Source organism: Poromitra crassiceps (genome assembly GCF_964638095.1).
Source record: "Poromitra crassiceps genome assembly, chromosome: 5".
NCBI lineage: Eukaryota > Metazoa > Chordata > Actinopteri > Beryciformes > Melamphaidae > Poromitra > Poromitra crassiceps.
This window is the reverse complement of record NC_139642.1, coordinates 8,851,116-8,923,204: the sequence shown is the minus strand read 5'-3', so window position 1 is coordinate 8,923,204 and position 72,089 is coordinate 8,851,116. Positions and strand designations below refer to the sequence as shown.

Below are 72,089 nucleotides of genomic sequence, written 5' to 3'. Positions count from 1 at the left end.
AGCGAGGGAGTCAGAGACAGTCGGTATTGTGCCTGTCAGACTGTGAGGAGAGAGGGAGAGAGTGACACAGAGAAGGGTGACAGAGGAGAGAGCCAGAGGGGAGGGAGAGAGCCAGAGGGAAGCGCTCCGCGCAACTGGCGCACTCTGAATAGGCCTGGTTTTCAAAAGCGCAAAGCGCTAAATGTACGCCAGGTCGGAAGATAGCAGTACGCCGGTATTTAGCGCCGACACGCCCACTTTGGCCCATTCTGGGACTGCGCCACGCCCATTCGGCCTAAAGCGCATTTGGCAGCGTAAAGCCATATTGATATCGTCCCAAAACAGGCGCAAGGCACGTTTTTTTGTGTTTAAGGCCCGTTTTAGCGCCGAAGGCTTGTGGGAGAATAGGGCCCCATATCTATGGTGTCATTCAGGCCTGGAGTCCAATCCATCTACTCTCTAGCTGGTTGAGAGCTCTCTCCCTGTCCCCTCGTCTAGAGGTGAGAGGCATAGGTGTAGTGCTAATGTAACGCGGGGGAACGACGTTCCCACACTTCTCCAAGGGGTGTTTTGTGCGTTATTATTTACGACAGCATGAAGAAGAGTGCGACTGCGATGCATTATTATGGAACCCACCACGGTTCTTCCCAAGGAAGAAAAACAACAAACACCTGAATAATGTCATGGGCAAACTGTAGGAGTGCAGAAACGCCCGTTGAGCCGTGGGTGGCGGCAGTACAAATCAATTGGCAACTTTGATGATATTTCATCTGTGCATTGAAGCCGTGGTCTCCCCCCTGTGCGTAATTGGGCAGCGCCAGCTCACCTGATCCAGCCGCTTTGATCTCTGTTACAGCCCCCGATTCGTACGCTACAAGCTGATATGAACTTATATTGCTACAATTAACGCATTAACAGTGTGTAACAGAATACATTCAGTGTGCAACAGAATAGCCTACATTCTGACTGTGTGTTATGGAGCGCATCTACCAGCGCCCACAACGCCAACTGGGCCAATTTAGAGAAAGCGTGTTAAACCAGAATACGGGACTATCTGGAGAAAACAAAACAAATGAACAATCTGAGCTGGCGATGTTCTTTTGTTGTGGAATGCGCCGTGCATGGAGACTTGCACGGCTGCCTTAATCGAATAGAGGTGAGCATTGCTTCTTTGTGAAGAAGGAATGGAAAAGTATCTCAATTTGGCCATACCAGTGATTTTGAGCATATTATGCATCATAATGTATTGTTTTATTTCATGGCCAGATGTGGCCTTTCTTATCTCATATAGTGCAAGTCGAGCTGTTTATGTGCTTTTGTCCCATGCGTGATGCCCTCACAGTGTGACAACCTAGACTTGTCCCCGGACCATACGTTTCACAACGATACAGACACACCCCCGGATACACCCATCTACTTACGGATTTGTTCCCGTTCGCGCCATTATTCAACTCCCTTCCGCATAAGTTCATTCAGTTTTTCTTCTGAGAGGAGGAAGGAGGAAAGACCGAGAGGTGCGTCGCCGCCGGAGCAGCACGCTCAGATGGGACATCAAACAAAAAATCGCTCCATTTTCCTCTCTGCTCGGATGCTCTCCTTTCAGCTGTCTCGCTGTTTACCCAAGCCACTGAAGCCAGCGTCACCCACCCGCAGCAGCAAAACCCGTTCAGGATTCGCGGACTGCATATTGGAGTGACTGACAGACTGGCTTTTTTGCTGGGAGCACATAACCTGTGAAAAGAAAACCTGTAAATGGAATGGATTACTTTTTGTGGTACTATGAACCATTGAACTGACTGGATGGGTCGGGTGTAAATCCTGGACTGGATTACCTGGGTGAACTGAGGGATATGGACCGGAAATGAACTTTTCTCTGAAACTATTTTCTTGCACAATATATATACTGAAACTGAGTTGTTGGGTGTGGTCTGAAATTATTTGAGTGTTTCTGTTTGCATTTAAAGTCCCTGGAAACCAAAATCCACAAAAACGTTCTAACTATGTTATTTAGGGTCTTATGTTAGTAATTGTGTGCCTCCGAAATTATTATACATTACTTTCAACCCAAAGCCTTAAAATCGACACTTTTCTACAAGATTCTACAAAGTACTTCCTCATTGAAGACAGCAGTGCGCGAGGTGCTGAAACGCAGGAGCTTATGACGTCATAAGCTCTATATAACCTTTGTGCACGCGCGTTCTTTGCCCCCACAGCGCTGTCTGTCTGTCTCCCTCCCACTCTGTGTGCTGTGTTCGTTCGTTCGTTCGTTCTCTCTCTCTCTCTCTCTCTCTCTCTCTCTCTCTCTCTCTGGACTAGTGAGAGAGAGAGAGAAAGAGAGAGAACGAACGAACACAGCACACGGTGGGAGGGAGACAGAAGCGCTGTGCACTCGAAGTGGCAGAGCAGAGATTACGCCGGGATTGCACTGGTTGCATTTGCGTTGCGTTGCAGCTGTGCTCTGGTTTTGCTCCGTGCTCTGTGCTGCGCCAACACTAACCGGCTGCGTGCAGAGCACGTCACGGCTCTGCTCCGCCAGACAGCTAGAGTGAGGAGACCCACAGGTTATCATGGTAAAATCGAGCGAGACAATTTGTATGTGGGATAAATACAACGACAAACAGGCAGAAGATCATTGTTCCCAACTGGAGAAGCAGAGGAGGGGTGGGCTTGCTTGGTGTTGTCCTTGTAAAAAGGATGGGTCGTGTCATATATTATTTTGTGGTTTTCCACTTCAATTATGAACTTTTCCGCATACATGTTTGTCCTCTGGCTTGATATTGAATGCTGTAAACACCTCTGCCCTGTTGATTTCATGCCTGGCTCCGCCCAACTTGCTGCGGCTTTGCTCCGTCATCCGTGAAAAATAGAACCCTTGCGTATCTTTTTCGGAGAGCTCCGGATCGTCGGAGCTGGGACGGAGTAGACACGCAACGCAGCGGAGTAGGTGGGAGTTGACACAATGATTAGAGTGGAAACGTATCGGCTCCGATGCCGTACCGCAGCGCAGACGGACCGAACACGGACCTAGTGGAATGTAGGCGTTAGTCTCGTCGGCGGTGTGTAGAAACCTCTCCTCTGCCTGCTGCGGCGCTGCTGTGTGTGTGTGTGTGTGTGTGCGCGCGTGCAGACAGATAGACAGATAGACAGATGACCGTCAGTACGCTATGCGCGCAGCAACACGCGAACACACACACACACACACACACACACACACACACACACACACAAACCATCTCTCTCTCTCTCTCCCTCTCTGAGGAGAGGAGAGAGGTCTGACTGAGAGAGGGAAATTTCCCTGCTGTAGACGGGACACGCCCACACAGTCCGTGGGAGAAAATACACTCTAAAAAATAATTGATTCTAATTACTTTTGCCAGGACTGTCAAACCTAAATTTATATACTTTGCGACGTTCATCATCGTTCAAATTTGGCTGGTGGCTTATTAACATAGGCTCCTGTGATGTGATGAACTCAAAATGCTAAATAATAAAGAAATATTTCTGGTTTCCAGGGACTTTAATGTTTGCATTTAATGTATTTGTTCTTGCTGGGTTGAACTTTGTTCATTCAATGTGCAGGGTGTACATGTTGTTTTGTGTGCACCTTTGTGAGGTTTGGTAAGACTGAATGACACAACCCTGACTTAACTCTTAACACGTTCACTGCCGTGGACGAGTCAACTCGTCAAGCAGAAACCAACGGTTGACTGCCGTTGACGAGTCAACTCGTCAAAAAAAAAAAAGAATTTGACGGTGGGACGTGGATCAAAGCCCCCTACGTCTCCTATAAAAATATGGGAGCCACCGAACGTGTACAACCCATTCCACCAACCCACTAAGTGGCGACAGTGCTCTCCAGACTAGAGAAAGCCGAGCCAAAACTGCAGGGGAAAGCGTGAGGAAACCATTCTCATACTGTAGAATGGTTTGGCGAAAACGCTTTCGCGCTGGCGCACAACGGTGGCGCACAACGGTGGGGGGTTCCAAAACAACACACTTTGAAACACGCAGCATAAAGCCCAGAATCGCAAAAGCTTCATCAAAGCTCTCAACCGAAACCCCAAGAAACGAGCGAGCCCCATCCAGACTCGCCCGACGAGGGGCCGCCAGGCAGCAGACAGGCAGCAGAAACTCGCTTGTGACACACCCGCTGCAGAGCCACGGAGGGAGGAGGAGAACACCCACGGAGGGAGGAGTTTGAAGGAGAGGGGGGTGGGGGTGAGGTTATGGAGGAAATTACTGTTCAAAACTATTGTTTAGATGTCTGATGTCTTACTGATGCCAAAAATAAATGGTTAAAGTGACTGTTCTATCGAATTTCACAAAAAGGCATTTATCTCAACTTTAATTTTCAGACGCTGAAACCATGCTGTATTCAACTGCTAATGCCTACATAACTACTAACTCTACAAACTAATGATTGTCTCGACCTAGTTTCAAGATGAAGACCAGTCACGCTGCCTCACGCCACACGTAATCTAGAGACATAGCGACCTCAGCATCACATGTAATCCTAGCGTGACGACAAGTGTGGTAATCCCAGCGTGACGTCGTTAATGTCGTCAGTGCAGTAGTGACGCACTTGCCTAGGTGACGGCGTTAGTGTCGTCAGTGCCGAGGCCATGACATGGCAGTATTTATAGCCACGGTCCTTGTTCCCTGTCCTCTAGCGCTGCACCAAGCTGATCTAATTCCTTCTCTGGAAGCCGCGTTTCACTTCTCAAGCTGCCCATTCCTCCAGATCCTGCTATCAAGCCATCCGCATTCACGAGACCTTCCTCCAGATTCCGCTATCAGCCATCCGCATTAACGAGACCACTCACCGTTTTCTCCTGCATCATGTCGGGCCGCGAAGACGAAGACTTCTCGGCGGATCTCGCCTTGAGATTCGGGAGGGGCGTCTTCTACCAATACCACAAAGCGTTCTCCCACAAGGCCACCCTGAGCATTTCCGAAGCTAACTCCCGGGTAGACTGGTCCATCCTGGACGGTGACCTAATGACGATGCTGGGAGGGGCAGGGCAGGTGATCACGTGCTTCTCCTGCGGCGAAGCAGGGCACACGGCGCCTCTCTGCCCAAAGGCGGCCTTCCAGCCTCCCACCAGCCGCGACGGCGCGACCCGCACGGCTCAGGTCCCCAACGGGTCCGTCTCGAGCCATCAGGTGGGTGTCCCATACTACCCGACAATATGCAGAAATTTCAACGAGAAATCATGTACCTACGCTAACTGTTCGTACCTACACGTGTGCTCCGACTGCAGGGACGCCCACCCCCGCTCCATCTGCCCCCGAAGGTTCCGCCCCCAGAGGCAGGACCCCAACACCAAGAGGGACAAAACAGGCTTTCAACTGCCCTAAAATGCCACCCGTCCACGCCCATCGACGTCCCGGCCCTAGCCCAGGAACTCTCCCAGCACCCCAATCGCGCATTCGTCGATTACTTACTGACCGGCCTTTCTCAGGGTTTCAAGGTCGGCGTAACCACAACCCCTACAACCTCCCTTGTCTCCAGAAATTCGCAATCAGCCCTGAAGGAGCCCGAGATAGTCTCCCAACTGCTCAACAAGGAGGTTTCCAAAGGATTCGTAATCGGCCCTTTTAAGTCCCCCCCCTTCCCGGTGTTCCGGACAAGCCCAATTGGCATCGCCACGCGTAAGTATTCCGGGAAGAAACGGTTGACTTTCGACCTTTCCTCGCCCCGCCACGGTCCCATCCCTAGCATAAATAGCCTCATTCCCCCCGAGCCCTTCTCGCTCTATTACGCCAACATAGATAACGCCATCCACCTCATCAAGCTCGCGGGGCGAGGCGCCTGGCTCTCCAAAGCAGACATCTCAGATGCCTTCAAGGTCATGCCCATCCACCCCTCGCAATGGGCGCTGTTCGGGGTTAAATGGGAGTCCAGGTTTTACTTTGCGGTTAGGCTCACATTCGGTTGCAGGAGCAGCCCTGCCATCTTCAACTCACTGTCAGAAGCGCTATGCTGGATATTGCTAAACAATGTGCGCGTCCCCGCCGTGCTCCACCTCCTAGACGACTTCCTGTTAGTCGACCCTCCGTCAGCGCCCTCGGTCTCCCTAAGCAAGCTGAAGGAACTATTTCGAAGGCTGGGCGTGCCTCTAGCAGAGGAGAAAACTTCCGGCCCCGCAGCAGCACTCGAGTTCCTGGGCATTAACCTCGACTCCGAACTCATGCAGGCCTGTCTCCCCTTTGAGAAGTTGACGCGGATCCGCGAGATAGCCCACTCTCACACGGCAGCGGCCCGGATCTCAAAACGAGAGCTCCTATCCCTTCTCGGCCATCTAAATTTCGCCATGCGCATAATTCCCCAGGGCCGTTCATTCATTTCGAGGTTACTCGATCTGGCATCCTCAGTCCCCGGGCTCCACGACCCGGTTACCCTCGATGAAGGCTGCCGGTCCGATCTCAAGTTCTGGTCCCACCTATTAAATGACTGGAACGGGATCTCCTTTTTCTACGACGACGTCATCTCGTCAGCCGACGATCTAAAAGTTTTCACGGACGCGGCCCCGTACCGGGGTTTTGGGGGGTTCTTCCAAAGGCAGTGGTTCGCCGGGGCATGGCCAAAGCAGTTCGCCGACCTGGATCAGTCCTCCGCTCTGTTCGAGATTTTTCCCATAGTGGTCGCGTGCCACCTGTGGGGACGCTCCTGGGCGAGGAAACGCATAGCCGTCAAATGCGATAATGTGGCGGCAGTGGCCATAGTCAACAAAGGGCGCTCCTCCTCCCCCGACATCATGCCTTTCGTCCGGCGGCTGACTTGGCTCGCGGTCGCCCATAATTTTATCATCGTTGCTCATCACCTCCCCGGGCACTCTAACATCCTTGCTGACCAACTTTCTCGTTTTAATTTTCAGGCATTCCGCAACCTCCATCCGGCAGCCGACCCGTCTCCAATGCCGCTTCCCCCGTTCTCGGCTCTCACCCTCTCATGAGCCCGGACCCAAGTCCTAGGCCCCCGGCACTCCCTCACGATCCCCGCATCACCCAGCTACTTCACGCCGCTCAGTCCTACATCAGGGGGGCGCTGGCCAGCTCCACAGCCAGAGCCTACGACGGCGCCTGGCGGTCGTTCGCTTTTTTCTGTGCCTCGCTCAATCTCCCCGTTCTCCCAATCCTGATCCCCAACGTATGTGCCTTCATAACGTTCTGCGTATCCGTCCGCCACCTCCGTCCCCCCTACGTCCCCCCTACGTCCGTAGCATGGTGGCGGGGATCCAATTCCACGCCAGGCGCTACGACCCCGAATTTCCCAGTCTATTTTCCGTCCCCGTTATAAAAGCTCTGCTAAAGGGCATCGCCAAAGCCTTCCCGACCGCCCCCGACTCCAGGCGTCCCATAACTCTCCCCGTGCTACGGCAGCTTCTAGGGCGCACGAGAGACGGCTGTTTCTCTCCCCTGCAAGATTCACTCCTAGAGTGCGTGTTCCTGCTAGCCTTTTATGGGTTCCTCCGCGTCGGCGAGTTCACATGCCCGGCGTCGTTCGACCCCTCCCGGGACGTGACCCGGTCCGACCTAAGCTTTCACCCCGATCATTATAGTCTCTCCCTTAAGCACACCAAGGCGGGCAGAGCCTGCTCCATTATCGTTGCCCGCAACGATTCCCCCTTCTGCCCCTTTGCCTCCATGGCCCGCTACATAGAGATTCGACCCCAAACCGGCCCATCCGCCCCCCTGTTCCTCATCTCGCCCCACCATCTCATGACAAGAGCCTGGTTCACTCTTCACCTCAAGCGGATCCTCCAGATGTGCGACCTCCCAGCGGAGCACTATTCCGGCCACTCCTTCAGGATCGTCGCGGCCACATCAGCCGCCGCGCAAGGGGTGTCCTCCGCCTCCCTGCAACAGATGGGCCGCTGGTCCTCGTCAGCCCACGCGGCCTACATCCGACCAGAGCAGGCCACCATATTGTCTGCCCAAAGATCTCTCCTCCCCTAGGCGTCACATGGTAAGCATGGCATCCATTCCTGCATTCCCCGCAATAGCCGTTACTTCGCATTTCATTGGTGGTGGACTCCCCGAATCGGTGTCGATCTAATCGATTAAGCGTTCTAGGTGTCGAGCAGCCTGCAAGTGTTCGGCTTTGAACAGCCCGCAACAAATCACTAATTCCGACCACGGTAGACTACTCGAAGTGTTCAAGGTGCCGAGCAGCCTGCAAGTGTTCTAGGTGTCGAGCAGCCTGTAGCCACACCACTAATCCAGACCCCAGCAGACTACTCAAAGTGTTCTACGTGTCGAACAGCCTGTGAATGTTCGATCTAATTGATTAAGCGTTCTAGATGTCGAGCAGCCTGCAAGTGTTCGGCGTCGAACAGCCCGCAACAAATCACTAATTTCGACCACGGTAGACTACTCAAAGTGTTCTAGGTGCCGAGCAGCCTGCAAGTGTTCTAGGTGCTGAGCAGCCTGTAGTCACACCACTAATCCAGACCCCAGCAGACTACTCAAAGTGTTCTACGTGTGGAGCAGCCTGTGAATGTTCTAGGTGCCGAGCAGCCTGCAAGTGTTCCGGGTGTCGAGCAGCCCGTAGTCTCCCCACTAATTCAGACCCCAGTGGACTACTCAAAGTGTTCTAGGTGTCGAGCAGCCTGCAAGTGTTCCAGGTGTCGAGCAGCCCGTAGTCAGGGGGGGGGCTCAATTCAAATCTCAAAACCGAGGAGGCTCGATTCAAATCTCAACGCTGAGGCAGCATCACCGATTCAGACCTCAGTAGACGACTCGAAGTGTTCTAGGTGTCGAGCAGCCTGCAAGTGTTCTAGGTGTCGAGCAGCCTGTAGTCTCATAACTAATTCGGCAAGACCTCAGTAGACGACTCGAAGTGTTCCAGGTGTCGAGCAGCCTGCAAGTGCTCTAGGTGTCAAGCAGCCTGTAGTCACATAACTAATTCAGCAAGACCTCAGTAGACGACTCGAAGTGTTCTAGGTGTCGAGCAGCCTGCAAGTGTTCCAGGTGTCGAGCAGCCTGTAGTCACATAACTAATTCAGCATGACTAATTCAGACCTCAGCAGACTACTCGAAGTGTTCTAGGTGTGCAGTTTGGGGGGGGGTTCAAGCCAACCGGTCGGCGACAAGCGTCGCCTTCCGCCTAGCCAACCAGCGCCCGCTGTATCGCGAGGCGAGCAGACCGGTTGGCCTTTCAGGTTTCTCGCCCAGCCAACCGGTCGGCGACAAGCGTCGCCTTCCGCCCAGCGCCCGCTGTATCGGCGACAAGCGTCGCCTTCCGCCCAGCCAACCGGTCGGCGACAAGCGTCGCCTTCCGCCCAGCCAACCGGTCGGCGACAAGCGTCGCCTTCCGCCCAGCGCCCGCTGTATCGCCGACAAGCGTCGCTGTAGAAACGGTCCATAATGGCCCACCGTCAGGCCTGTTCTTGGGGCAGTCGATGCCTACCAGCCGGCGCGCCAACGACGTAATGATGATGACATCATCAACGATGACAATGATGTCATAGCATAGAGTTCACCTGTGAGGTCATCGGCGATGTCAGACATAACACCGATGATGTCATAGTTCCCTCGAACGTTGTGACATCACCAATGACGTGATGTCATACACCGGAATGCGACCATATAAACAAAGTGTTCCGTGACGCTACACCACATCCGAGAGATTCCTGCTTGATTCCTTCGAGATTCCTTCGACTTCCATACTTCTTCAGGTATTCTTACTCCCTAATAATGTCAACCATTAGCACAATCAAATCCGGACCCGAACTGAACCCCTGCTGTCTTACAACCAGCCAGGCCCTGGTGACCGACTGCCTTACACCCAGACCGGTCAACGGTGGTAATTCAACCGCGTCCCAGGACCGACATCTCGGTCCCTATCTCCATCTCCGTGATTCTGATCGATCACAGCCCGTGAGCCTTCATACACGATCCAGCACACTTCACGAGGCAAGCCCAGAAGCTTTGCCCCCAGCAAGCCAACAAGCTTCGCTACAGTCGCCTTCCGCCCAGCCAACCGGTCGGCGACAAGCGTCGCCTTCCGCCCAGCGCCCGCTGTATCGCGAGGCGAGCAGACCGGTTGGCCTTTCAGGTTTCTCTCTTTTGGGGGGTTCTCCGAGCAGATGCCCTCCCGCCTCAAGAAGAGAGGCATCCTGCCTCGGAGTCACTACGCCAAATAATCAGTTGCCATGCTGCCACGCCATCAGAATTAATGCCATACCGCTTCAGGCCATGAATCCTATCGCCATGCCATACTTTAATAAAGCTTGCTGATTAACCTTACCCTCTGGTCTCTCATGATTGAAATGATGGTCTCGACCTAGTTTCAAGATGAAGACCAGTCATGCTGCCTCACGCCACACGTAATCTAGAGACATAGCGACCTCAGCATCACATGTAATCCTAGCATGACGACAAGTGCGGTAATCCCAGCGTTACGTCGTTAATGTCGTCAGTGCAGTAGTGACGCACTTGCCTAGGTGACGGCGTTAGTGTCGTCAGTGCCGAGGCCATGACGTGGCAGTATTTATAGCCACGGCGGGCGCACCACGGTCCTTGTTCCCTGTCCTCTAGCGCTGCACCAAGCTGATCTAATTCCTTCTCTGGAAGCCGCGTTTCACCCCACCCACCTCCCCAGTCCACCACCAATGTACTGACTCCCGAAGAATCCCCGCCATCAGAATTAATGCCATACCGCTTCAGGCCATGAATCCTATCGCCATGCCATACTTTAATAAAGCTTGCTGATTAACCTTACCCTCTGGTCTCTCATGATTGAAACTCTTTTAGACAGAGAAAGCACACATTCTATTAGTTCTTTTGAGATATTTTGTGTTCACAAAGTCCTAGAAGAAAATAATCCTCGGCTCTTGAAAGATGAGCCAGAATCCTCAAAAAAACCCTTGGCAGAAGCTACCTACAGTAAAAAAAAAAACTGTTGGCAGTGAATGTGTTAAATGCTAGGAGAGAGACCTGGCTGGCACCCCTAACAAAATAATACAGAATAAAGAAGGAAGGATAAGTCAAAGTCAAACCGTCACAACGCTGCCTATGATTTTGACACTGAACATTTGTTTCACAAGCGAAAATAATTTTGTTCGGGCCCGTTCATGAAATCGCCGGGCTGGGCGCAGTGTTTGTGATGTGGGAGATCCACTGACACTGACACTGGCTCGTCTGTTTAAAGGTACCTGGCTGTGATGGGACATGATGGTGACTGCAGGACGCGTGCACGTTCAGGATGGTGCAGTGATCTATGCTCCAACTAAGGTATCTACCAAGTGATGTTTGACTGCATTTAATACATTTAATTAGGAATAGGGATGTACTGTACGATATGGACCCGATAAATTATCAGCAGATATGGGACATTTTACCTTATTGTTTTTTATTCCGATAATTAAATCTTTGCCGATAATATGAAGCCAACTTTGCTTTGTTTTGGCTTGGCAACGCTGCATGTTGTTGTCGCGCACTCAACATCAAAACAGCTCCGCCTGCTGCCTGGGCCGTAGCAGTGTAAAGTAGAGACTAGAGGCAAACATTTCAACATTGATCACAGGTCGACTCAACGTTCGATCTGATAGGCTGATATGAAAGTTTATCTGACGTCGTTCTCTGATCAACCGTCATTTCAACGCCTCATATACTAGTCTATCTATGTCTATCCACATGGTCACCACAACGAGGATATTCAGCTATTCTGCCTGGTTTATACACACAATGTGCATTCAGCAGCGTTATACATCATATGCCCTGGTTTAAAAAAAATAGTGCTACATTCAAATTGAATGTAGCACCTTTTTTTATCCCATTTTTATCCCCCATTAGTGCTCATTTTAATTTATTTATCCTGGTTGCTGCTCCACTCTCTGCCGATCTGGGGAGAGCCGAAACTGGCTCCATGCTTCCTCCGAGACATGGGCAGTAGCCAGCTGCTTCTTTTCACCTGACAGGGGAAGCTTCACCGGTAGGACATAGCACGTGGGAGGATCATGCTATTCCAACCAGTTCCCCTCCCTCCGAACAGGTGTCCCTAACGACCAGAGGAGGCACCAGATCAGTGACCAGGATATTGCATGTTTTGGTGAGGGGTTCCTATATGAAGGAAACCCCCAGGGGGCACGGGGAGAACATGCAAACTCCACACAGAAAGGCCCTTTTGACGACCCCACCCGGGCGATGGGCACTGGAGGACATGCGGACGGGCACGCACTCCTTCAGCACTCACAGCGTCCCAGGTGGGAATCGAACTCAGGACCTTCTAGCTGTGAGGCAACAGCGCTTACCATTGCACCACCGTGCCCCTAAACATTTTGAATGACTGAGATAGCTCTCTTAGATCAAAAGCTAGGACTATTTTCATCTGTTGGGTGTCTAAAAGTAAAACGTGGGAAAAATGGCTTTAAACATTCCACAAAATTCCATTTTCTACAGTGGCATTCCACCAAAACAATAACAATAAATACAGTGGAATCCGCTTACAGTGAATCATTCTGATACAAATGCTGTTTAAATAATTTACTTATAGTGATCAATACTCCACTTACAGGGATCATTTTGGGCCTTGTCACAAGTGTGAACAATGGAAAAAATGTTTAAAGCTACAGTATTTTTATTATTTTTGGGGCCGGTGTGCAGAATGCACAGCAGGGCCCTTACATTCCACTCTGTCGCCCAGACCATTTTAGCACGGATGCAGGCGTTGTAATGTCTTTCCGCTTTCCAGTCCGGTAGGTGGCGGTAATGCACCTCTGGCTAATATTGTGGCTAGCTCGTTCAGAGAGTTCCACAAGAGCCGGTCGTCGGACATTTCACCGTCTGGTGCCTCTCTCGGTCCGACTAGGAATTTATTGATTCGATTTTTGAGGAGTTGACATGTATCGTCTTTTTTGTCCTAATGTAAAGCAACTGTGAATGTGAATAATCGTTTGCTCCTCGGACTAGGGCTGTCCCGGCGAGTCGACGTAATCGATGACGTCGACGCACGCTACGTGCCTCGACGCGCCCCAATCATCACAAAATAAAAATAGTGTAGCTCATGTTAGCGGCTAACTGTTACTTGTCGTTACTTTACATGGCAGTATAATGCCACTAAATGACCAAATTGATTTAACTTTTAACCATTTCGATTTCCACTTTCCATACGGACCGCCAGCATTGGTTAGTTGTTAACGTTGTGACAATTTATAACGTTTATAACGTACTCCGACTGGTTTGCGGTGTTGCGCAATAGCCCCAACCCCTGGCTGTATTCAGACTGATCGTATAAACCGGAAGCTGGAGCACGTTATAAACATTATAAATATAGTCACGTTATAAACTAACCAATGCTGGCGATCCGTATGGAAAGTGGAAATCGAGATGGTTAAAAGTCAAATCAATTTGGTCATTCGGTGGCGTTTTACTGCCATGTAAAGTAACGACAAGTAACAGTTAGCCGCTAACATATTAGCCACATTACCCATCAGCGGAGCGTCATTTGACATCAGCACACTCTTCCAAACATGTTGCGTGCCTCATTCCAGTCGATTCCACGATTTCAGATGGACAAGCCCGTCTTTATTGTCACACGATTACACATCAACACATGCACGGACGGCCACAAACACACACATGCTTCCAGTGCGCATTCCCATCCTTTCACATGGACCCATGTTGGGTGTGGATGCTACTAACAGTCTTGTGTCTGGATGATGTGTGACCATCTTACATGGAGCATTTTGTCTTTCTCCAAAATTAAGAGCACTGTTACTGAAAATTGCACACCATTGTACTGTAAGATGATGATTTTATGTTGGACTGCTGCTAAACTCAGTTGACATTGCACAAGGTTTTTGGTATTCCTCCTGAAAGTGACTTGAATTTAATTTATTCTACTATTTTATTTTGAATTGCACTATATTCATTTTATTTGAGGACAAGCTCTTGCTTTAATTTTATTTGATAGATTTAATGTTGGACTGTTAAAGATAATGAGATGGTTAAATAATATAGACATCAGCAGGTGGTGGTGGAGGTGAGTCAGAAAATATTAGTGTTTTACCTATATGGCTACATCTGGGCAAGAGCAGTGCCACTCACTCAAATGAGTAAATTTGAGTAGCAAATTGATGGTTAAGACTGAAAAACAGTCTAATCTTAATGTAAATGGTCCTCTAATCTGGTTTCAAGGGGCCAACATTTTAGACTGAACACAAATGACTCAATACACCTTGGCAGAGTTCTGCACTTTACTGAGCACACCGGCCCTATGCCAGGTTTCGACCTGGCCTTGTTAACTTAAAAACTGCCAAAAATGAGCCAACGAGATACGGCAGCGATACTCGGTGCATGTCTGTCTGTATATCAAGGGATCACGGCATCTCTGTCTGCCTGTCAGTCTGTGGAAAGATGGCCGCGTCTCTGTCTATGCGAGACTGCTGTGTTTGAAACAGCTGGAGGCCTAACTTACTGTATGTATTTTTAAAGTCAATAACATTCATTAGGCTAAATAATGGAGCTGCCAGTTTCATTACCTTATATGTACTGTATTCATGTAATAAATATACAAATGTCAATTGGTAATCTACACGAGAAAAAAAGAAAAAGAAAAGAAATCGGTTATAATGATCATCCGCTTATAGTGATCAATTTGACCCATCCCAAGGTGATCACTATAAGAGGAGTGCACTGTATTCTTCTTTTGGTTTTATGAAAACAATTATTCACCATGATGAACTACAGAGATTAAAGTAACCAGAATAAGGATGGGCATTTGTCTGTCTGTCTGTTGCCGTGGCCCCTACACACAACAAACAGCACTGTCCATGGTGCTGAAACAGCTCCTACATTATGCAAGTTACTATGATAAAAAGTGCACACACATAGTTTTTTTTTCAGGAGAAATGAATGATTGCGAGTCCAGGACACAGTAAAATCATTGTCAAAACTTTATTTAAAAGGACACACAAAAAAAGACGTGTAAACGGTTATAGATTTTTCTAAACGGATATGATTTAATATCCGTGTACACGCATCCCTACTGCCCAGTGCCTACATAAAATGGGTGTCCTCTCAATCCGCATACAGTTGCTGTATGCAGATTGAGAGGACACATTGCATTTACACTTGTGTTCAATGTGTACACAATGCATCCCTGACCACCTCCGGAGGTGGTTTGGCAGATCAGATTGCAATCGGTCTTCAATGTGTCTTGGAGGCGTTTACACCTGTACTTTCAAGTGGTCAAGCACAATCTGATTGCAATCTGATGGCAGAAAACACATGTTATTGCCAGGTGTAAATGGCCTCAATAACTCATTACCTCATAACATGGATCCGTTCACAATAATGCAGGTCCAATGAGGATGAATGAGCCCGATTTGAACCTATGTGACAATATGAACATCTGAGCAACTGCAGACATTTAACCTCAATGTACGATACAGTACAATCATTTGAAAGATTTCAAACTGCACTTTTATCATCTGTAGAAAACTGAAAAATGACCTTGGCCTACTTGTTACCCAAAACACCAGTCCTTATCACAAATTACTTCAGCCCATTTTTAATGTCTGATTGCCCACCATGTTGAAAGTAAGGGAAAGGTGTTTGTGATGGTTTGTCATTTGAGAGGATGAAATGAAATATAAACACCCATTATATTTCTGGATGACTAATTATCACATGGCACTTGGTCACCAAAGCCCTGATCAAACATAAGCCTCAATTGTCAACCTCATTTCTTTGGCACTTTGACTTAAGTGTTGATTTATTTTGCAGAGTGGACGCTACAAGCTGTGGGCAGCAAGGCAGCTAGTCAAGTCTGATGGTAAGGCCTTTTCAACAACTCATTACCTCTTACATCTAACCTGGTCAGATGGATCCCTTCACAATAAAGCAGTTGGAATGATGATTATTGTCGTGCTTTGAACCAATATGATGAGATGAAGATCTGAGCAACTGCATACATTCAACCTAGACAATGTTGCATTATAGTATAATTTGAATCCAAACATATTAATCCAAACACTAATCCTTAAACTTGCTAAGAGTGAAATGAGAGCGTGTCAATGTTGCAGCCAGAGATTCGAGGCGGACACTGGATTTGAGTTTCGTCCCAAGGGGGGTTTTATTACTTCAGTACTGGCAATAAAATTAACACAAACAGCGTCTATCCTTCCCCGTTACTCCTCTGCTGCTCGACCACTGCTGCTGCCTGTTGCTACAGCCAGCATTCTACTGCTTCACACCGGAAAAACAACTCTTCTTCTCCCGTATCTCGTTTACCAGTTATCACTTGCTCACAGGTGCCGCCTTGTGGCGTAAATCCTGTAGTGCATTATCAACCACAATATATACTGAATGTTTGTTAGTGCCGTAACTAAATAAAATTTGGTCCCCCAAGGTAAATATAACATAACAATGAACATAAACATCTAAACATCTTCTTCATATCTGTCATCCTGTCACACTCTCCCCCAATTCAAAAATGGCGTCCCGACATTTTAATTATACCTCCCAGCCCCAAACGTGGATACATGGACAGTAATGAAATTGAATTGGACATGTCAATAAGCTAACATTTAGGTTATAAACCTGTTATGAGATACTCAGACTACCGTGCACTGCAGCCATAAATACTCCTGATTTTATCAGTGTATGTGCCCAAATACTTACATCATAAATGCATATTAGTAAACCATGAATCAATACACTTGGATGGGTTATCTCTTCTCATTTTTTTTCATTACCATTCTGAAACCCAATCCACACAAAACACACAAGATCGGCCAACAGTCTCTGTGTTCCTTATTACCAAATCAACATAAGGCACAAGGTATAATCCCAAAGAGGCAAAGAGTGTTTTTTTCATTTTTTTTTCATGCTAAATCTTTTTTTCCCTTTTCCCCACAGTCCATTACCAGGGCCGCCAGTAGCCACCGACAGCTATCTCTCTGGTATAAACCGTTCTCTCTGTGAAACTTGGCTGGCCAAGTCTGTCATAGGTGAGAGTCTGGGGTTGTCGCCTCGGTCTCCTCGGATAGAGTCCCTCTCATCCTGTCTCCTCAACGACTTCATCCTCTGAGCTGTCCACCTCACGGACCTCCTGTCCCTCCTCAGCAATAAGAGGCTCGCTCTGTGCTGGCTCAGAATTTTCACTCTCCGGGTAGAACTCTGGGGCTGTGGCGTTAAGTGCAGATGAGTGTGGTTCAACTGAAGGCCAGGTGAATGTCACTGCCGGGAAGTCATCATCTGATTCCTCCTCAGAATCTGTGTGTTCTGTGTGTCTTGTCACAGGTGTTTGTCTGTTTTTGTTACCGCTTCCGCTCTTCGCCCGTTTTGTGATGAGAGTCTCATTTTTATCATCAGTGAGTGGTATGGTCACATGGTAGCAGCATGTTTCTGTGAAGGATTCTTGTCCTGCCTTTGCCACGCTCTGGCTCCACCTCAAACACTGGACTGTCCTCACCTTTCTGACTTTTGATGACATAAATGTTATCCTCCCAGTAGGAGCGTATTTTCCCTGGTCCTCCTCTCTCAGCCACATTTCTCACCAGGACACGGCTGCCCACTTGCAGTGTAGGACCATACACTTTCTTGTCATATTGTCTCTTTCCTCTATCAGCTGACTTGGAAGCATTTCTGGAGGCGATGTCGTATGCCTCAACCATCCTCTTTCGCCACCTCTCCACATATTCCTGATAAGACCCGGGACAGTCCTGAGGTTCAATGCCAAACAGCAAGTCCACTGGCAGTCTGGGTGGCCTGCCAAAAAGTAGAAAGAATGGAGAGTAGCCCGTGGACTCGTTAGTTGTGCAGTTATAGGCGTGTATGACCTTGGGGAGGTGGTTTTTCCAGTCACTTTTCTGCTCTTCAGTTTTTGCTGACTTGTTAGTGGTGGCATACGCTTGGGCAAAGCGAGTGTAGTGGTCCACTATAACCAATATGTATTCATAACCACCTCTACATTCTTCGAGATGCAAGAAGTCGACTGATACCAGCTGAAATGGGTGAGTGGTTTCAATACTCAACATGGGTGCCCGTGCTTCTCTGTTTGGTTTCTTTTTCTTGAGACACTCACATATATTTGTCACGAAGTGTTCTATGTCTCTTTGCATCTTGGGCCAGAAGAAACGGTCCCTTACTAAATTCACTGTCCTTTCAGAGCCCAAATGTCCCATTTTCTTATGCAGCTCATTTAAAATGAGTGGGCGGTACACGTCTGGGAGCACGAGGTGGCTTTTTGTTTGAGTCTTCTGATGCATGGTCCAGGGCCGTAACCAGGGTTCCGAAATAGGGGAGGTCCAGCAAGGGGAGGCGGATTCGGCCGGGCGCCGACGGAAAAAATTTGAGGGTTTTTTTCCCCCTTTTTTAGCCATATTTAGAGTAATATATCATTTTAAATCAACATTAGGATTATACTGTTGTGATGTCATTATTCAGTATATTCTCTTTCATGTCACCACCTGCTCAGCTCTCCTGTCAACATAATTGTAACTAACAAACACAAACTGTTTTAGCCAAATTCATATCAAAATGACACCTACAAACACAGATACACAACCCAAGCCGTACACAACACACAAAGTCATCATCGATAATAAAAAAAAACATACAGAGGGACATTTATTTATTCCTGATAGGAACGATTGAAAAATAAAATAAAATATATTATGTTGTTTTTAACTTTACACCACCTCTTTTTGTTACTTATTGGGTCATGAAACTGAAACCATGCATATAGCCACCTGCATACCTGACTTCGGGAGCTTGGCAATTGGCATCATGCATGATTAGCCAGTAGCATCCCAACGTGTCACACAGGTAACATTACTTAACACATTCACTGCCAGCCGTTTTTCAATACTGTAGTTAGCTTCTGCCAAGGTTTTTTTTTGAGGATTCTGGCTCATCTTTCAAGAGCCGAGGATTCGTTTCTGTTAGGATTTTGTGAACACACAATATCTCAAAAGAACTAATAGAATGTGTGCTTTCTCTGTCTAAAAGAGTTAGTTTGTAGAGTTAGTAGTTGTAAGCATTAGCAGTTGAATACAGCATGGTTTCAGCGTCTGAAAATTTATTCTGAGATAAATGGCTTTTTGTGAAATTCGATAGAACAGTCACTTTAACCATTCATTTTTGGCATCAGTAAGACGTCAGACATCTAAACAATAGTTTTGAACAGTAATTTCCTCCATAACAGCAGGAAACACCCCTCTCCTTCAAACTCCTCCCTCCGTGTGTGTTCTCCTCCTGCCTCCCTGGCTCTGCAGCGGGCGTGTCACAACGAAGTTGCTGCTGCTGCTGCTGCCTGTCTGCTGGCGGCCGCTCTTTGGGCGAGTCTGGTGGGCTCGCTCGTTTCTTGCGGTTTCGGTTGAGAGCTTTGATGAAGCTTTTGCGATTCTGGTCTTATTTATGCTGCGTGTTTCAAAGTGTGTTCCACCCGTAATCTATTATGCAAATTTGCAATCCCTCACCGCCAGCAATCAGCGCGAAAGCGAAAGCGTTTTCGCCAATCCATTCTACAGTATGAGAATGGTTTCATCGCGCGTTCCCCTGCAGTTTTGGCTGTGCTTTTTCTAGTTTGGAGGGCACTGTCGCCACTTAGTGGGTCGGTGGAATGGGTTGTACACGTTCGGGGGCTCCAATAATTTTATAGGAGACGTGGGGGGCGTTGATCCACGTCCCACCGTCAATTTTTTTTTTTTTTTTTTTAAGACGAGATATCTCGTCATTGGCAGTCAACCGTTGGATTTTGTAAGACGAGATATCTCGTCATTGGCAGTGAACGTGTTAAGAGACAGACTAGACACTTACTTTCTTGGTTGTTGCTAAAAAATCTGTCAGTGTCACTCACTGTCTGTCGTTCACTCGCTCACTGTCTCGCAGCTCGCTCACCTTCAATTATCTCGCCAGGCAGACAGACAGTCATCACTCACCACCATGCTGCTGCTCTCTCGGAATCAAGTTACCGCGGACGCGGCGTCAGATGACTTCCTGCCTGACCTGCCTTTCGTTTCAAAATAAAAGCGATCCCGTGTTTTTCATGCTTTTCCATGCAGATTGTTTTATTTTTTTCTCTGAAATATTAGGGGAGGTCCGGACCTCCCCGTCCTCATAGCTAGTTACGGCCATGGCATGGTCCCATCTGCCCTGATTTCTAACCGACCCCACTCCCTGGCTAGGGCGGTAAACTCAAGACCCTCATCCTTAAAGGAGGACTTACCCTCTAGATATGTATTAGAACAGTGATTTGAAAATACCTATGGAAAAAACCAAGAAATGACATATACTCTTGTCTATACTAGACTCTTTGGCTGTGTTCAAGTCAAGATTTTTTTTCGGAAATCGACGCCATTACAGTTTGCCTACTGCCTCAAAAATAATTTATTTGAGAGGGGCAATATCTTTATAAATATCAACAACTAGCCAACGCTGGTGGCCTGTTTGGAAAGAGCTTTGCTAAAAATGGTTGAAAGTTATATCAATTTGGTAATTCAGTGGCGAACTAGAAATTTAATTATTTTTCTGCCTGTATCTCTATGGCAGTGTGTCAAACTACGTTACGAGAGCAAAGTGACGTGGGCTCGTTACAGCAGCACACCGCACAATACGACAAACCCCCCGTTCTGGGGTAACACAATGCGAGATTTCTCTACGTCATTCCCTCGTCCAAGTTGCCATATAGTCCCTTTTTCATTTTAGTTTGGGGGCTTTTCGTGATTCTTGTTAAAAGTTGTGCAATAGTTTTCCTCTCAGCGCAGTGCAGGCTGCGCCTCCTCCCTCCTGCCAGACCCCGGCTGGCGAAACAGCCTGCTGCATGCATGGGGCGCTCTGTAACCTCACGGAGCAACAAACAAACACAGACAGAAATAGCTGGTGTGCGATTTTTCTGCTCAATACAGTCTGAGATTGGGTACAGGATTGAGGGAATCCCGCATCTGTTTGCGAAGGTGCGACTGGACAGGACGCTTTTCACAGACGGGCACAGTAGTCGGAGCGAGGCGAGTGTCTCTCAGGGCTACTCAGGGCACAGCTGCAGATCTCTCCTCCTCCTCCGCGCATTCAGTCTGTCCAAAATCAATACCGATATAATCTCAGTAGGAGGGATGCAGGGAAATATATGATAGTAGCCGATGTGTTTAGAGAAGCTTTGTCACGTTGTCACGTCGTAGTATAGCGTTATATTTTACATGTGCGCTAAACTGCGACAATATTTGTTTTCGGAAATATCAGACTGCTCTCTCTGCTCCCAGAGCACAGAGAGCCCAGCTGCTGCTGCGCGCGCGCCCGGAGCTTGGGGCTCGTCCATGAAGTTTACAGTACGACTCTCTCCCGCCTGCCTGGGCTGGAGACAGTGCTTGCAACTCGGACTGATAATATAAACATCATCATTCGAGCTTATCCAGGTAAGATATTAATAAAGTAATGGCACATTCAGCGGGAAACTAACTATAATTAAGACATGTGCCAACTTTGACGACGTTTGGTTAAGTATTTTAAGAGCAAACTTCAATAGGAATAGGCTTGGAGTTCTGAGGAGCCGAAAGGGTACAGGGGGGGTAGGGGAGTAATTATCTTGAAATCCCATAGTCTTTGGGGGCACTGTGACGTCAGTGTGCCCCTAATCTCCCATTCATTTGAGAGAAAAAAAAAGCAGTGTTCGACCTTTAGAGGGCGCTTATGCCAGATATGCTGCTGAAAAATGATACAAATGGTCAAATGGCAACAGTTTGGTGTCAAATGTGGAAATTTTGACCAGAATTCTTCACACATCACCCCCAAAGTCATATATATTGGTTAAAAGCTGAAAAAAAGTGTTTTGGAGGTAAGTTCTCCTTTAAGCTCTTGTGCAGTAGGCCTCTTATTTCTCATTTTGTAGTCATACATTTTGCCTATCACAGGATCTTGTTGTTGAGCTGTTTTAATCTCGCCCCTGGATATTGGTTGAACTGTGTTAAGCAGGTTCTCAATTTCTATTGGTTCCTGAAGAGCATTAAAAGAAACAGAACTAAAGAGTGGGCTATGTTCTTGTTGTTGTACTAGAATGCCCTGTTCTGTCGCCCTGACTGCTTCCTGACAGACTGACTGTGTGCACTGGCTTATGTAGTTCTCAAACTCAATTGGCATTCTTGATAAGCAGTCTGCATCTGCATTCGCTTTGCCTGGCCTGTATTTTATTGTGAAATTAAAATCTGCTAATTCAGCTACCCACCTCTGTCCTACAGCATTTAACTTGGCTGTTGTCAATATATACGTGAGCGGGTTATTATCGGTGTATACGACAAAATAAGGGGCATGGAAGAGATAGTCTCTAAAACGCTCGCAGATAGCCCACTTAAGAGCCAGAAACTCTAGCTTACCAGAGTGCAGGTTGTAATTTCTCTCTTGGGGGGTGAGCGTTCTGGACCCATAGGCTATTACCTTCAGCTTGCCCTGGCTGCGCTGGTATAGCACGGCCCCCAGTCCTGCTTGAGAAGCGTCAGTGTGCAGGACAAACGGTTCATTTAGGTCTGGATAGCCTAGGATGGGAGGGTTGGAGGGTTTATCTACTAGATGGCTCAGGACCTGGTGATGACTGTCAGTCCATGTGACTGGTGTGGTTGAGGGCAACTGTCCTTGTTTTCCTTTCTTTGTTTTTCTCTTTTTAGATCCTCTGGGGCTTCGAGACGGACTGGAGTCAGTGGGTGGGGCTGCTATCAGTTCATACAAGGGCTTCGCTATAGAAGAAAAGTCTTTAATATATGCTCTGTAGTAGGACAGGAAACCTAAAATCTGCCTGACTTCCCCCACTGTGCTAGGATGTCTTTCTTTTAGTGCCTGTACGGGGGCTACCTCCGCTGGGTCCATACTGTGACCCTCTTCAGACACTACCCTCCCCAAAAATCTAATTTTGGCCTTAAACAGTCCACATTTCTTTGGCGTGAGCTTTACCCCATGTCGCTGATATCGTTGCAAGACTGTTTTTACGTGGTCTACATGGTCTTTGAAGGATTTACTGTGAACTAAATTATCATCATGGTAAGGCAGGCAAATGTCATCACGCAAACCCCACAAACACTCCTCCATACTCCTTTGAAATTCAGCCGGTGCTGAACTCAGGCCGAACGGGATCCTTACCCATTGGTATAAACCCCAAGGCGTGATGAAGGCGGTGAGAGGCTGACTTTCCTCATCTACAAAGCCTTGGTGGTACGCCTTGCCTTGATCTAATACAGAAAACCATGAGCTCCCACAGAGACTGTCCAACATGTCTTGTATCCTCGGGATAGGGTGTCTATCAGGCACTGACTTCCGATTTAGCTCACGGTAGTCGACACAGAGTCTCAGATCACCAGATTTTTTTCTTACACACACTATGGGTGACGAGTAAGATGACTTTGATTTTGTAATCCAGCCCCTGTTGATCAAGTCCTGCAAATACTCCTTTACCTCCTGATGTAACGGCTTGGGCACACTGATATACGTTTTTTGGACTGGTGTCTGGTCATTCAGGGTGATGTGCATTCGGAGCGAAGGTATACAACCTACATCATTATCATCTCGACTAAAGGCTTTACATTCCTCCCTAAGCATGTCTCTTACTAGGGCCTGCTGCTCACTAGTTAAGTGATCTAATGCTACAGGGGGATCCCAAGCTTCACTACAGTCTGTGGTGGGACATGTTATGTCTGAACCGTCTGTGTCTATTTGTGTCGTTTTGTCTGGGCTTATTTGTGGTTGTCCTTGTGTCACGGGTTCGACTGCTGCTGGGTACACAGCTTTAACGCTCTCTATGAGGCCATTTACACCTGGCATTAACATGCGTTTTTGGTGATCAGATTGCAATCAGATTGTATTTTATCACTTGAAAGTACAGGTGTAAACACCCCCAAAACGCATTGAAGAAGGATTGCAATCTGATCGGCCAAACCACCTCCGGAGGTGGTGAGGGACGCATTATGACAACATTTAACACAAGTGTAAATGCAATGCGTCCTCTCAAAACGCATTCAGCAACTACCATACGGAAATACATAATCTTCGGAAGTCGGTGACGGCGCGCACACCTGAACGCAATTCCCCGGCAGCACCGCACCAGTGTGTGCCCTCATCTCGCCGCTGTTCCAAATGCGCACACACACAGGCAGCCTGTCACCATGGACCGGCTAAAAACACTCGTCTTTCTGCTAGGTAGCGTTGCTTCAAAGTTTTCCATTTGCTGCGGAGGTTTTGCCACGGCGTATCGAACCTTACTTACCAAACTTATTTTCTGCTGCTTTTCCAAAGGAGAAGATGGGTCACATGACGTGCAAATGCGGAAAATGTGTTTCCATTACACTTTTGCGATAAACTGCTATATCGACACGTCTGGAAAAACCACCTCATGAGAGCGCAAAAGCTTTTTGCGATATTTGGGAGGTTTTTCTAAATTTACGTGTTTCCATTACCCGATTTTTATTGCGATATTTAGATTTTGCGCATTTTTCCTGAGGGTAATGGAAACACAGCTACCGTCAGCGAAAAATTAAAAACACCTCAAACTGGCTTACACACAGGCCAAGGACAAGAACAAGAAAAGTGGCAGGGGCAGGCCAACGTGTCCTTTTTATAAAGAAATAGATGCAGTGCTGCGTAATCGGCCATCGTTTTGTCCAGGTGAAGGGGACGTTCACTGTGCATTTGAGCTTAACAATAACCTCTATTTCCCTGTGCATGTATGCAAACATGCATGCACATGTTCAGGGGGCGCGCGCGTGATGACGTTCGAGCTGGAGAGCAATCGGATTGCAATCTGTTCACCCAAAACGCATGTTAGTGCCAGGTGTAAATGGAATCAGGCTGAAGTGATAAAATACAATCTGATTGCAATCTGATGGCAGAAAACGCATGTTAATGCCAGGTGTAAATGGCCTCTATGTGTCCCAGGCTAAGACGTGGGCTCAGTGTGATACTGTGCCCTGTGGCGTTAATTACAGAGATGGGGACAGTGGCGGAGTTTCCCCTTTTCATGGTGAAGAGTACCTCCTGAATGTGTAACCCCTCTGGTAGGCTTGTGTCCATACTGGGGCAGAACAGCATTACCGTATCATTCTCAGTCTGTGTGTGTGCGCGACACCTAACTGTAGTGACTTCACCTGGGTGTAAGACAGCTCTACCCTTCCCTGTTTTCACTACGGTCCCCTCACTAGTGGCTTGGTGAGTGTGCATTAGCTGAATAAAGGTCTTCGCGTCACAAGAGTTAATGTCAAAAGCACCCGTTACAATTTCTGTGGCACAGTCACTTGCTGTAATGCCCTGCTGTTGTTTAAGCTGTTCCTTGATCATCAGCGCAAGAAAGCTAGGTATGCTGAAATGGCAGCAGAGGCAGAGCAGCGAGGTTGGAGGGCTCGAGTGCGGCCTGTAGAGGTGGGCTGCCGTGGTTTTGTGGCAAAGTCCGTTATTGCCTTACTAACTGAGTTGGGCATTCGGGGACGGAGCCTGAAACTTGCGGTTAGCAACATGTCTCAGGCAGCAGAACGAGCAAGTGAATGGCTGTGGATAAGGAGGAAACATGCTAGCTGGGGAGCTCGCTAAGGTCAGATTGATTGTTTGTTGTTGGTCATGATTAACGGTCCGCATCAACAGGGCTGAATCATTGACGGTGGTGGTGTAGTTATGGATTGTTTGTTGTTGGTCATGATTAACGGTCCGCATCAACAGGGCTGAATCATTGACAGTGGTGGTGTAGTTAGGGATTGTTTGTTGTTGGTCATGATTAACGGTCCGCATCAACAGGGCTGAATCATTGACAGTGGTGGTGTAGTCAGGAATGTCATACCGAACCGACCTGGATAGCTAGGCTTAGATAGTGAGGTAATATGCAGTTGTGCGGTGGTAGCATGGAGGGGGGTGTTTCCAGGACGCTGGATTACACCGTTAAGCCTTCTTGAGGTGTCGTGGGCCTAACTTAACGAAACGTCGGTGAAGGAAGGTGCCCACTTGAAAACCCCAATGACATGCTTCATACTGCTGTTGGCTAGGGTAGGTAACTGGTGATTTGTGTCTTGTTTATTAGTTTGTTAGCCTGTTAGCTTGTTTTATTCTGGATTGGGCTTCTAAATGTGTTTTTCCTCGGATTTTGGCACAAGGGATAGTAACATCTTGTCCTGTGTATTAATTAATACTCTATTACATTAAAGCCAATGATAGGATCCTCTGCCACATTGGGATCACTGGAAACCAATACTGGTACTAGCAGGCTAGCACTGGAGGTCTCTGACCCACCAAGTTTAAACTCTACAGGTACCCACCCCATAAATGGAATCTCAGTCTGGTTTGCGGCAAGTCCATTCAGTGGTTCTGGCCCTAATAGTTCCTCTATGGCTCTGATAGTGCTGTTTGGGAGGTGCTCTGCTCACCAGTTGTTATTTATTACCGTTGCCTGAGCGCCTGTATCCCAAAGTGCTGTCACTGGTACGTTATCAACGGTACATTTCACCATTTTACATTTCCCTATTAGTTTAATAAGCCGTTTTCCTTGTTTTGCTGAAAGGTAATCAACTTTGCATGACTCTGGTATTTTATTTTGATGTGCCTCTTCCTCCACTAAGTGTTGCTCAACTAGCCTGACTGCTCTACACAGAGGTTTGTGTTCCTGCCATTGAGACTTCTGACACGCTTTGGAGCAATATACTATGGTTGAACAACCTGCACATGTCTGGAACCGTCTGTCTGTGCTTTCCTCTTGTAGACAGTAGTGGCAGCGGCGGGACTCTGGTGGTCATTGCTGGGTCACTGCTGGTCCCTCGGCAGCAACCCTCCGAAGTTTCCCTGCACCTGACGCAGAGCTCTGCATCCTCTGGAGATGTGACCTGGCTGACCACACTTGAAGCAGTGACTGCAGCTTCCTCCCTCTCCTTTGTCCTGGCAGGCCCTGCAGCCTCTTTTCCAAGTGTCCTTGTTCCCTGTCGTTTGCCTGGAGGTCTGCGGCTTGCCAGTGCTCATGGAAGCAAGCACCATTTGTCTCATCTCAGCTACCTCCATTTTCAGCTCTCTTACCAGGGTGTGCATCTCGGGCTCAGGTGGGGGATGAGCTGCCTTTGTCTTCTCCTTGGAAAGCTCTTTGATGTCCCTCGTCGGCTGTTTGTTCTGGGTTGAAGAGTCCTGTGGACGGTCCCACATCTCGCTGGTTGTCTGCAGCTCATTCACTCTGGGTGTCTTGGTGTTGTTCCTCTTGAGCTTATTGAGCCTCTCAGCATCAAGGTTAGCTGCTTCATTTAATTTTTCAATCAGGGTTTCATCTGTCATGTCCGGGTTATCAAGGAAGGGCTTGATCTGATACTTGATATTGTCATTGAGCAGACCTGTACCAACTGACCTCAGGAACTTCTTTTTGACTAGATCTGCACTAATGTGTTCATCTGCCTCTTCCCCCTTTGATGCAAAAAGAAGTCTGTCTTTTAGTTCAATAGCTCTGAACAGGAAGTCTTATGTTGACTCTCTTGGCTCCTGGGAAATATTGATCAGTTTTTGGTACAGGTCTGACATGTCATCTTCTTTGTAATGTCCCTTTAATATGATTTTTAGCTGGGTCAGGGTCAAATCACTTTTTATCTCGAGCATGTCACGCAGTTTTAGGCCTGGGCTGATGGCTCTTATCACAGCCTCAATTACTTCTGACTCACCATGACCCTTGCGGAGCCCGTTCTCCATCTGGTGGATGAGGTTGGTGAATGAGAGCTTGTCACGCTGTTCTCCCTCACCGATTTGGCCACAGATGCGGAACTCCCTGCGTATGGTTACTTCTGGCACCTTGGTTGATGACAGGTTCTGGATGGGGTTTACTTTGGCATCAGAAATGTTAAATTTTTCACCAAGCATTTTTATTTCGTCATCTAAATCTTTGCGGGACTGCTGCAGCTCAAAGTATTTTTTCATCTCTGTTTGCTGGCGACGCTCCCGCTCATCTCCTCCCTCTGTCATCATGTCTTCCATGAAACTTATCAGTTCAGTAATGATCCGAATTGCTTCCTTCGGCTCTTCATCTTGTTCAATAACATCCAACTTATTTTCTGCAATTTTAATGAGTGCTTGTCGGCTCTTATTAGCAGCAGCCTCAACATCTTCAATGCATTTGAGATATTTACAGACCTCCACCATCCGGTCCTGGCTTAGTTGGCACAGCGTGGTGGTGGCGTGGTCTAGAACGGTCTCCAACTCCATCTTGAATTGAGTGCAGCTAATCACCGAATCGCGCTTCTTTTCTCTCTTTTTTTTCAGGTTCGTCTCAGGAGAAAAGTCCTCTTTCTCCGTCGGGTGTCGGTAATGGCGGACGCACCCGCATGTAAAACTCTTCTCCTGGCTGGGCTCGCCAAATATGTTGCAGCCAGAGATTCGAGGCGGACACTGGATTTGAGTTTCGTCCCAAAGAGGGTTTTATTACTTCAGTACTGGCAACAAAATTAACACAAACAGCGTCTATCCTTCCCCGTTACTCCTCTGCTGCTCGACCACTGCTGCTGCCTGTTGCTACAGCCAGCATTCTACTGCTTCACACCGGAAAAACAACTCTTCTTCTCCCGTATCTCGTTTACCAGTTATCACTTGCTCACAGGTGCCGCCTTGTGGCGTAAATCCTGTAGTGCATTATCAACCACAATATATACTGAATGTTTGTTAGTGCCGTAACTAAATAAAATTTGGTCCCCCAAGGTAAATATAACATAACAATGAACATAAACATCTAAACATCTTCTTCATATCTGTCATCCTGTCACATCAACACATGATATTCTCATTTTATAATTCATTTTTCATCAGGCTAGTGAAGACATTTGACAAAAGGAAAACCTCTTTACTGAAATAATTTACAACTGAGCATGTAGCTCATTTGTCCTACATTGTAGGATTTGTTAAGCATTGTTAAAATCAGATTTGTTTTCTTGAACAGATTAGCCAAGATGGCTGCCTGCTTCAAGAACAGCCAACATGGTAGAAAGTGACTATGACATCTGTACCTCCAGCATGATTCCCAGACCATAATGTGAAAATGGTGAGAGAAACTTGGAGTGTGGTTGGTCTGAACAGCTGTTGAGAAAACATAATATGTGACATCAGTGAAGGTAGTGTCCACCTTGTGTTAACCTTGACTCTAGTCTGTAGCCAGACTGACACTGGTTTGTCTGTTTAAAGGTACCTGGCTGTGATGGGACATGATGGTGACTGCAGGACGCGTGCACGTTCAGCATGGTGCAGCGATCTATGCTCCAACTAAGGTATCTACCAAGTGATGTTTGACTGCATTTAATACATTTAATTGGGAATAGGGATGTACTGTACGATATGGACCCGATAAATGATCAGCATCCAGTTCTTGTAAACCGTGCAGTCTCAACTATCAGGCAGCGAATAGTTCAATGTTTTCATGAGCAACAAGTTAATGTGACAAGCTTCAGTTCAACTAGTCACGGATGTTGCGTAGTCATTCATTATAAAGTGAGTTGACTTCAGTAAACTGGAATGGACTGGTGGTGAAGAGGGTTAGATGCATGGGTTACTGCGTTGGAACCTTTTGTATATGCTGATCGAAACCCGCAGGGAATCGTTTTTTTTGTTTTTATTTTTTTAGCAGTCATCGCTGCTCTGAAAAGCTGTAATAATCGTAACACTCGCCTTGAAAGAGAATTTTAGTATTTTAATTTAATGTCATATTTTAACACCAGGAAAAGGGTAGGCGGGTTTCATTCCAAGCACAGTCACACCCACTGAGAGATTGTTTGGCAGACACGTTTGACTATCCTGTGTTTAGTTGAGTTTATTTATTTGTTGGACAGGCACAGTGGAGATTAAAAGATGGTAAAAAGCAAAGAAGAGTAGTTTTCATCCGCCGGAGACTTCAGCGTTTCATTGTGGAGTTGTGGTGAATCTGCGGACAGAAGTGCACAACAGCTGCTGCAGGAAGTAAACAACAATCACATGCATCCTGGAGACAGGATAGTGGAGCGACCAGTTAGGCTGTCACACCGGAAGTGATACTGCCCGCCCCTGTGACATCATCGACAGGTCAAATGTCAAACAATAACATTACACCACAGACATATTACACATTTTGGCATATTTAATATTTCTAACACCATGCAGCACTTGTGTGGAGATGAAGATTATAACTTTTAGAACTGGTTTGTGGTTTGGCTGTTATACAGACACAGCCGATGATCAGTAAAAATGATGATTCATGAGAAAATGTAGCTATAAGAATTGATTCAAGTTGACTGTTATTGTGGGGGACCTGACACAACTTGCAAAGGGTCTATGGTCTCTACTGTATCTATCATAATATTCCAATGATTTCACAATATGGCACCTTACAATATAGACAGTCCATTGGCTATTTATAATAATAATAATTTACACACCAGCTAAGACACCAAGTGGGTCTGCTGAGACACTCACCTCATATATGGAGGAAGTGTGTGAGTGGCTCACCAAAACAGGCTCACCCTGAACTAGAGAAAGACTGTCACCATGTGCCTTTCCATTAAAAACAACAGGAACAACTCAGAGTGACAATGCAGGGAGAAGAAATTGAGACGCTGAACGAATTTAAGTATCTAGGTATTGTGCTAGATTCCAATCTTAAATTTAACAAACATGTGAAAAAGATGACAAAGTCGGTTAAACGCAACCTAAGTTGCTTTAAAATAATCAGGCATCATATACCACTAAAAGCAGCACAGTTGTTTATGCATGCCATGGTCTTTTCTCATATGTCGTACTGTATTACTGTGTGGAGCCAAGCCTCCCAAACCATAATTCAACCAGTTGCAACCCTTTATAAGCAGACTCTAAAAATAATGGCAAAAAAACCCATGCGATGGCATCACTGCCGCATACTGAAACAATATAACCTGTTAAGCTTTGATAACTTTTTTAAATTCTCCAATCTTAAACTGGTTTTTAAATGTCTACATAATTTAGCACCTGAGCCCCTGAGCCGATCTGTCAGTTGACAAAGCAGCATCAGGGTTACCAGGGGCACGGCTAGTGGAAACTGCAAAATTGCACGCCGCAAAACCTCTTTCGGGCAGTCCGCGTTCTCCATTAAGGGGTCTCAAATGTGGAACAGACTGCCGGAGGAAATAAAACTAAACCTAGAAATTAAGGGTTTTAATAAAAATGTCAAAGACTGGTTGAAGCTCCACCAGGTTTGTACACACTCTTAGGAGTGTGTACAATAAGCACACACTCTTAACTAAACTGAACATAATTTGAACTGTCTTAACTGTGATATTTGAATTGTTACTGTACTGAAATTTGACCTGAATTTTACGTTTAGTAGCCTATCTGATCTTTGATATGTGTCTTTTTATTGTATTTTGCTGTATTTTTGTGTATTATTATTTTTTATTTTACAGGAATGTCTGGTTACATCTAGGGACTGGCATTGCAAACTAGCCCTGGGCTATACATGCTTTGGTACAACACATCATAGGTTTATTGACATTTTTTGTTGTGAACACTATATGTACGTGTACCTGTCCCTATTCAAATAAACAAATAAATGAAAAAAAATGAAAATCACCTGTTAATGTATTACAATCGCCAGTTATTCTCCTATCAAGAAGGCCTGTGATGATGAAAATATTGCAAATTGGCTTTGACATGAGAGGGTTTGGGACCCCCTGAACTAGGTAACAAGACACACAGCCAAACGTTTTTTTTCTAGGATATGTAAGTTTCAACTTCAAACAACTTTATTGATCCCACAAGGGGCAATTGGTTTAGAGCAGCTTGTATACAAAACACAGAAACATACATCATACAAACAAACATACAAACACGTTGAAGCTACCATCTACTCATCATTCTATTGTTTTCACTCTAGTTTTCTTCACATCAGTCACATAGTGTTCTCCTTCACATTAGGTGGTGGACTTGGGGTGCAACGAGTGCACCCTCCTCAGGAGGCTGAAATTCCACCGGGAAATTGAACTGCTGGTCGGAGTGGACATCGACAGAGACGTGATGAGGAAAAACATGTAAGTTTAAATTAGTTCATTGACTTGAGATTTTAGTTTGTGACATGTGACACAATCACAACCTACAGAGATAGGATTGCTTTTATTTTTCCCAGGTATGAATTAGCCCCTATCTCAACTGACTATCTGCTGCCAAGTTTTGATCAACTGAGCATTGAGCTGTACCAGGGCTCAGTCACGCAGAGACGGCCGCCTTAGAGGATTCGATCTGGTGACCAGTATAGAACTGTAAGTCGCCACTTCCTCTGGGGTTGATCAGCGTCAGTCTAAATCTTTCACTTTGATTTCTGTCTTCTATTTCTTACTGTCTCTGTATGGCCAAATCCAAATGTCCAGACATCACTTCACTTGCAGACACGCAGACAAATCCACAATCCATCCAGTCCACAAGGGGTCGCTCAAGTGGACTTTCCGCAGACTTCCAAAGAGTCCGCTTCCAGACTTCACTGACTGAATTAGAATAGAATAGAATCAAATCTTGGCTATGGTATGTTGGCTATGGTATGTTTGCACATACAAGGAAATTGACTTGGTGTGGTTGGTGCACAAGTTACATCCATGGGAACAACAAACCGTATTAACCACCAAGTGTGGTAACCCAAATATATGCAATTTAAAATGTGTACAAGTCCCACGAGAGGTAGCCCACAATTCATTGTAATACGGACGTCACGTCATTTTTCTGCTTGTAGAACAAAACAAAAAACAAAAAACTGATTATGAATATGTAAAACAATTATTTAATTAAAACGTTACTAGAATCATGTAGGCCAGAAATAATATTCAACCACATTGGGCATTTTATTGTAGTCTATAGACGTGTGTCTATCAGTGGGTTATTATTATAGCCTTGCAGTCTCTCGCCCTCGCAGACTTGACGTGATGACATTGAACGTGTCACGGTACGTTGGACTGAAGTCCAGAGGGCAGATATATATTTTGGATTGGGCATGTGTCTTTGTTTCTCACCCTGTTTCCTGCCTGGCTCTCTGCAGCATAGAGCACCTCCATCTTGCTGATGTGGAGCGCTTCTCTGAGGTGCTGTTTGGCTACATGGCCCCAGCGGCGGTTATCGTCAGCACGCCAAACTGTGAGTTCAACCCCCTTCTTCCCGGCCTGACGGGCTTCAGGCACAGCGACCACAAGTTTGAGTGGACCAGAGCGGAGTTCCAATCCTGGTACGTCATTTTTAAGGATCCCAAAAACACCATAACACCGTTGAAAAAACATCAACTATTGGTATTTGTCTTAGTCCTGTGGATAACTGACTAAATGAAAACGACAGCCATTGAATGCAACAAGATCACATGCTTTCTCTGCGGGTTGTTGAAAGTCATTCTGGGAAATGTGGGAAAATAGTAGACGTAGACATATCAAAAGAACTTTCAAGGACCCGTGGGAAGTTAACCCTGAATAAACTACCTGAGTCTCTTGTCATTTTATCTGCAGTAATGTTTCAGGCCTCTTAAAACATGTCTCCTTTTCCAATAGTAAAGATTTGAACGGATTGTTTTCCTGTGTTCTGTCTGTCCTCAGGGCTGTGCGGGCATGTCTGCAGCATGGTTACGAGGTGCAGTTTACCGGTGTTGGCCTGGCACCGCCTGGCCAGCAGGAGAGGGTGGGCTTCTGCTCCCAGATCGCCGTGTTCCACAGGCTGAGCAGCAGAGACCACGCCCGCATGCTGCCCGCCGACCATCCACATGGCATCTTCTCATATACTCTGGTGAGTGATGATCCACATGGCATCTTCTCATATACTCTGGTGAGTGATGATCCACATGGCATCTTCTCATATAGGTGGAGGAAGGTGTTCCTCTCAGTTACAATGAGTTCTACCAAGCTATTGAGCAACTGTCCAATAATAAAGCTTGCGGCATGGATAGCATCACTGCTGAACATCTAAAACTGGCTAGCCCCAGGTTAGCAGTGCTGCTATCCATCTGCTTTTCAGGTCTTCTGTTGCATGGTATTCTGCCAGACTCTATGATTGCAGTTACCTTAGTCCCTGTCATTAAGGACAAAGCTGGAAAGGTTGGGAGCCTGGCCAACTACCGTCCCATCGCCTTAGCCAGTATTATATCGAAAGTTTTTGAAAAGATTTTACTCGATAGGATAAGTGTTTTTATCTCAACCACTGATAATCAATTTGGTTTTAAGGCCAAACACAGTACAGATCTTTGTATTTATGCGTTAAAAGAAGCGGTTGAGCTTTACAGACAACATGGCTCCACTATGTTTGTTGGCTTTATTGATGCCTCGTCAGCTTTTGACAAAATCAATCACCATAAGCTTTTTACCAAACTAATGCAGAGAGGTGTGCCGGGTTCTTTCATCCGCATCCTTGTATACTGGTATGCCAACCAGAGTATGCGGGTAAGTTGGGGGAACTCGGTGTCTGCCCCATTTAGTGTTGGCAATGGGGTCCGTCAGGGGGGGATTTTATCCCCAGCCCTTTTTAATCTTTATATGGATGCCTTATCCAAGCAGTTGACTACTTGTAGGACTGGCTGTGTGATAGGTAGCACATTGATTAATCATTTTATGTATGCTGATGATCTTGCCATTGTCTCCCCCAGTAGTGCGGGGTTTCAACAGCTACTTAACATCTGTTCTGAATATGGTATTATGTTTGATGTGAAATATAATGCCAAAAAGAGTGTGGTTCTGATCTGCCGGTCGAAAGGGGATCAGAAACTTAATTTCCCCGTATTTTATTTGTCAGGACAGATAATCTCTGTGGCCAGCAACTGCAAATATCTGGGACACATCATTGATGACAAGATGCAGGATGACTCTGATATGCTTAGACAGCGTCGTATGCTATATGCGCAAGCTAACATGTTAGTCAGGAAATTTCATTTCTGTTCAATGGAGGTGAAGGTGAACCTGTTCAGAGCCTACTGCACCCCTCTCTACACTGCCCCCTTATGGGTGAACTACAAAAGTGAGAGTTTACGTAAACTTAAGGTAGCTTATAACGACGCCCTCAGGATTCTCCTGAAGGAGCCTAGGGGGGGTAGTGCAAGTCAGCTGTTCTGTACTAATGGCTTGACAACCTTCCAGGCTCTACTGAGAAACCTCATGCACAGTTTTAAATGTAGACTTGATGGGTCACTTAATGAGGTAATTATGGTGTTGGTTAATCCAAGCTACAGCTCTGTTCGTTACCACTCTCATATATGGTCACACTGGTACAAGTGCCTCTTATGACTCTTGGCTGTGTGGGGTTGTACCCTACGGTCAGTCCTTAAGTATGCACAATGTAAGTTTTACTAACTTTTTATTGGTGGGGTGGTGCCCCATGGTCAGTCCCTGTGTATGCACAAGTTAGGTTTCCACAAATATTGTTTGTTGGTAAACTTATATGATGACGACCTAATGATGGACCTGTTTTTAGCTTTAAAATGTTGTTATTTATATACATGTCCTGTTTTGTACCTTTTGGCCTTTGGCTGCAATAAAGTTTGATTGATATACTCTGGTGAGTGATGATCCACATGGCATCTTCTCATATACTCTGGTGAGTGATGATCCACATGGCATCTTCTCATATACTCTGGTGAGTGATGATCCACATGGCATCTTCTCATATACTCTGGTGAGTGATGATCCACATGGCATCTTCTCATATACTCTGGTGAGTGATGATCCACATGGCATCTTCTCATATACTCTGGTGAGTGATGATCCACATGGCATCTTCTCATATACTCTGGTGAGTGATGATCCACATGGCATCTTCTCATATACTCTGGTGAGTGATGATCCACATGGCACATCTTCACAGGGCAGGTTTGCGCCCCCGTGTTACCTCAGACTTGGCCGGGCATCCATACAGGCATGATTGGCTGTGTCTGCGGGTGGGAAGCTGGATTAGGGGTATGTGTCCTGGTCGCTGGACTAGTGCCTCCTCTGGTTGCTCAGGGCGCCTGTTCAGGGTTGAAGGGAACTGGTGGGAATAGCGTGATCCTCCCATGTGCTACGTCCTGCCGGTGAAGCTCCCCGCTCTCATGTGAAACGAAGCGGCTGGCAACTGCGCATGTGTCAGAGGAAGCATGGTGCTAGTCTATGGATCTCCCCAGATCGGCAGAGGGGGGAGCAGCGACGGGGGCAGCAGGGGGAAATTGGCCAAGTACAATTGGGGAGAAAAATTGATAAAAAAAAACGTTAGGGTTGTACTACAACCCAGGTTTTACGAGTGAGAACGAGAGCTCTCACTCTAGTGCTTAGTTCGCTGCTTATGCAGCCAATGGAAGATTGTCATTTTGCTCCGCAAAATTACTTTACATTAAAACCGTCCACCCACCCGTAGGTGGCGTGGTGCCTCCCTGGGGCTGACGTGGATCCACGTGACTACGTCACGTCCCGTCATCCCAGGAAACGTCACTCATTCTTCCAGCCAGCTGAGATCCGACGCAATCAACGACGCATCGACGCAGCAAGGCTGGGTAGTGAGAGCTCTCGTTCTCACTCGTAAAACCTGGGTTGTAGTACAACCCTAACGTTTTACTTCGTTTCGAACTCAAGCTCTCACTCTAGTGCCAAATTCAACCGCCCTTGCTGCCGGGAGCACCCTACAGGGCGACCCGAAAGGCGTCGGTGAACCACGGCCGTATGGCAACGTTCATGCCTGACCGTCTGACATATTAGAGTGGCAACAATACTACTTCCTTGCCACCGACAGTGCCGCGTGCGCGAACCGCGAACCGGACACATCGAGACTGTAGTACCTGACAAACGTGTGATAAGAGGACCATGAGGCCGCGGCACACATGTGCTCCACCGAAACACCACGCAACAACGCAGAGGATGTCGCAACACCTCGCGTAGAATGTGCCTTGATACCCTCCGGGGGTATCTTACCCACGGCAGAGTATGCCAACGCGATCGCCTCCACTATCCAGTGTGATAAGCGATCCTTGGAAAGGGGCCCACCCTGGGCCTTCTGCCCAAAGCAGACCAACAACTGGTCTGTAGTGCGTAATGAACGCGTCCTGGCCACATAGGCCGAGAGCACCCTTACGGGGCACAGCATGTGCAAGCGTCTCTCCTCACCCGAACTGAACGGCGGGGGACAGAATGCTGATAAGTCTATGACCATAGACCTATAGCCGGCATTAATACTCTTGGGTTGGTAAGCCGGGTTAGGTCGCAACGTAACCCTGCGCCCATCATCCCCAAAAACCATACAGGCCTGCTGCACCGAGAGGGCAATCAGGTCACCAACTCTCTTTCCTGACGACAAGGCCAGCAGCAGCGCGGTCTTTAAGGACAGAACCTTTAAACCCGCAAATCGCACCCCACCCCCAGAGGGAGGCGTCGGTGTGAATCACCATCCTGAGCAGGACAGGGCCCAACTGAGTACCTCTCGAGAGGTAACGGGGGTCCGCCCATATGGCCAGCGCCTGCCGGGCCTGACCTGTCAGAGGAACCCTGCGATGACGGTCCCCAGCCGGGTCCAGGCGAAGCCTGAGGAACCAGATTTGGACTACGGGCGCATGTGTAGCCTCCCCAGTGGGAGCACATGCAGTGCTGAGGCCATCAGGCCCAACATCACTGTGCACTGATGCACTGACACCGAGGGCACAGACCTAACGTCCTTGGCTTGCTGTCCGCACTGTGCGAGCCTGTCGCCCTGGCGAAAGGCTCGCAGGGAGTCTAGCTCGAGCCCCGGGAAGGTTGCCGCCTGCGCTGGGACGAGGCAACTCTTCTGCCAGTTCACCAAAAACCCTAAGGTTTGCCGGTGATCGGTCACCACCTTGGTATGTTCCGTGGCACAGACCCTCGAGTCGGCCAACTCTATGAGAGCGTCGTCGCGATATAGGAAGACGCGGATCCCCCTCGCGCGGAGGGGAGCCAAGGCTGTCTCCACGCACACCGCTCTTTTGAAGGTTCGCGGGCTTAAGACATGCCGGATGGCAAGACACAGAATTCGTAAGCCTTCCCCAGGAAGGAGAACCTCTGGTATTTCCTGTGTCTCCTGACCACGTGGACATGGAAGAATGCAACTTTCAGATCCACGGAAGTAAGAAATCCCCCTGTCTCAACGCGTTGAACAGGCGGGGAAAAGAGAGCATTCGGAACGGGACTTCCTCAGCACCTCGTTGAGACGCCGAAGGTCCAATTCTGGACGCATGGAGCCGTCCTTCTTGGGCACGACAAAGTACCTGTGGTAGAACCCAAGCGCACCTCTGCCTTGGGAACCGAGCGCATCGCCGCTTTGGCGAGGAACGAATAACCTCCTTGTGGAGTATGTCCATGGACTCCCCCTCCACGGCCGTATCGGGGGTCCCGTCGAACGTGGGTGGGGGCCTGGCAACTGTAGAGCGTATCCCTTCTGGAGGGTGCGCCGTTTAAAGGGGACGGGGAACATAGATGCTCCCAGGCATCGAGCCTGTTGGCTTACAAAGATGGTCTCTTGTGGCCAAGGAGCGGAACCCGTCCTGAGTATATTGTTGGGCACCAGGACTGATCCGGTACCCTGATGGGGGGGCAGGACGTGAGAGGCTACGCCCCCCCCGCCGCATGGTCAGTTCCGTAGAAGCTGTGCATGCTGGGGGAGAATTTCTTACGCAAGCTCCGCCTACTGCGTTGTATCGACGTAATCCCCCCCCGCCGTGTGACTTTCGCAGGCTGGGGGGGGGGACTGCGGAGGTAACGTTCTCTTTCTAGTCCGGCCGCACGCGGACTTGTCCGGCAGTGCGGTCCCCAGGAGAGCTCCCGACCAGCAATGGGCCCACGGCGCCATTGATGGTGGGCTTGTCCTAGGAGCCTCTAGCCGAGGCCAGGCCGTAGCCATGGACCAACGGCGAGCCCTGATGACGGATATGAGACCCTGGGGGAGCTCCCGACCGAACTCGGGCCTTGGGCACCGAGGACGGTGGGCCTAAAGCTACAAGCCTGAGGCTGGGACTGAGCCCAGCCTTGGTGAGCCAACCGGTGAACTTGATCTGAGTGCTGCCAACCAAGGCCAGGCCGTGGCCATGGACCAAGGTGCGCTGTGCCCCCTGTCAGGCTCCCTGCACTTGCAGGGGACGCCCCAACAAGGGAATGCGTGTAGTGGAGGTAGCTCGCGCCCAATGTACTTAGCACGCAGATACTAACTGCACGGGTGCACGCCAGCTATCTGCAACAATACTATCGTTCTGTGCTAACAGTACTAATGCTATCTGCACGTATGCAAGCTAGCTCTCACACTCTCAAGAGCTTTAGCTGCGGCCCTGGGCATCGCCCCACGAACTGCTCCCTTGGAGGGCTCGCTCGTGAAGATAGCCCAGCAGCTGCAAGACCGAGGGTTCAAAGCGCCTGTGCAGCGTGCTCATGCCCAAGGCAGAACACGCACTTATCGTGCCGGTTCATACTCGGCCAATGTAGTTTTACACACAGCCCATCCCCTCGCTGACTTTCCCTGCTCAGTAGCAAGAGAAGCAGGAAGCTAATCACTAAATACCAAGCTCCCGCAGGCCGCACCCTGTTAGCGGGAGTACCGTTTAAGCAAGCTAACAAACTAGCAAGAAGCACAGGCTAGACAGTAAGCAACCCGGAGGCTAGCGAACGTGCGCGTGCAACGGTAACGTAAGCGGCAATAGCCCAGCCCGAAAGGAAGGCAACAATACCCACAACCTGTTAACCCGAGAGAACAGGCGTGAACAAGCCACTAGCTAAGCTAGCGTAAGCACTGAGAGACAAGCGTGCGCTAACACAAGCCTGCGCACAAGCCGGTGCAGCGAGTCTCTACCCTGAGTAACACGGGGAAGCAAGCGTGACCGCAAGCTGAAGCCAGCGGCCCGCGAAGCTAGTCAATCTCAGAAGAAACTCCTCAGAGGGAGTTACAATCTAGTTAGTAGATGCTATTTGCACGAGGCAAGCAACACTTAGCAGACAAGCAAGCTGGCTAAGATGGCGTAAGTACTGAGAGAAGCGGCCAACACAATGTGGAGCGAGCTCACCTAGCTAGCGTATTTCCTCAACTAATATCTCAGAGTGCCCCCTTCGGGGCCGACGCCAGTAATAGCTACACTACAAGCCATAGGTCCCAGCAACGCCTGTGCAGCGTGCTCATGCCCTTAGGCAGTGCACACATTCATTTCATTGTGCCGTAGCCTCACAGCTAACACAGCACCTAGCTGTTCCCCCCTCTCTCTGCTAACAGGAATTAACGGGGTTACCGTGTAAGCTAACTAACAGTAGCCTGCAACGGTAAGATAGCTGGAGTGCTACACAACGCTAGATACTGGCTGCACGGGAGCAAGCCAGCTATCTAGCTAACTGAAGAGCATGGCTTCTAGCTACTACTCGCTTAACGCGCGCCCTACACAGAGGTAGCTGGCGCCTAAAGTACTTAGCACACAGACTAGTGCTGCACGATTTGGGGAAAAGGTGCGATTAGCGATTAGGGTGGACAATATTGCGATTGCGATTGTGATTGCGATATAATAAACAAGAGGTATCTAGGGATGTGCCGGCATGAGTTTTTGACAGTATGATAACCTTGGACAAAAATACCACGGTTTCACATATCACAGACTAAAATACATGAAATATGTTACAATTTTAAATATATTAAAACTAAAAAAAATAAAACAATTTGAAATTAAATTATCTTTACAAAAAAATAAAACATTTTGAGACATTTGCCTGTCCCAAACATGTAAAAAAGAAACACCAGTCAAATAGAAACTGCACTGTGTTACAGTACATAGAAGATGGCTCAGCAAAGTTGCAAAGTTAGTTACATGTCTGTCCAGCAATACTAATGAATGATACACCCCGTTTATTTATTTTGTAGCGACAGATGGCCTTAAACGCCACACTCACGTGACGCTTCTTGAGAGAGAGGTGAGAACGTGCATCTGCAGACTTTTAACGAGGGACCATGAAGGCGTCATGTGACAGGCTAGTTAGCTAGCCTGGAGGTGATGCTGCCAGTGCTGGGAGCTGCGACAGTGTTTTGCTATCAACCTTGTTAATCTCGTTATATTCTTCATCACAGCGGGTCATCCCCACTGTGTACTTAATCGCGCACTAGTTCTGCATAAGCACCTGCAGCTCTCTCCTTATTTTACTGACGTTCTCACTGATCACATGGCTGTTTACATGCGTTTCTGAACGAATGGCTAGCTAGTTATTAGCATAGCTTGCTGTTAGCGATCATGGATGTTCTCTCTCGCCCTCTCGGTAGATAATATGTAACCTTGCTGCACATAACATTACTTATTTGCGGGAGTGCATGGGAGAAGTCTCCCGCTAGTATTGATGCCCAGTGTGATGGCAGAGAAACGTGTGTTTGCTGCGTCGCGTGTAACGTTAGGTTAGAGGAGGCTCTCACACACACACACACACACACTCAAAAAGACGTGAAAAAAATAAAATAATCGCACACTTTTGCGGTTATGTAATCGCACGTGCTGACATCGCGATTGCGATTGCGATTCGATTAATCGTGCAGCACTAACACAGACACTAACTGTACGTGTGCACGTTAGCTATCTGCCACAATACTGGGTGTGTTACCCTGTCTGGGGACGCAACCAGATAGCTGGAGTGCTACAAGCTAGATGCTAGCTGCACTGAGCAAATAGCTATACTATCTATCTAACGTTACTCCAGCCGGAGTAAGGCGCTTAAAGTACCTAGCACACGGACGCTAACCGCACGGGTGCACGCTAGCTCATCTGCAACAAACTGGGCTAATTAGCCTATTGTTCTTGTGCTATACAGTACCAAGCTTAAACAGTTTTGAGCGCAGACCTTAGTCAGCCCTCAAGCCGATAAACGCTGCCCCAGCCGGGGAACGTTTCACACAGCTACAAGGCGGTAGCACAACAAGTGTTAACTGTAAGAAGACACGCTTAGCTTTGATGACTTGATCCGCCGCCGCTTGGTGAAGAGAACAGGATCGGGTCCCCGAAGCCTGTTTTACCTCATCCACCTAAAACCCCTCAAGGTGGGCAGTTCAGACGGAACAAGCCTATTTTCTAAGCTATGTTTATAGCGCTAACTTCGAGCTAACACCGGAGCTTTAGACAACACAACCTCCCGCTGGCTGGAAGATTTGAAGAGTGACGTTTCCTGGGATGACGGGACGTGACGTAGTCACGTGGATCCACGTCAGCCCCAGGGAGGCACCACGCCACCTACGGGTGGGTGGACGGTTTTAATGTAAAGTAATTTTGCGGAGCAAAATGACAATCTTCCATTGGCTGCGTAAGCAGCGAACTAGGCACTAGAGTGAGAGCTTGAGTTCGAAACGAAGTAAAACTGTCAGCACCTGGCCAAGTCATCACTGAGTCATTCACCAACCCAATCAAACCCCCTTATTCTCAATTTTAATGAGTAAATATGTCTCAGATATCAGTGACAGGTTTCTGATATATTTTCAATCTGTTTCCACATTAGCTGTACAGTGTAACCTACCCCAGTCTGCATGACAACAACATCCTTCGGAGGGTGCTGGTGAGCGAGGTGCTCTACTGGGCTGAGCAGCTGAAGAGGGGCTGGAGGAGAGGAGCGGTGAGGGGGAGGAGACCTCTGCACTCTGTCACACCCAGAGAGGAGGTGAGGGGGAGGAGACCTCTGCACTCTGTCACACCCAGAGAGGAGGTGAGGGGGAGGAGACCTCTTCACTCTGTCACACCCAGAGAGGAGGTGAGGGGGAGGAGACCTCTGCACTCTGTCACACCCAGAGAGGAGGTGAGGGGGAGGAGACCTCTGCACTCTGTCACACCCAGAGAGGAGGTGAGGGGGAGGAGACCTCTGCACTCTGTCACACCCAGAGAGGAGGTGAGGGGGAGGAGACCTCTGCACTCTGTCACACCCAGAGAGGAGGTGAGGGGGAGGGAGACCTCTGCACTCTGTCACACCCAGAGAGGAGGTTAGGGGGAGGAGACCTCTGCACTCTGTCACACCCAGAGAGGAGGTGAGGGGGAGGAGACCTCTGCACTCTGTCACACCCAGAGAGGAGGTGAGGGGGAGGAGACCTCTGCACTCTGTCACACCCAGAGAGGAGGTGAGGGGGAGGAGACCTCTGCACTCTGTCACACCCAGAGAGGAGGTGAGGGGGAGGAGACCTCTGCACTCTGTCACACTCACAGAGGGGGAGGAGGGGAACGATCTGGGTGTCTGGGTAGTGTAGAGGTAAAAGCACTCACCTACCACCACCGGAGACCGTGCCAGTTCCTGGCAGTGGTACGCCCGGCTTGGTAAAAAGTTCCTACAGACACATTTGCTCGTGTCTGTGGGTGGGAAGCCAGTGGGGTAGGAGTCCTGGTCTCTGCACTAGCGCCTCCTCTCGTCTGTCAGGGCGCCTGTTCGGAGGGAGGGGAACCGGGGGGTATTGCGTGATCCCCCATGCGCTATGTCCGGCCGGTGAAGCTCCCGGCTGTCAGGTGAAAAGAAGTGGCCGGTGACTGCACTCGTATCGGAGGAAGCATATACTCAAGCTAGGCTCCGCGAGGCGGAACTCACGCTGGGGCAGATGCTTTTATACTCGGAAGTGATCAGCCAAGTGATCAGCATGTTACATTGTACAATGGTAATAGTGAGAACAGCCCGTGAAAAGTCGCAATGAAACGCTATTATGTGCAGTACTGAGTGCGCATTCACTCTCAACCGACCGTATATCAGCACATGAATGAATCACCAAACTTGTTTTTACTGAATAGCCGTTTCAGTTCTCAGCCCTGATAGCCTACTCTGTGCTGCTTTTAATCTCTCTCAACCATGCTCTCAACACAACACATTTACTTGTTGAAATGACTAAAAACGAACAGTTGCTAATCAAAGTTTAGCCTATCACATGGGTCAAGAAATGTGGTGAAAACACAGCTCAGGGCTCAGTGGCTCAAGCGTCCATGTTTGGAGAGAAGCCGTGCGGAGGTCTAGAAAAATGCTAGAAAAATCTTCAGGTACGCGATGGGCGGCCTACAGGGGTCGCGCCCAACACATGACGTCATTTGACGCTCGCGTCCTCGCTCGTCCCCCGTGCCCTTCGCGGCATGGCGAGTATAAAACAAGATAGCAGATCTCTAGATCAGCAGAGGGGGTGGAGCTACGACCGGGACAGCAGGGGAAATTGGCCTGGTCTTGTAGTATCGATGTGACCACTGCGCTGCATACTTGCAGTCATTCAAATTCCTCACCTGTAATAATCTAATGACTTGCTGTGGTTATTAAAGTGAATCGTGAAAATGTTGAATCTGACCTTCAACAGGTGCTTCAGAGTGTGAGGAGGACGAGGAGCAGGACGAGGCGTTTGGGACAGACTGCGCGGGACAGCAGGACTCCTACAGACGGGGCCGGTGGGTTTCTAGCCTGGGAAAACCATCCTGATCATGTGACCTCACGTTCTGTTACGCTCCATGGATCAGTCTGGGCTTTGACCCGCCCCCCCCCCCCCCGTGTTTTCCAGAAATTACAACATGACCGGGCCAATCAGGGACAGCGCTGGAAAAAGAGTGCTGTCTCCGAAGCAACGAGCAGTAACGGTAACGTTAGTCGAGTAAACGCAGCCGTAAGTGCAGTTACTGTAGAAATAGACTCAATAACAACAGTTAAACAAGAAGAGTTATGCACCAGCAGAGTTCCTCGGCAGAAAAGACGTTTTCACCATTCTTCCCACTTGATTTGGATTTGGCTGGATCCGACACTGATTGGCTGAAGGAGTTGTCCATCATGTCAAGTACTCCCGCCCACTAAAATCAATGTGCGCGGCTGGAAGTCCAGGGGGGGTGTTGCAAAGCGGGGGGAAGTTGCTGGAGGCGGGGGGTGGGGTTTAGGGGAGGGGGGCGGGAGGGGGGGGGGTTTGGGGGAGTGCGTGCGTGACCGTGTGTAGGCCTGTGAGTCCTTAGAGTCCATGGGTGTTTGTGTGTGTGTGTAGTCTGAGCCTTCTTCGGCTGAACACAGCGTTGCTGCGGAGATGGCCTCGTCAATTCAGACCAGAGTTCAGGCGTCAGATGTCGGGGCGGGGGGGTGACGTTGGAGACGCAGATTGCACTCAGGGCTTCAGGAGAGTTTAGCTGCTAGTGTCCTTGACAGCTTAGCAGGTGGCCAGATTAAATCCGTTTGTTTTGGTTTTCCCCGGTGGGTGTAGGATCAACAACATTCCTCACACGAGTCAGTCCTGATCCTCGGTTTTAAAACACTTCGGCGCAGCGGCAGTGATATCTCCAAGAAGTAATCCATTTTTACGATTCAGATCAGAAATCGCAATAGTCCAAGTACTCACTGCCCCGCTCATCTCGTTTATCGTGACGTGCAGCCTAGGGTCAATGACTGCTGTCTTCCCGTATCCCGCGGCGGTCCCGACTGGGCAGAGGGGGGGTTCTCCGGACCCCACAATAGTTTTGTCGAATTCGTTGAGAGACCAGCCATATAATCCATATTTGTAGTTTCGAAGAGACAAATGCAAGATTGGCTCCAGGTAGCAGAAGCAGAGGGATGAGGGGGAGAGGGAGAGGGAGGGAGGACTGGAGAGAGAAGAAATGCGACCACCTCCGTTGAAAGCTTGTCCATACTGTATTGTCCATACTGTATTCACTTCAGTCAGAAGCATCGCACCGGTGTGTGCTTTTCATCAGCTCATCTCGCCGCTGTGCCAAATGCGCGCTCACAGGCAGCCTGTCACCATGGACCGATTTCTGCCATTAAACATTATATATTTTATATTTATTTTGCATAACACTCGTCTTTCTGCTAGCGTTGCTTCAAAGTTTTCCACTTGCTAGGAGGTTTTGCCACAGCTTATCGAACCGTTTCTCCCTCATGCAGGGCCGTAGCTAGCTATGAGGACGGGGAGGTCCGGACCTCCCCTAATATTTCAGAGATTTTTTTAATATTTCAGAGATTTTTTTTTTTTTTTTAGCCTTTATTTAACCAGGTTTGTCCCATTGAGATCAAAGATCTCTTTTACAAGAGAGACCTGGCCAAGAAACAGCAGCAACACAAAGTTACAACAAACAAACACATAAACACATACAATGTCAGGATCAGGGGTGAGAAGTGTGGATCTAATCGCGGGTAGTTGATGACCACGGGAAACTTGGTAGGTCTGGAGAAGCTGGGGTGTTGTGGAACTTGGTAGCTTGAAAGCTGGGGCTGCACTGTTCGAGGTTTTGGGAACGGTTGCAGGTGGTATGATCCTAGTTTAGATTATGAATCACTCGCCAGAGCCTGCTGGAACAGGCCTTTATAGATCCGAGCATGACACCACCTGTGCTATGACATCATACCGTTTGTGACATCATCAGAGACATGACATCACCTGTGCTATGACATCACTAGCGAAAGGCATGAAAGACACTTATGAACCATGACATCATCAGTGATCGATGACATCATAGTCGGAATGATGACGTCAAAGTAGGGATGATGACGTCATCCTAACAGTACCCTCCCCTCAACGGACGTCACCTGGCGTCCAATGATGGCATCTGGGAGACAAAAAATCCGTAGGTTCTGGTGGAGGTGCTCTTCCGCAGGTGGTTAGACGCAGGTGGTTAGGCCCCAAAGGGGGTGTAAGAGAGTGAGGTGCTCTTCAGCAGGTGGTTAGATGCAGGTGGTCAGACCCCAAAGGGGGTGCAGGACAGTGGAGGTGCTCCTCCCTAATACAGGATATCGAAGCCATAGATGGACCGATACGTGGATAGAACTTCCACCGGGTCCGGTGGATCCTCTGGGACCGGCCATCCCCCGGGGCACGATCCAAACATGGGAGGCTGGGGACCATCAAAAGGGTCAAATGCCGCCGTCTCCGAAGGCAGAGCCGCAGGGGGATCTGACACAGCGAGGCCTGCCCTCCCGACCTGTAGTTTGGGGAGGTCACCCACCGTCTCCTCCTTTAAACGCCTCTTATTTCTTCTTGCTCTTGACCGAGGGCTGACGACACTACGGGAGCCTCCCAGCATGAGTTGTTGGTCCAGCATGAGTTGTTGGTCAAGGACAGGAATTGGCTGCTGCTGGGGTACGGGTTCAGACTCGGCGAGGGGAAGGTCCACAGGTCGTGCCTCAGGTACAGGTTCAGACTCGGCGAGGGGCAGGTCCACAGGTTGTGCCTCAGGTTGTGCCTCAGGGCCAGCAGACTCGGAGGCCCCCTGCGGGGGGACGGAGCCGATCTGCAGGCAGCGATTGAGCTTCCCAATGAGACGGTCGACAGTCCTCTCCAACTCGTTAACCCTCTTGGAGACACACTGCCACTCCTGGGTCCTGCAGGGAGCGCTACCCAACCGTACAGATCTTTCGGCTGGACACGTAGAGTCTTGATCCACTGAGAGAACCACGGGCCGGCGAGCGGTGGGACCACTTACTGGACGCCGGGAGCAGGAGGAGAGGTAATGCCCGGCTCGGCCACAGTACAGGCAGCTCCGGGTGTCCAAACATGTCTCTGATGATGTCACAAACGGTATGATGTCATAGCACAGGTGGTGTCATGCTCGGATCTATAAAGGCCTGTTCCAGCAGGCTCTGGCGAGTGATTCATACTGTCAGGATCAGGGGTGAGAAGTGTGGATCTAATCGCGGGTAGTTGATGACCACGGGAAACTTGGTAGGTCTGGAGAAGCTGGGGTGTTGTGGAACTTGGTAGCTTGAAAGCTGGGGCTGCACTGTTCGAGGTTTTGGGAACGGTTGCAGGTGGTATGATCCTAGTTTAGATTATGAATCACTCGCCAGAGCCTGCTGGAACAGGCCTTTATAGATCCGAGCATGACACCACCTGTGCTATGACATCATACCGTTTGTGACATCATCAGAGACATGACATCACCTGTGCTATGACATCACTAGCGAAAGGCATGAAAGACACTTATGAACCATGACATCATCAGTGATCGATGACATCATAGTCGGAATGATGACGTCAAAGTAGGGATGATGACGTCATCCTAACATACAATTGAAAAACATTAAAATGATCAAATAAAACATTTGCATACAGACAGCCTGTTCTCAAGAGATTTTACCATAGCCTTAAAACCATTTAAGGTTACTAAGCTATTAAGTTTAAGATCAGACTGCAGACTGTTCCATGCGGTGGGTGCAGAGAACCTAAAAGCTTTCTTCCCCAATTCAGTTCGGACTTTGGGAACAGAAAATTGTAGAGTGTCCTGAGAACGAAGATTGTAAAAAAATAAAACAATCTGCATGGAAAACAGGAAAAGCATGAAAAACACGGGATCGCTTTTATTTTGAAACGAAAGGCAGGTCAGGCAGGAAGTCATCTGACGCCGCGTCCGCGGTAACTTGATTCTGAGAGAGCAGCAGCATGGTGGTGAGTGATGACTGTCTGTCTGCCTGGCGAGATAATTGAAGGTGAGCGAGCTGCGAGACAGTGAGCGAAGTGAACGACAGACAGTGAGTGACACACACTGACAGATTTTTTAGCAACAACCAAGAAAGTAAGTGTCTAGTCTGTCTAAGTAACTTTGTGTGTTGTGTACGGCTTGGGTTGTGTACCTGTGTTTGTAGGTGTCATTTTGATATGAATTTGGCTAAAACAGTTTGTGTTTGTTAGTTACAATTATGTTGACAGGAGAGCTGAGCAGGTGGTGACATGAAAGAGAATATACTGAATAATGACATCACAACAGTATAATCCTAATGTTGATTTAAAATGATATATTACTCTAAATATGGCTTAAAAAGGGGGGGGAAAAAACTATTTTTTTTTGAATCCGCCTCCCCTTGCTGGATCTCCCCTATTTCGGAACCCTGACTACGGCCCTGCCCTCATGTTCCGCTGCTTTTCCAAAGGAGAATGGGTCACATGACGTGCAAATGCGGAAAATGTGTTTCCATTACACTTTTGCGATAAACTGCTATATCGACACGTCTGAAAAACCACCTCATGAGAGCGCAAAAACTTTTTGCGATATTTGGGAGGTTTTTCGAAATTTACGTGTTTCCATTACCCGATTTCTATTGCGATATTTAGATTTTGTGCATTTCTGAGGGTAATGGAAACACGACTAGTGCCATTAAGGTGTTTACATGTCTACAATGCACTCCCAATAATGCGACTAAGATCGGAATACTCCACGTCTTCATTCGACTATTGCTACGACCTTATTCAGGTTACGGTAATGTAGTGGTAACCCTGCCAATGTCTTATTCAGAGTATTGTATTAATCGAGTTAATATAAGAATATTGTAGTTCATGTAAACAGTCATGTCCTGCTGCTCCAATGAACTCCAGTACATCTGATGGTATCTGCTCTTTGCTTGATGTTCCAGACGAGGAGGAGGAAGACTATGATGACTTGGAAGACACTGGATGGACAGAGGCTCCCCCGTGCTCCCTCAGCGCTGTGCAACACGAGGACTGGGAGGCCCAACTCTGACCCCAGGGACAAAGATGAAGGACTCTGCCGTCATGGACACTTATTGGTGATTTGTTCAAATGTAACAGGGGGCGCTAACGAGCAGACAAGCTCTTCTTCCCTCTCACATGTTCCTTCAAATTGGGAAGAGAATGCATTGTGGAATTTTGTGCTAAAAGGGGATATTCCATCTTCTTCTGTCCCATTGCATCTCAGTGCACTTGAGTCAGCTGGGACAATCTTGAAACCCATCGTATATTATTGGTCTGACGACGATTAGATTCTGGGGGCGACAGCCAATGTTTTGGGGTTCCCGGTGTAGCCGGCGGACATCCGGGGATAAAACCCAATGTGCACCAGATGCGGTGCGGATCCGGTGAAACTGCCGAAAACAGCAACCATAACGCAATTGGTGGAAATAGGCCTTAAGACGCGACATCGACATCTCGCAGATATCTATTTATAGAAATGTATTCTGGACCTAAAACACCTATAAGATGTATTGATGTCTGTGTATTGTGGTCCGGTCGTAGACGTCATCTCTCAACTCGCTAATCGGACCGGGAACAACGACCGGCACACAGAAAGAAATTTTGGCCCGGATGTCCGCTGGCTACACCGGAAAGCCCGAAATATTGTCCGTCACCCCCAGAGTCTAGTCACCATCGGACCGATAGACGACAGGTTCCGAGATCGCAGCTGGAAAGATCCCACATCCTAAGTTTGTTTTATTTCTGTTAGATCAGCATTCCAGGAAATGTGTTTTGACGAGTAAGAAATGTCTTCATAAGACAGTGAAAACAAAATGTCTAAAATGTAAGAACATGTTGACTGATTAAAGCCAATAAAATCCATAACCTGAGTAACTTTGCATTGTGATGCTCTGGTTGACAGAGGGGGCAATGGCGCCCCCCCCCCCTTTTTTTTAAGCTTTATAGGTTTTTCAGAAATTGTACACCTAACCTGTAACACAACCCTCCCTCCCCCTGGATGTCCAAAAGAAAAGAAGAAGGAAATAATGATTTAATTATATAATTATTCTGATAATAATAATAGTAATAGTAAATAAACAACAGAACAGTAACAACAACAAAGAAAAAAACAATGAATAAATGAATGGGGCTTTGTTTGTTAGAGTTGGGACCACTCAATAGTCAGACGTTTAGTGCAAAATACACAAATAGATATGTACATACACATACTCGTACACATAAAAATACATACCCAAATATCTCAATACAGATGACTGTGTACTTTAATGTATTAATCACAGACAGGCTCATTTACAAGGACACAGGTGTGGGTTTATTCCAGCCAAATAATCCTTGGTTATTGAAGCATCATCACCCATTCCTAAAAGGATCGTTGAATGAGAGGGAAGAAATCTGTTCTGTCATTTCTGAAAAGATGTATCATGAGTGAAGTCTGGAAAGGGGGGAGAGGTCAGGTGTCCTTGAATTTCTGACGGGACTTACATCTGCTATAAGATTATCTATGGAATTAAGGATAGAACACTTATTTATTCCAACTTGTGAATGATGGGCTTTAGCTTGGCGTGTGGTGATGTCTACTCTACGCCCTGACCAGGAGATCCAAAAATAGCAGTGATTGGGTTCAATGGTTTTATGACAAATGTATGAGAAGGCCTCAAAGATACAACCCCAAAATGTAATCAAAGAAGGGCCCTCCCAAAACATGTGTCCGACTGTAGCTGGCTCCAAGTGGCACCTGATACAAGTAGGTTCCACACTGGGATAGAATGTGGACAGTCTCATATAGACGGTTTTCACGGAATGGTCAGTCCTGCACTTGAATGTTTTTTTTTCTTTTATGTCCATAGCAAACACTGTAACAGGAAGTGAGCGGGGGTTCAATTTAGAATGTTTTTGTTGTCAAGTTAAAACCGTCTATAATGTAAACGATGTAACACTTAGAATAAGGCTATGCCTATGACAGAGGGAAGTGGTGTGAATGAGATGGAAGCTTCCCACATCTCTTCAGTGAGCTTGATGTTTTAAGTCTTGCTCCCCAGACTCATTTTGTTTTGTCCAAAGAAGACAAACTGATACCTTGGGAAATCTATATTTTAGAAACATGTCCCTTAGTATCTGGGTCCCAGTCCATTATGATGTCCAACACACTCTTTTCCAGCAGGACAGGAAGTGGGCAGTGTTCTCTGGTCAAACCGTTTCAGGACAGGAAGTGAGTCATGTTCTCTGGCCAAACTGTGGGCCTGGAGGTGTCTAAAGAAGGGTGTATTCGGTGTATAGAGAGGTCCAGTAACGAGTCCGGAAATCATCGATGCTAACAGCCCTGGTTCTTCACAGTTTTCGCCTATGGGAGTTTTGAATGGGTTTTTGGCGCGATGCTTCTAATAATCTCTCTGGACAACGCTGGCTTAATCAAACGCGAACCAGTGTTTAGTAACATCATCTTCACACATGAAGACCACTTTTATGAGTTTTGAAGCTTTTACATGCCGTTAAACGGGCGGCTAGCTAGCAAACGGCTAAATGAGACTACACTTTTGAGTCGATGTGGATATATACGTCAATAACGTCACCACTTCAAAGGGCGAACACAGAAATGCTCTTTCCCTCACCTGGTTCAGCCCCGTTCAGCCCGAGGTAATCAGTGCACACATCCAACAACAGTCCAGGTTGAGTGCTGACGTGACGTGGAAGCCTATGCGACAGTGTGTAGTTCTGGATTAGCTTAGCATGAGCTTTTTACTTCTAGGGCTCGCATTTACGCTACAAAACTCATGAAAGTGGTCCTCATGTGTGAAGATTATCCCGCTGAACCTTGGTTCGCGTTTGATTAAACTTGCGTTGTCCACAGACATTATTTGAAGCATCACGCCAAAAACCCATTCAAAAATCCCATAGACAGAAACAGTGAAGAACCAGGAAGTTCGGGACTTCCGCATTCAGCCTACAAAAATACGTCATCCCTGGACCTCTCTATTATGGCCCTGTCGGAGAATTTCAAATGAAGCAACGCTGCCATCTAGTGGTCACTAAAGAACATCAAACCATTGTCATGCCATGTTTGAAATGCTGCATCAGTCTGGGAGGGATGTGGTAAGGTGCTCCTGCCTCCACCCCCTGACATCTCTGCACTGCAGTGGTTAGAGACAGAGACCTGTTGATGACCTAGAGACTGTCATTCATTCATCCCGTGCAACCAAGTGTTTGACCTAGCTGGGCATCAGTGACCAGGTACAGAGTGTGGTGTAGTCTAGTCACCAAGGCAACCTGACCATTTCTGAATTTTTGTTCCGCTTGCTTTTTTATTTACAGGGTTTACTTGTACTTTTACTTTCAATACTTTTAAGTACATTCAACAAAAAAACACTTGATATTTAACACATTGATACCTGATGCAGCATTTGTGTGTATATCCCTCATTTGTGTGTGTATCCCTTTAAGACCGCAAACTGCGTTAACACGGTTCGCGGTCTTAAAGGGATACACACTCAAATGCTGCATCAGGTATCAATGGGTTAAGTACAGAAAAAATCAGCTACTTTAAGACTTTTACTCAAGTAATATTTTAATGGGTCACTGAGTCATTTTCTGGTGAAGTATCTGTACTTTTACTCAAGTATGGTTTCTGAGTACTTTATACACCACTGAGTAATACAGGTGTATGCCCAAGCTGTTGTCACAGAGAGAGATGTTTTGGATTGACCAACTGAATAGTATGCAACCTAAGGGACTTAATGACGACTTTACATTTCGACCTTTCTTATAAATTAAGTGGCCGGTTAGTTTTCTCATGTTTATTTTTGCTCTCCTGTTTGTTTGGGTTGTTTTAATGTGACCCATACAGCTTGTTGCTCTTGATGCCTGATCTGTACTGTTGTCTGACCCAAGTGCATCTGAACTCCAGGGTAACGTTACCATGGTAACCATAGCAAACAATCCGCCTCGTGTCTTCCTTCCTAATGGCAAAATTCACCTTGTTTTTAACTTTTCCGCGGTATGAACACCATGCACCGATAAATAATGCTGTTTCTTCTTTAAATATGAACAAAAACGCACATTACATGCCTGACTGCGGTGGTTGAAGGCGACAGACCAGAAGTGGGTCTGTTTACTTCCGCGGTCAACTGGGGCAGCCTGAAAGTAGCCAATGAGTGACATCCTCCCAATTGAAGACCCGCCTTGACGAGCGGCCTGACAGTTTGCCATTTCCAATTGAATTTTGTCACTGATAACGCACGAAGTGAACCTGCAATACACGGGAGGCGCTGTTTTGCTGTTTTTCATTTGAATAGAGTACATTGCAAAGCATGTTCAGTCTTTGATAATGTAATGTCGAATGTCAAACATGTAATGTCAAATACAAATGCATTTTCATTTGAATTGTGACTTAAATAATGCTTGCAGGGATGGAAAATTAGGCTGGATTTTTTGGATTGCATTTACATTTCCACATTTAAATTACAAGTTTGATATAGTCCATTGAAAAGCAGTATGACTAAATTAAAATGAAATGTCAAATACCATTTAACACATTCAGTGCCAAGGACGTCTGTGCACGTCCTAAAAAAAAGTAACGTTCAGTGCCAAGGACGTCTGTGGACGTCCTAAAATCATAATTCATATTATTCCATAATTCTGCTGTTTAAGGTCGTACCCAGCCAGTGAGCATGAATCCCTTCAAGGGATCACACGGCGCCACCTTAAACATCGTCACAGGAGCTGCTCCACCCACCTCAGATCCTTTACTTTGTACAGGAGACAGCGGAGAAAGCCGTGGAAACCGATGCATGCTTTCTGCCAGAGCCTATATATTGCTCCGTCTACAGCGAGAGTGGGCTCGGCTGCATCCGCGCTCACAACTGAGCTCTTATGCTTCTATCTATCTCCACACGATTTCCTAGAAAGGCAGCATCCGAAGCCGAACGGGCCAAGCCTTTTCGTTCAGTCGCGTTTGCCAGCGCGCATCATTTCCTTGATGCCCATCAAGGAAATGATGCGCGCAGCAAAGCTGGGATCTGTCCGGGGCAAAAACGAGTCGAGAAAGCAAACTCTGTGCGTGTGGGAGGAGCCCGCAGCTCAGAGGTGGAGAGGGGGGGGGGGGGGGAGAGGGGTGTGTGACACACACAGGCTGCACAGAAACCACACCACACGCCACCACATCAGAAAACACCAGCCAGAGTCAGTGAATGTGCTCGAAATTAGAGTGCAAAAGGTATTCATAAAAGGGGCTATATCTTGGAAAGAAAAAAAAAACGACAGAAAACCCATGAAAGTGCACTTTTTTGAGAGGCTGTAATTTCATAATGGAACTGTCTAGAAACAAAATTTCTTCTTTGGAAGAAGCAGGAGTGTTCAATCTTTCATTAAAGTCCAGCCCCGTTAATATAGCCATAATAGAAAAAATTCTATAGCTGTTTTCAACTGAATGGAAGTGAATCTGGCACAGGCTCCAGACAATTTTACTGAAGCGCTGTGGCACTGAATGTGTTAAATTATCATTTGACATTTTCTACAAAAATGCATTTTAATTTGAATTGTGACTTAATTAATGCTTGCAGAGATGGAAAATTAGGCTGCATTTTTCGGATTGCATTTTCATTACCAAATTTAAATTACCATTTGAATATAGTCCATTGTAGAGCGGGCTATGGACTTTGAAAATTAAATGTCAAACAGCTTGTCATTTTAATTCTTATATAGTCATAGAAAGCCCTTACAAGTATATGAAAATGAAAATGAAAATTGGATTATTCCATTTTCATTTTCATTTTTACTGAAATAACACACACATGTGTTGAAAATGATAATGTTATTGAGGAATTACATTACCATTTTCAAGTTTAAATTATCATTTGAATAGAGTCAGCTATGGGCTTCCATAGTAACTGAGTGTGCTGCATGGTTAATAAATAGCTGAACTTGAAGAACCAACATTTCTTTATTTCTTTTTCTTTGAAGAATTGCAGGACCACAGAGATCCAACTTGGCTTTAAAAGAAAATAGCGGCTGAAACAAACATTTCTGCCAATATGACAGGCCGATAAAATTATACCTTAAATGCAACAGGCCGTTATCAAGAATTCCACTCTGGGAAACTGTTTTCACTTTTTTGCATTTTCAGGCACCAATAACGACATTCCCATGTAAAAGGAAGGAACTAACAAACTAACAAAAAAAAAGTTTGCCGTTTTATCCAGGGAGCATTGCTGTGTAAACAGGGCCTTAGTACAAAATACTTATAACTGTATTATTATTGTTAACAATAACATAATAAACTTTGTCTCCAAAGTTAAAGAATTTCCATCCAACGCCATTAAAGGGATAGTTCAGTTTGTTTGAAGTGGAGTCCTATGAGGTACTTGCATACAGTCAGTGTTCTACATGCAGTAGAATGCAGCCGGCGCGGTCCCAGTTTAGAGAAATTGAGACCGGCTGCGTCAGGCAAGTAGAGCTGTGTGCTGAGTGTGAAGGGGCCATGAGCAAAAATGTAAAAAAAAAAAACCCGGAAACAAATACATAAAATCCTTCTATACTGCTCACCTGGCATAATCAAACTCTCCACAAGCCCTGAGATGCCAAGTTGACTTGAAAAGATGTAATTTACTTCTTGTTTTTAGCTGAAATGTTCACTGTAGCCAGGTGTGGCAGGTGCGCAGCTGGTCTCCATTTCTCCAAACTGGGAGCGCGCCAGCTGCATTCTACTGCATGTAGTACACTGACAGTATGCAAGTATCTCATACAACCCCACTTCAAACAAACTGAACTATCATCCCTTTAACACGTTTCTTCACAAAAAGAAGAAAAAGGTCAAAACAATCTGATGCTTTTAAAACATCCTACTAATATAATTGGGCAAAAAGTTGGCACGACCCAGAATTGTTCACTTGCTCAACTGTACATGCACAAAGAGCATGCCAGTAGAGTGGGCGAGGTCGCGTGGCGACCAAGCTGTGTCTGAGAAGAGGGTGAGACCTCGAGGGCAAGCCAGAGGCACGGTAGAGATGAGTGATGCCAGTTCAGTGTGCTCTGTTTCTACTTATCATAAACAGGTAACCCAAAAAATATATATATAATAAAAATAATACAAAATAAAATAAACAGGTAGTCCGGGGCGTGCAGCAATAGATTCCCTGCCTACCTACCAGAGGCTCGCAGGTTCGAGCCCCCGTGTTACCTCCGGCTTGGTTAATTGTCTGGGAAACGGGCTAAAGGGTATGTGTCCTGGTCACTGCACTGGTCGGTCGGGGGGCCTGTCCCCTGTGATCCTCCCACACGCTACGTCCTGCCGGTGAAACTCTGGGGTGTCAGTGAGAAGTCCTTGTAACTGCACATGTATCAGAGGAAGCATTTGCAACTCTCCCCAGATCGGCAGAGGGGGTGGACCAACGACTGGGAAAACAGGGGGAATTGGCCAAGTACACACCCACACACACACAAAAATATATCTATTTCAAAATGAAACTAGATCGAATAAACTGGATTTTTGTTCTCAGCCAAACTGATACAACTTAAAATCAAAATTAGGTGTGTGAGTTCACTGTGCAGAAGGTTCCTGTCATGGTGGACAATGGCTTGTCCTCACTGAGAGATACACACGCACGCACACGCACACGCACACGCACACGCACACGCACACACACACACACACACACACACACACAGACTCTCTCTCTCTCTCTCTAACTGGGTCTAACAGAGACCTTCACTGGTATTACCTTCAGAGTGTTTCCATCTTCCACAGTGGAAAAAAAAGGAAACAGCCTGTCAGTGAAGGGATGTCTGAAGGTGTGTATGTGGGTGGTAGTATCAGGATCAAAGAATGACAGCTCTCCTCTGTCCCAGTCAAGAAGCACGCTGACCCTCTGGAGCTTCTTCTTCACTGTGAGATCAGTGACTATACCTGATGGAGAGACTGCACTGTATTTACCATTAGTAAAGAAACGTATTCTCCATAATGCAGACAGTGCGAATCCCTTCCTCTGACCCTCTACGAACACACCCAGTCTCCAGCCTGTACAGTGTCCAACCTCAACATCCCAGCAGTGATATCCAGACTTAAAGCCCTCAGAGCCCAGGACACTCCAACACATGTCAAACCTCTCTGGATTGTCAGGAAGCTGCTGTCTCTCTCCACGGCTTACACTGGTCAGATCTTCAGAGACGATCAGTTTTGGATGGGCGGTGTTTGGGTCCAGAACCACAGGGGTGTAGGAGACCATCTTCCCCATCTTGTGCCAGACTGTGAAGCTCAGGTTGCCCAGGTGTTTGGCCTCGTCTATCAGAGCTCCTGAGACCAGCTGTGGATCCTCCAGCAGGGAGCGCTGGACTCTTTCCACTGTAGCCTTGTAGTTCTGCAGGACAGAGATGTCTTCAGCCCTCAGCTCCTTCTCTATGGCTTTGACTGTGTCAGAAAGAGCTGCTATCTCTCTGTTCAGACCCTCAATCTTCTCCTTCATCGTCTGACTCTTCTGCTCCTCTTCCTCCCTCAGTGCATTGATCCTGGCCTTCTCTTCCTCTTGTAGAAACCCTTGAAGGGACTGCTGAATCTTCAGAGATTCCTGGAGTTTGTTCTTGTGATGGCGTGCAGATTCATGGATGGTAATGGATCTGATTCTGTGGTGGTTGTGTGTGTCTGAATCCAGACAGCGATGACACACAAGCTGCTGATGGTCCAGACAGAAGAGCTTGAGTTTCTCAGAGTGCAAACTGCAGAGAGGCTCAGACTCTGCTGAAGCTCTCTGATCTCTCTCCAGTAAGAAGGCCTCACACATGTTCTTCAACACCAAGTTACATGGTGGTGGTTTTCTTGAAGATGCAGCCCTACAAACTGGACACTCACGCATTTGGTTCCTTGTCCACCATCTCTGCAGACAGGCTTTACAGAAGCTGTGGCTACATTTCAGGATGACAGGATCTTTAAAGATGTCACAGCAGACAGTACAGGAGAGATGCTCCTCTTGTCTCCAAGACATTTTCTCTCCGAGTGAATCTGAAAACGAACAAAACAGAGATAATATATAATAAATGATGAACAAAAGGCAACGTATTTTATTTTGTAATATAATACACAGCATCATGGAAATGAAACACATATTTGTATTTCTAAATCTATAACACAGTAATGATAACTCGGGGACACTTTCGCTTTAACACTGTTTAGCAAGGTTAATGGTAGAACCATTCTTGTATTTGCATACCGAGTTTTGATTGGCTATACGGCTTTTGTTTATATTCCTGACACAACGTTGAGGACGCGCAGAATTCCCAAGGAATGCCAGCTGTAACGTTAGTGTTTCCCGTGAGATGATCTTGTTGGATTAAGCACGATTCTTTAAACTTTATCTGCGAGTGCGGTCCAGGCGCAGAACACAGACAACATTATGAGAGTTACTGATGACTGCAGCAGTGTGAAGCACTTTCTGGCTTTTCCTCCTTGGTTTGTTTGTATTTAACTCATTGAGTGCCAATGACGACTATCGTCGTCAAATCAAATAGTAACGTAGAGTGCCAATGACGACTAAAGTCGTCAATTGCGTTTTTTGACGGTGGGACATGGATCAAAGCCTGATGCATCTCCTGTAAAAATATGGGGGATGTTGAAGGTATATAAGCTATTTTACGGACCCATTAGGTGGCGACAGTGCTCTCCAGATTAGAGAAAGGTGAGGAAAAAACAGAGAAGAAGTCATGGGGAAACGGAAACCGCATCGGTATGCATCGATATGCATGAAGCATAACGTTAGCTGCTCCCACAATTGAGCCCCTCCGTCTCTGCTGCGATAGCCCCTCCACATGATTAGTTGCCAGAAAAGGTTACATTATTCTCAGCTGGAAGCGCTGGGAGCCGGCGACAAAAACGGCGGAACGCTGTGAAAAAGCTGGGTGTAGCGCACTTTTCAGTGCAGAGCAAACGCAGCAGAGAGCCACCAGAGACACTCCCACGGAGGAGGAGTGTGCAGTTGAGGGGGGTGGGGCACGCAGGGCACCATACAACACCGACCCAGACAGCAGGCTCGATGGACAGACAGATTGGCAAACACAAGCTAGAATATCTGATGCCCACCAGCAGTAAATCAAGACCAGCAAGAAAGTGTAGGGTCTGCGCACGCAGGGGCCAGCGCTGCTGGTTGCAGCTAAAAAATATTATTTTGCCATCAAAATTCCTTTGTTTTCGCTCTTTTATTGAAGGAAATTATTTTTGAGGTGTCACTACATCAGAAAATATTAGCTTCAGAGTCAGTGATGTGCTTGAAATGCTTCATTTCACAAAAGGCTCATTATCTCAGCTTCTAGTTTGAAACGTCTGTTTTTGCTGAAACCAACCTATCTTCTACTGCTCATAACTATAGAACGGAAAATGATATCAATAAACTTTTTTTGCTGATGATACAAGATAGTCTCATCGTTCTTTGGGCGTGTTCGGTGTTTACATAGTAATATCACACAATATTCTGTGGACCTCGAGAAATCACTGAAAACGCTCTGAAAGGGCTGGCACTGGGAGCATCCGTTTTCCAAAAGTGGCTGGCACTCAATGAGTTAATCATGAGCCCTAAAGTTACGTTTTGTTTCTGTTTTAGGGACTGTGCGAGCATCTAGTTTTGGATAGATGTGTGTTTTAGCCATAGACTGTATAATATAAATGTTTTAGCACGTTTTGACGTGTGCAGTCGTCGAAGAGTAACAAAGAATATGGAAGGAAAGAAGCGAGTCTTAGATCAGCGCTGCCGCCATTTTGGCCCGAAAATCGCCTCTTTTGCGTGGTGTCATCGTCATGGGTGTCTCCAAAATGGCTCTTGTGTGCGATTGTCCCTCGCCAGCGCTTCTTATCAATAAGTTATTTGGCGGGACATAAACCATAGCCTATAGATGTTAGGCGAGCTGTGAGACTGGTGGATTTACGTGTGGATACTTGATGTCCAAGGCACACTTGGTAAGCTGAAGTCTCGATAAGTAGGAATGCTGTAGCACTTGATAGCTGAGTCTGCAAGGCTCGAAGATGGGAACTGTTGCAGAGGGTTCTCGTGAGATCAATCTATGAACAACTACAGAGGACTTGCAGAGCACACCCTTATAGGTCCCGAATATGACATCAGTGATGACATGATCATGGATTGTGACCTCCTCACTGTCATTATTATGCACATTATTATTATTATTATTATATGAATGAATGAATGAAACCTTTATTGCCCCTCAGGGAATTTGCTCTGTACAAGGAGCCAAAAAAGAACATAACAGGCACACATCTATACTATAATTGCGGGAGCGTCTGTCTGTCTGTCTCTCTGTCCTTCGCGTATCTCGAGAACCGTTGGTCGGATCGACTTCAAATTCGGGGGGTGCGCTGATGGCGACCCGACGGAGTGCAGGGCCCTGTTTCCGTGCGATTCGGATGCGAAACACGTTTGATATTTGAATATCTGTCTTCAGTTCTGCGCTCCTTCAAGCTCCAACTGATCTGGCCATAGGGTCGTTAAGGAGGTGAGAACAGTCAACACAGGGTCATTAACTAAATCAACATCGAGTCCTTGAGATTGAATGGGGAGGGGGGAGGGGGTTAAGTAAACATGAGAGAGAGGGCAGCCTGAAAGCAGCAGAGAATAGTAGGAGAACATGTATTTGTAAGCTGAATAAGCAGCATTAATATTTAAGTTTGTCATGAATAAAATCAAGGGTTCTGTTCTAGGTTCTGTTCTAGGGTTCTGTTCTAGGTCCTTTCCTGTTCCTCCTCTACATGGGTTCACTTGGTCACGTCATTTCATCTCATGGTTTTTCCTATCACTCCTAGGCCGACGACACACAGCTTTACCTTTCCTTCCCCCCCTCTGATACTTCAATTGGGTCACGGATCTCTGCCTGCCTGAAAGACGTTGGTGTCTGGATGGCGGATCACCACCTCAAACTCAACCCTGGAAAAACCGAGATCATCTTCCTCCCTGCCAAAGAATCCCCCCTGACTGACCTCTCCATATCTATTGACAACCACACCGTAACTCCATCTCAAACAGCTAAAAACCTGGGAGTGATCCTTGACCACCAACTCACCTTCTCTGCCTACATTGCCGCAACAGCACGCTCCTGCCGGTTCTCCCTCTTCAATATTCGCAAGATCCGCCCATTTCTCACCAGAGAAGCAACACAAACTCTGGTACAGGCACTGGTACTGTCACGCATTGACTACTGCAACGTCCTTTTGGCAGGCCTCCCTGCCTCTGAAATACTTCCTCTTCAGCTCATTCAGAACACAGCAGCCCGTCTGGTCTACAATTGACCTAGATTTTCCCATGTCACCCCCCTTTTCCGAGAGCTTCATTGGCTTCCCATCCTAGCACGCATCAAATTCAAAACTCTGGCACTAGCTTTCAAGGCCGTTCACCAAACAGCCCCCTCATACTTACAGTCTATGGTCACTTTTCAAACCTCTCACCGCCCACTCCGCCCCTCCACTAGTGCAGGACGTCTCGCCCCTCCCCTGCTACGTGGGCTCAGAAGCCGCTCTCGGTCGAGACTTTTCTCCTACCTGGCCCCAAAATGGTGGAATGAACTTCCCCCGGACATCAGGACTGCTGCATCACTCCCCATTTTCCGCAGGAAACTTAAAACTCACCTCTTCAGACTTTATATTGACTCTTCCTGAATTCCCTCCCTTCCCTCTGCCTGCTTTCCATGTGTTTGTAATTGAATTTTCTGTTTCTTATATGATTGCTCCTTTAACTGTTCTCACCTTTAATCTCCCCTTTTATATTGGCTTCTCATATTTTTACTACTGTCTTTCTATTTGATCTATTCATGTTATTGTGTGCTGTATATGATCATGATGTAAGTCGCTTTGGATAAAGGCGTCTGCTAAATACCAATAAAGTAAAGTAAAGTAAAGTAATCAGTAGAGCTCAGTGATCTTAGTTAAGTGAGATTTTTATGTGGCTATAATGGTAGGCTATAATGAGTCACGCATTCAGAAATAATATCCTCTAGGGCCACGCCACTTCCGGGAACCCCCATCCTGTGTAAGTAGGGTTCCCAGAGTAAAACCTGGCCGTTTCCACCACTGCTTATGGATGAGCATCATCTGCTCCATGCCATCGAGAAGCGTTGGTCGGATCCACTTCAAACTTTGGAAGTGTGCCCTATTGTGCAGTGCAGTGCCATATTTTCGTGCAATTGCGCATAGCGCCACCTACTGGCAACACAAATAGCGATTTATCTTGATAACCATTCATCTGATCGACTTCAAACTTAAAACTCAGGGAGTGCGCTTAGGGGGACTCAACGGAGTGCAGGGAGCTGAATTCCATGCAATCTGGCATAGCGCCACCTACTGGCAACACAAAAAGTGGTTTATGCAATTTGGACTTATTCCAGGACTGTCTGTTTGTCGGATCGACTTCAAACTTGCGCTTAGGGGGACCTGACAGAGTGCAGTGTGTGTGCGGGGGGGGAAGCGCCCACGGGGTGGTGCATGGGGGAACGGGCACTGCACTAGTGTAATAATAATTACAATAATCCAGATGAGAAGTGATAAAAGTATGGATACCTCAAAATTAGACCACGCGTACCCCATTTGATAAGATTTTTGCTTTCAGATGTTTTATTACAGAAAGTGTATGAAACCCATCACCAAAACAGTACTACATTCTATCATTGTCTTACTTGTGGAGGGGTCTGTACCTCCTAAAATTGTATTTATTTTATCTTCTTATTCTTTTACATTATCATATGGGAAATTGCAATGAGGGTTGTGCAATAAACCCATGATGACTTGTGCAATATGCTTACGAGCAATTAGGATGAAGTGTTGAACCAATGAACCAACCAGTATTCGCTGTCTTATTTTTATACTACACCACTTGCACAATTTCCCAGTGGAAGTTTAGTGTGCATGTTAGCAAGGGTCTACACTGTATGTTTCGATGTGTTTTTTTCTGTCTGTTGTATGTATAGTGTCAAAACCTCTATGTACTTGTGATATGTGGCTGTGTATGGCACTATGGGCCCTATTCTCCCACAGGCCATCGGCGCTATTACGGGCCTTAACCGCAAAAAAACGTGCCTTGCGCCTGTTTCGGGAAAATAGCAATAGGCTTTAGGCTGCCAAATGCGCTTTAGGCCGAATGGGCGTGGCGGAGTCCCTGAATGCGCCAAAGTGGGCGTGTCGGCGCTAAATACCGGCGTACTACTATCTTCCAGCCATCTTCCGACCTGGCCTACTTTTAGCGCTTTGCGCTTTTGAAAAGCAGGCCTAAAGCAGGATTCTGTGCACCGGGGACAGGAAAGTGAATGGAGAATACAATATATAGAAAAAAATACTTTAGAATACAATAGAATATAAGATTGCAACCCTTCTCAGGCTTTGGGTGAAGCTGTAATGCAGTTTCATAAATTTAGTTTAGGCTATCATAATAATCCCCATTTATGTGTAATATAGCTCTACGTTTTATTACCCCCCCCCCCCCCCCCCCCGAAATTAGCTAGGCTACTAATATTACTAATATTCCTAATTAATATGTATTATTATTTCATTCAGATAATTGACATTATAGGCATGTATATCGTTTAATGTGAGAGAAAGGGAGAGAGAAAGAAAGAGAGAAAGAGAGAAACTGGATAAACTGTTGTGTAGCGCTTCTTCAAACCCCACTCTTCATTACAGCTATTCATTACAGAATTGTCTTTTGTATTTATTTTTTCTGTGTGCAAAGCATAGTAGTTAGAATTATTTCCAAATGTTTCCCCCGTCTGTGGCAGCGGCGCTGTCCGAGGTGCTGAACAAGCCGCAGCGCATATCGCCCTCCCGGCGCGAGTAATTCCCCTCCCCAAACAGTGCGCGATGGTACATTTGAACCTGGATGGATAGATGAATAAACGACTTAAGTAAAGAGTTGTTTTGTAGCTATTCAAAATGAATGGTGGACAGATATATCACCTGAGTCGCCAGCACCATCTTCTCCTCTGCTGTGAATTTAGTGGAGCGGTTTTGGTCTGCCATATTGACCACACTGCGCCAGCTGCTGCCAATCTGGCTATTAAAGCCACTCTGATTGATTACTGAAGATTTTATTGAGAATTAACATATTTGTCAGTGCCTGTGGGCAGGGGGTGGGGGGGGAGGCATATATAGGCCAAATAAAATACAATTACTCAATAATAAAATCCTGTAAATAAAATAGAATAAAGTAATCAGATCCAGTAAAAGTGATAGGTGTCATTCAGAGGATGTTGCATCGTGCAGTGGGGGAGAAGAGATAAAACGATATCATTCTGCCCAAACTTTCATCTAATCTCATGACATCCAGCCATAGGCTATATAATTTTCTATCCGATGCATTTAGAACATTATTTTCACTTTGATCTTGCTATAGTGTAGCGTATTTACATGCTTGCAGTATTGAAACTGCAGTTAGATTGGTTTGAGAAGCATAATAATATGGAATAATAGCCTATATATGGAGATAGACAGACCGGATGAAGGGAGGGGGGGGCGGCGGAGCCCTTGGCTTTGTCTGGTTTTACCGGATTTGTCCAGGAATTGGAGCTTAAAAGGCAAGCGTGTGTCTCTTCCCTGCAATTCTCCAATGAGCGGACAATGCATAATTTTACGCTTAAAAGGCGTGGTTATAATGGTTGAGGCTGAGTTTAGCGCCGATACCAAGATATCAAGTGCGCCTTTCCACGCCCACTGCTTTGCGCTGCGGCTGGCGCTCGGCCTAGAAACTGCGCCGCTGCAACGATAGAGCCCTATATGCCCAAGACAATTTTCCCCTCTGGGACAATAAAGTTAATCTAATCTCATCTCATCATCTCATCGTCTCAGTGGAGTGACAGTGATCAGCTGGAGAGGATGGGGAGTGGTTAAAGTCCCTGGAAACCAGAAATATTTTATTATTATTTAGCATTTTGAGTTCATCACATCACAGGAGCCTATGTTAATAAGCCACCAGCCAAATTTGAACAATGATGAACGTCGCAAAGTATATAAATTTAGGTTTGACAGTCTGGCAAAAGTAATGAGAATCGATTATTTTTTAGAGTGTATTTTCTCCCGTGGACTGTGTGGGCGTGTCCCGTCTACAGCAGGGAAATTTCTGTCTCTCGCGAGAGAGAGGGGGGGAGGGAAACGGAGAAAGAGAGAAAGAGAGATCGACACACACACACACACACACACACACGCACACACCGTGTGTGTGTGTGTGTGTGTGTGTGTGTGTGTGTTCGTTGCTCGTATGTGTGAGTAACCTCGCGTCATCAGGCTGTGTCTCTCTCTGTGCTCTCTCTCACATGAGAGGAGAGAGAGAGAGAGAGGAGAGGAGAGGAGAGAGAGAGAGAGAGAGAGAGAGAGGAGAGGAGAAAAGAGGAGAGGAGAGAGAGAGAGGAGAGAGAAGAGAGAGAGAGAGAGAGAGAGAGAGAGAGAGAGAGAGAGAGAGAGAGAGAGAGAGAGAGAAGCATAGCGCTCGGCACAGAGTGGGAGGGAGGCAGACATACTGAGCGAGCGCTGTCACTGGGGGCAAAGAACGGACAAAAGGAGGGTGGGTGCGGATTGCGCACGTGTACAAAGGTTATATAGAGCTTATGACGTCATAAGCTCCTGCATTTTAGCACCTCGCGCACTGCTCTCTTCAATGAGGAAGTATCTTGTAGAATCTTGTAGAAAAGTGTCGATTTTAAGGCTTTGGGTTGAAAGTAATGTATAATAATTTCGGAGGCACAAAATTACTAACATAAGACCCTAAATAACATAGTTAGAACGTTTTTGTGGATTTTGGTTTCCAGGGACTTTAATGTAAATGAGCAGCTATTTGTTCACTCCCCCATTAAAGGCCGGCTTTACCGTGGGGAACATGAATATATATTAATTCTTAAAAAATCTTAAATTTCGAATCCGTTGAAATTTTTGAAATTGCTTGTTCACAGCCAGAGAAAAAAATAAATGAAAAAAAAAAAAAAAAAAGAAAATTGGGCCAGGTGACGCGTTTCGCGTCGAAACGCGTCACCTGGCCCATTTTTTTTTTTTTCTTCATTTATTTTTTTCTCTGGCTGTGAACAAGCAATTTCAAAAATTTCAACGGATTCGAAATTTAAGATTTTTTAAGAATTAATATATATTCATGTTCCCCACGGTAAAGCCGGCCTTTAACTGGCTGCCTCAGGTGTGAAAAACTTCTCCAACTTTGAGGGCCGATTTCTCAGCGTCTTACTTTCCAGAGTGTGAACAATCAAATAAGCATGGGCTCTATCGTCCCACTGGCCTTAAATGAGCGCTTAGCGCCAGGTGCAGCCCATATTAGTGGGCGTGGCCATGTCGGCGCTACATGTGGCCTTAAGCATTATAACCACGCCTTTTAAGCGTAGAATTATTCACAAGGTGCTCATTGGAGAAGTGCAGTAAACAAATCACAATGTCCCTTTCATGTTCCATTCCACGGAGCGATCCAATCCGATCAGAAAAGCCCAAAGCGCTCTGAGCTTCCCCCCTCCCTCTTTCATCCCCGTCTGTCTCCATATATATTATTCCACATTATTATGCTTCTCAAACCAATCTTACTGCAGTTTAAATACAGCAAGCATGTAAATACACTACTACACTATAGCAAGATCAATGTGAAAATAATGTTCTACACGCATCGGCTAGAAAAATATAACCTATTCCTGGATGTCATGATGAGATTAGATTGGTGAAAGTTTGGGCAGAATGATATTGTTTTCTCTCGTTACCTTTTCTTCTCCCCCACGTCACTGCACAGGTAGGATGATGCAACAGCCTCTGAATGACACGGGCTTAAAACTACGGTATAACAACTTTTTTTTTTCATCGGTCATTGTGCCTGTCTGACGCGCGAGAGGGAGTGAGAGAGAGTGAGATGGCAGAGGAGAGCTGCGCGCAATTACGCACAATAATATGCACACTGAATAAGGCCTGGTTTTGAAAAGCGCTAAACGTTAAATTAACGCCAGTGGGGAAGATAGCGTTAGGCCGGTATTTAAGCCAAAACGCCCATTCTGGCCTATTCCGGCACTGCGCCCCACCTCTTCGGCGTAAAGCGCATTTCGGGGCCTAAAAACATGATACTACCTTCCCGAGGCAGGCACAAAGCGTGTTTTTTTGCGTTTAACGCCAGTTTAGTGCCTAAGGCCAGTGGGAAGATAGGGGCCATTATCTCCTTCAATTCTTTTCAGATTACAATGTGTGACACATCATTTGAAAGCTTACAGTCTGCCATTTCAGAATCTGTAAAAAACTGAAAAATGACCTTGGCCTACTTGTGGGTCAAAACGCCAGCAGCTGTCACATATGTGGTTTGGGACAAGTGACACAAATGAGACTTGGAGCACCCAGACTCATAAAACCAATATGGATAGAATCATTAATAGGTCATTAAAGTTCACAAATCGGATTTGGCCTCCTAGTCTGAACATGGCCTCAGAGATCCATAGTTATATATGTAACTATCATTCTATATTCACGACATTGGTTACTTGGCGAAGGTGCACGGCCCTAGTGGCAACAGCACTGTCTTAACTGACAGCCATTTCAGAACCACCTGACCCAGAGCCATGAATGGGGGCTGGCAGAGGCCCATAAGCACCAGCGGCAAGTCCAATGAAGGGAACCTCTATACCTGTGGGGGTCATTCCCGCCGAGCCCCCCCTCAGGAAATGGCCCATGATGAAGAGATCCAGAAGGCAGCAGCCACACTGCAGGAAAAATGCCCCAATGTGACCATCAATGAGGATGCATTGTTTGACGAGGTTACTGCCCTGCAAGAGTTCCTAAAAGGGGGATCGCTTGAAGAATGGAAAAGATCTGAGACACCGCTTAGTGAGAGATGGAGCACAGTGGTTACCCACTTCCAACAGAATGAGATCCCACACACTAACCTGGCTAGATTAGCATCTGTTATCATGTGCTTACCTGGAAGCAATGCACCAGTCGAGCGAGTGTTCTCCCAAATGAATGATATATGGACAACAGCAAGAAATAGGTTCACTGTTCCTACCATCAAGGCCATGCTTATTGTGAAGACCAACTTCAACCTCACCTGCCAGGAGTTCATGGAGAAGCTGGCCAAAGACAGAGCAATCCTGAAGAAAATACATTCTTCTGAGAAATATACAGATTAATTAGGTTGGTACTGTATAAGTATATTACAAATCTAATTTATTTAGTATGTTAGCCAAGTATTTCACATACTATTGTCTCCGTTTCATTCATTTCATTTCATCATAAATAGGCAGTGGATTTACATGAATTTACAGTCAGAGTTAGATAAGAGTTGAATTGAATGTACATGAAATTTACAGGCTAAGTTAAATGGGCATCAATGTGCAGGGAATTTACATCAATTTACCAGTCAGGTTGTTGGTGAGGCTGATGGCGGTCTTGTGGCGGGTGGTTCTGGTCTTGGCAGACCTCAGTCTCTTGCCGTGGGGGAGTGTCTTAAAGAGTTTGTGTGAGTATAATTGTCACGCATTGTTTATAACTTAAGCCGCCGGCATGACTCGCTTCACGTTTCCTCTTGTCAGCTCTCCCTCTCAAGGTAGAGCTCTGTCACACTCAGGAAGGGAGGGGGAATCACATGGATATGTCAAACGCGTCAAACCGCGTCAGACACACCCGTCCCCAGCAACCAACCCGAGCAGCTGGCGAAACATGGCCGCCTCCAGTGTGGCTGTTGACAGTTTCAAATGATAACAAAACCACTATTGCAATTTGCAATACATGTCCCGCAAGGTTTCTGAGATTAGGGGAAAGTCTGAGCTGGCGTTACGCTAAACCAAACGTGGGGAGGAGGCAGCGGATTTGTTTGGCGTTAACGTTAGCTGTTGTGGTGGATAACGTTAGCTAGCTGGTTGTGGCTACCTAGTTCAGCAGGCAGCGCTCCACAAGCTTGTTGTGACCAAAATCCCTGCATTTAAAGCACTTCATACTCCCAGCGCTGGCGTAAACAATAGAGAACCTCATGCATTACTCAAAATGAAACGTCCAGGGTTTGTGTCTCCAAAAGCAACTAACGCTAACGTTACATGCAAGGTAACGTGAAGCTAACGTAGCTAGCTGCGGGCAGTCATGATCTATAAGGAAAACGAATGCGCACATTTACATAAAAGTCAAGATCACATAGTGTCTTTTCTTTAATCTAGAGGCATCATTTTTCAGTCAAAAGTGAAACGACACAGATATGATGGCGTATAGTGAGGCTTTCCATGCCTCACTATAGAACTGGCCCCAATGCAAAATTCAGACAGCTTATATGTTGCCGGTAACGTCATGCCAATAAGAGTCTAAATTACTACCGTAAAACTTCTAATAGGGGCCCTCCCCCCAATTGCCGCCGAGTCTCCAATAACCGCAGGGGGTCCAACTCAATTCTGCACATAAGCGCCGGTCTTCCCATAACAGCCGGGAGCGATTATTAGATTTTTTCTTTTCAGTTATCCCAATACACACACTAAAGGAGAAAAACAGCAAAAAGCCAACGCGTCTCCCACCCTGCCAGACGAACTCAACGCGTTCTACGCCAGGTTCGACCCCTCTGCCAGAGCGCCTCCCCTCCTCCCCCCCCTCCTCTCCTACCCCCCTCCTCCCTCAGCCACCTCTCACCACCACCACCCCTCCTCCCCCCTCTCTCCTCCCCCCTTCCCCCCCCCCCCCCCTCCCCCCTCTCCCCCCCCCTCTCTCCTCCCGCTCCAGGCGCCCAATAGCCCTCACGCCAATAGCCAGCAAGTGCTTTGAAAAGCTGGTCATATCAAAGATACGCCCCACACTACGGACCACGACCCGCTACAATTCGCATACCGCCCCAACAGGAGCACAGCGGACGCAGTAGCACACGTGCTCCACACCGCCCTGTCCCACCTGGAGGGGAAGGACACATATGTAAGAATGCTGTTCGTGGACTACAGCTCAGCATTCAACACCATAGTACCCTCCAGGCTGGTACGCAAGCTCAGGGATCTGGGACTAAACACGGCAATGTGCGACTGGATCCTGGATTTCCTGACAGACCGCCGCCAGGTGGTGAGGGTGGGCAACCTCACCTCCTCCCCACTGACCATCAGCATAGGAGCGCCCCAGGGGTGCGTCTCCAGCCCCTTCTGGTACGACCTCTACACCCACGACTGCGTGGCGACTCAAACCTCAAACACCATCGTGAAGTTTGCAGACGACACAGCAGTCGTGGGGCTGATCTCGGGGGACGACGAGACGGCCTACAGAGAGGAGGTGAGGGCCCTGGAACAATGGTGCCAGGACAACCACCTCTCTCTGAACGTCTCCAAGACCAAGGAGATCATTGTGGACTACAGGAGAGGGGGGGGCGCACACCCCCCAATCACCATCAACGGCACAGTGGTGGAAAGGGTGGACAGCTTCAAGTACCTGGAAGTCAACATCCACCAGGACCTGACCTGGGCCGGTCACACCGCCACTGTTGTCAAAAAGGCCCAACAGCGAATACACGGACTCAGGCGCCTGAAGAAATTTGGGCTAAGGAAAGAAATCATCAGGGACTTCTACAGAGGCACCATTGAAAGCCTGCTGACTGGCGGCTTCACCACCTGGTACGGGAACTGTACCACCATGGACCGCAGGGCGCTACGGAGGGTGAGGCGCGCGGCCCAGCACGTAACAGGATGTGAGTTGCCAGAACTGCATGAACTGTATAACCAGCGGTGCCTCAGGAGGTCCCTGAAGATCATCAAAGACACAAACCATCCCCACAACAGCCTGTTCTCCCTGCTACCCTCAGGGAGGAGATACAGGGTTCCAAAAGCACGCACAAATCGCTTGAGGAACAGTTTCTTCCCGCAGGCCACGAGACTCCTTAACATACACAAATAGTGTAGTAGTCGTACCGTACCGTACTGCAGCTGCTACCATTACGTATGTCTAATGTTTAATTGTATGTTTAATAAGGTACATGCTATTTGCACCTGTATGTCAAATACGTCGAATTTAAAATGTTTAAGCACGTCTAACGTATGCACATGACATGTAAGGTGCACCTATGTGCAGTGAATATGCCACTGTCTCGGACTGTCTTATCACTACACTGCCTTATTGCTTATTGTTGCTTATTGCTTATTGCTTATTGCCTTATTGCTTATTGTTTTTGCACTCATTGTTATATTTGTACTATGTTGTAAACGGAGTCTACAGCACAAGAATTTCACACGTGATACTTGTACCATGGAGTGACAATAAAAATCTTGAATCTTGAATCTTGAATCTAAACTGCGGTTAGGGTTAGAGGGGCATGCCCCTCTACAACAACATTTACGGTAATCACACGACAAAGAAGAACGAACACACGAAGAAGTCCGAACCGAACACACAAGATGAGAGCTATCAAGCTACAATGGCGGACACACCTAACGTCAGCACAGACACACCTAACGTTAGCACAGACACAGACAAGTCACCTAATGTCAGTGCAGATGAGGCACCTAACGCAGACGAAACCCACAACGCACATCTGAATGCAGCAAAATGCACCTCAAGGTCTAGGAAAGAAAAAGAATAAGAAGTACGATGTTCAGTTCAAACTGGCAGCGGTGGCATATGCACAGCAGACCTCTGGTGAGGCTGCAGCCAAGCACTTCAGCGTCGATCCTAAGCAGATCCGAGAATGGAAGAAAAACAAAGCCGAACTTGTAACGTTGGCCGAGGGGAACCCCAAGCGGGCTCGTTTGAGTGGAGCAGGGCGGAAGAAGGCCAGCGAGGAAGTGGAGGTGAAACTGCATGACTGGATCTATCAGAGGCGAGCGTGTGGCAACAGAGTTTCAAGGAAAATGATCAGGGCAAAAGCCAAGGAGATCTACGCTTCTGCAACTGACAAGCTAGACGGGGAAGTGTTCCA

General features: G+C 47.1%; 1 pseudogene across 1 annotated transcript; it reads left to right on the top strand.

The window, feature by feature from the left end:
• Window positions 1-29,105: 29,105 nt before the first annotated feature.
• On the top strand, window positions 29,106-49,264 carry LOC310776291 (small RNA 2'-O-methyltransferase-like; annotated as a pseudogene). The gene is made up of 8 exons: window positions 29,106-29,168; window positions 31,819-31,931; window positions 32,027-32,159; window positions 32,927-33,109; window positions 33,468-33,654; window positions 42,330-42,488; window positions 44,143-44,230; window positions 49,158-49,264. The product of its transcript is annotated as a small RNA 2'-O-methyltransferase-like (transcript).
• The last annotated feature ends 22,825 nt before the right edge of the window (window positions 49,265-72,089 follow it).